Here is a 72,089-nt window from a genome sequence, read left to right as displayed (position 1 = left end):
TGGAGACCGTGAGTATTTTACCGACCTGGTTATAGCAGAGAGTAGCACTAAAAGGGAGATAAGAAGGAAGGCACATTTTGATTCCATACAATTTTTTAGAGAGTCAGTCTTAACTAGAAAAATTATATTGACTTCATTACAGAAAGTGTGAAGATGATTTCCAAATTAAGGAAAGCTAGAATTCCTTTTGTAGCCACAAGAAGTAGATGCTTAGAATCTAGCAGGATGAGGGGCACCTGGGTGGCTCAGCTGGTTGAGCACCCGACTTCAGCTTAGGTCATGATCTCACAGTTCGTGAGTATAAGTCCCACATCAGGCTCTGTGCTGACAGCTCAGAGCCTGGAATCTGCTTTGGATTCTAGGTCTCCTTCTCTCTCTTCCTGTCCCATACTTATGCTCTGTCTCTCTCTGTCTCTGTCTCTCTCTTTCTATCTCTCTGTCTCTCTCTCAAAAAATTAAAAAAAAAGAATCTAACGGGATGAGGCAACATGAAAGTGATGGCACTACCTTGTATGATATATGACCATAAGTGATTAGTTTGATTTAATTAAAAATACTAAAGTTGGTATAAACAATTGAATGGTATTGTCATTTACATGAATCCATTGCAGTACTAAATCTTGTTATAATGAGGTTGTCAGAGCTCTCAACATTGCTGAAACTCAGCCTTGGGAATTAACTTCTAACATTGTGACTCAATTTTTCAAATCTCCTTTGTGACAAAGCTTTATTCTTTAAGGATATATTTAAATATTAGACACAAATAAAAGCCATCTAAATGCAAAATTTATGAATAATATGTCTGATTAAACTGAATAAATGCCCCTTTGTGTCAAAAAAATATACTTTTCTTGTGTGCTTATAAAATGGTGCTGAAGTGTCTTTACTATGCATATTTTTAAAACAGCATTTTTAAAAAATGTTGATTTAGTGATTTATTTTGAGAGAGAGAGACAGAGAGAGCAAGTGGGGGAGGGGCAGAGAGATAGGGACAGAGAATCTCATGCAGGCTTCATGCTACAAACACAGAGCCTAATGCAGGGCTTGAACTCACAAACTGCAAGATCATGACCTAAACTGAAGCCAAGAGTCGGACACTTAACCAACTGGGCCACCCAGGCTCCCCTAAAGTAACACTTTGAATGGCATCATTGGAACAAGCTACATCCTCCAAAACTGATCACTTTGAAAGAGATTCCATTCTTATTTGCTGAAAATTAGTCTTATTATATCATGGCCACATCTTGCTTAGCTTCCCTTTAAGGTCTTACATTGTAAATTATCCTTACAATCTTGTTTGGCTTTAGCCCATTTCTCATTTCTTTCTTTCATATCAATAAGCATGCTTTTTCAGCTATGAGCTTTTCTAAGGGAAACTTAACTGAAAGAATAATCAATTAGTATATTTTAATTTGCATTTAAAACAATTCTAGATTAGGGCAGTATTTTCCAACTGCTGGCCTTGAATCCCCATGTTGGCCAATGTGTTCCAGGTGAGTATCCATTTTGTTAAAGGCAATAACAACTGACATCTGTTTCAATGTTTAATTAACAAAAAACATGTTACTTTAAAACATTTACCCTTAATACAGTTTAGTTTGAGAGGAACCTAGCATACACTCAAAGGACGTGTCTGGTGATAAGAAATAATCAGATGGATATGCTCAAGTCCTAGTTTCTGTGTTGGCAATTATTCAGCTAAAATACTACAAATTTCCAAAATAGTTATGATCATTTTACAATTTTGTTTTTGTTCTTATTCATATATTTACAGAAATTTATACACTTAAAATGTTAATTGAAGGTATGAAGCATCAAAAACACAGATGTTAAATTTTAACATGTCAATAGAGAATGAAAAATAATAATAATGCATATAACTTAAGATGCTTTTTTACTAAATTGATAAATTGCACTCATCTGATCAAATTCTTGTTCAGCATACTAAAAGTTTTTTAAAAGACAGACTAATTTTTTTAAGGAAGATATAGAATATTAATTATGTCTACTTTTTATTTTTCTTCTTTTAGAATGAAGAACACATGCACAGTAAATTATGTGGGAGAAAAAAGGTGGTAAATAAAATACCAAAACCTGTTTCTTAAGTTGTGAGTTAGAAAAAGAACAACAAAATTATAAAAATAAAGCAGTTCTTTCTTTTTTTAAAAATTTTTTTGATGTTTATTTATTTTTGAGAGAGACAGAGACAGAATGCGAGTGGGTTGGGGCAGAGAGAGAGGGAGGCACAGAATCTGAAGCAGGCTCCAGGCTCCGAGCTGTCAGCACAGAGCTTGACATGGGCTCAAACTCACGAGCTGTGAGATCATGACCTGAGCTGAAGTCGGACACTCAACTGACTGAGCCGCCCAGGCACCCCGAGCAGTTATTTCTTTAAATACAAAATGCAAGAATTCAAAAAAAAAACTAGTTGTCTATTTTTGATGCTATAACATTTAATATTTCAACTTTATATAAACATTTGGTTTCCAAACCAAAAGCAGTATATCATTTAGGAATATAAATTGACATTATGCTATTACATAAAGTAAACTATCATTCCTTATTAAATCATGATTATAATTAAGGATGTTAGAAATAAATTTCATGTTAATATCTATAGCAATATACAAATCAAAATAGAGCATTTTTAACCTAAAATATTTGTATTACTTCATAGAAACAACAAAAAAATATATTTTTCAATGTTTACTTATTTTTGAGAGAGAGAGAGAGAGTGGGGGAGGGGCAGAGAGAGAGTGGGGGAGAGGCGGAGAGAGAGGGAGACAGAGAATCCCAAGCAGGTTCCACATTCAGCGCAGAGCCCAGCTTGGGGCTCAAACTCAGGAACCCTGAGATCATGACCTGAGCTGAAATCAAGAATCAGATGCTTAACCAACTGAGCCACTAAGGCACCCCAACAACAAAAATATTTTTAAATATTTCTTGAGTGATTTTTTTTTTTAGGTCAAAAAAGGAAGATAATTTTCTAGAAGAAATTGTATAAGAAATTAGTCTGACAAATTATGTTTTGTTTATGTATTTGGTGGCTGGAATATTTTCTGTATATGTACTATGTGTTCTGAGATGGATGAGGCTTCATTTTCCGAATTCGAGTCATTTTTTTAAAGTTTATTTTTAAGTTATCTCTACACCCAATGTGGGGCTTGAACTCATGACCCCGAGATCAAGTTGCATGTTCTTCCGACTGAACTAGCGAGGCACCCCTGAATTAGTCTTAAATTAAGGAATCAAGAGCTGAATTTTTTTCCCTGTTTCCAAAATGAAATGGAGTGGGAGTGGGCACCTAACTCCCTGGAGAGAGCACACAAACGAGGTCTTTTCCCTATAAGAAGGGGAAAGCTGTGAGGTAATACGACTGATGTCTGTGGAACAATGAAATAGGGGAATCAAGAAATGTTTTGAGACTCCCAGAATGTTAAACCTCAATGGGCTCTTCTTGTGTCTTGAAAGGTCATTGAGGGTAAGAAAGGCAAACATTAGTATAGCAGGGGGCCAAACTTAAGGAACTCATTAGCCTGACACCTGAGTAAGTCAGGGAGCATAAACAATCTCAAAAGAGACTTACATAAACATTTCAATGATAGATATAGAATAAATAACTGAGGAAAATAAGAATGTTTCTCACCAGTATGAATTTTTATTAATTCATAATATACTTTGTTTCATTGCATTGTGTGTATTTAGCCACTTATAATTATTGTGGTTAATGATCAATTTTGATAAATTTGTACCATCTCATTTTGTGTTTTCTATATGTCTCCTTTTTTGATGCTTCTTATTTTGTTATCCATTTTTTGTCTTCTTTTGGATTGACTGAATTAAAAAAAAATCTATTTCATCCCTTCTACTTGTTTGGCAATTATATACTCCAGTTCTCCTATTCTATTGATTTACCTTAAAATTTCATGATGTATATTTAACAAATTGTAAACATAGTATCTTTAACTCCCACCAAACAATATAAAGATCTTATAGAACTTGAAATTCAATTACCCCCTCCGATCCTACATATTGTGATTTACTAATTTTTGTTACTTTTTTATTAAATATTTTTATTGGTTTATTTATTTATTCTTTTTGAGAGAGAAAGAGAGAGAGAGAGGGAGGAAGGGAGGGAGGGAGGGAGAGAGAGAGCAGGAGCAGGGGATGGGCACAGAGAGAGGGAGAGATGGAATCCCAAGCAGGCTCCACACTGTTAGCACAAAGCCTGATACAGGATTCAAACTCATGAACCATAAGATCATGACCTGAACCAAAATCAAGAGTCGAATGCTCGACTAAGCCACCGAGACACCCCCTAATTGTTATTTTTTAATTTCCATAATTAGTAATTATTTTTACTATCTATGCTTATTTAGATTTTTTACCAAGTTTTTTATTTACCATTTTTTTCTTCTAACTCAGACATATTTCTGGAATAAATTACTTTCTTCCTAAGGAACATCTTTTAGACTTTGCTTTAGTGTTTTTTGTTTTGTTTTGTTTTTTAGTGGTAAACATATTTTTTCTTGAAATTTTGCTCTTATTCTTAAGATCGTTTTGATACCTACATAATTCTAGATTGATTGCTTTATCTCAGCACTTTGAAAATATTGTTTAACTGTCTTCTGGAGTTCATTGTTGCTATAGAGAATCTTTCTCAGTCCAGATGTCTTTGCAAGTTGCTCCTTTCTTCTCTGTGGCTTATTTAAGATCTTTTCTGTATCTTTGATGTTTTACAGTTTCATTGCAATGTGTCTAAGTGTGCTTGGGATATGCTATATTTTCCAAAACAGAGGATGCATGTCTTTAATTCTAGAATCTTCTCAGCCATTGTCTCTTTGAATGTTGCATCCATCATTTTCTGAATTTTCTCTTTCTAGAACTTCAATTAGGCAAATATAAAGCCTTTCCATTATATCCTCTGTATCTCTGAATTTGTTTCATGTTTTTTTTTAACATTTTCTCTTTGTATTTTATTCTGGGTATTTATATCTGTTTAATTTTTCAGTTCATTTATTCTCTTCAGCTTCATCTAATCTGTTTAACTCATCCAGTCAGTGAGTTTTAATTTCAGTCATATTTTTAGTTCTAGATATTTTGTTTCTTTTAAAATTTGCCTGTTTTTATCTAGTATCATAAAGTTTTTATATCTGAGATCTTTGATTGACTAAATAAGTGTTTGCTGGTTTTTGCTAATTCTAAGTATGGTTTTTCTCTGGCTGATTTATTTTGTGTGAATTTTGAGGGTCCAGGTTAAGGGTGTTTTCCCACAGGTAAGATTTGTGTTTGCTTCTTTCAGATGCCAAGATACATTAACAACCTGAGCTCTCTTTCTTTTTTTTTTAAGTTTATTTATTTATTTTGAAAGAGAGAGAGAGAGAGAGAGAGAGAGAGAGAGAGAGAGAGAGAGAGAGAGTGGGAGAGAGGCAGAGAAAGACTGAGAGAGAGAGAATCCAAACAGGCTCTGAGCTATCAGTGTGGAGCCTGACTCAGGGCTCGATCACACAAACCTGTGAGATCATGACCTGGGCTGAAACCAAGAGACAGACACTTAACCAACTGAGCCACCCAGGTGCCCCCCAACCTGAGCTCTCTTTAACTTAACTTCTTGGTTTAGGGTTTCCTGAGAATGGTATAAATGTAAACCCCAGACATAACTGAGGGAAGGCCTATTGTTTCTAATCTCAAGGGAAATCATTTATCTACACCTGGAGCTATAGAAGAGAGACAGTTTTTCTTCTGGGCTTCCATTACCATCAGGCAATTTTTTTTTCTAGTGTTCACTAAGGGTGTGATCTCTTTCTGGGCTCCATCAGGTATTTCAGTCAAGCAGCCCAACTTGCTCTCACTTTGGTCTAATTTTCATTACCTATAGCATATGTTAATTCCCCAAGTCTGAGTTTCTGGTACCTGCATAGCCCCTCAGCAAGTCCTGGGTTTTATTTTGCTTAGGACTGTTTTCAGCCTGTCTGTTTCTCTGTCACAGTCTCTTGCTCTCTTTTGTTTATCTCACTGTCTCCCCATCCTTAAAGATTTTACTTTCTCACAAACTCAGCAATGCATTTAAAATGATATTTGTTGTCATTTATCTACAGTGTAGGTGTTTTGAAGGAGAAGGACTTTTCAGGTTATCCACTCTTCATACTAATGGAAGTAGAGTCTATTCTTTTGTATTAAATATTCAATAAATATTTATTAAATATTCAATAAATATTTATTGAATAAAAAATGCCAGGGAAGACAAGACATTTTCTTCTGAAATGGCTCTTAGAACTTTGCCAGAATCTTGGGATGGATGTATGGAGAGTTGAAATTCTTGTTTGTTTGTTTTTTATATAGTATTTTCCTCTAAATTGCATACTTTTATGTGTCTCCTTCTCATTCCTATAAGTTTAGTAAGAAATGTTGTGTACATTTTTGAAACACCTATCAGAGTATTAAGTTCTTTGGAGCAGAATAAGTATGAGGAAAAACCTCAGTCTCCCTAAATTCAAAATATGACTTATTTTTAATTTGTATATTTTTATGCTTTTTTTTTTTACTTTTGGATTTTGTTCTACAAGAAAATAGAGCAGGTGAAAGGAAGCTCATATCAGTAACCAGAAACAAGTCCTGAAAAGCCAAAACTATGATAACTAGAAAGATCTGTGTCAATTTTTCAGAGACCATGAAAGCAGGCCAGGATTCTTTTAGAAAGCATGAGCTATTATACTTGGTATCTTGTACTGTGGTACATAATTTTGGGGGGCATTGAGAAACTTTACTATGTTTATGTGATTTCATGACAGTTTTCATTCCTCCATAAAACTTGTAAAATAAAATGTGGCCCCTGACTACTCTCTGCTTATTGCTGATGTGACACTCATAAGTAGATCTGGGTGTTCTGTTGAACATAAATTTCTTAGAGACCAACATTGGATAGGATCACTCTGTGACCATGAGAGAGCAACACAAAGTAAGATTGCTTTGTAATCATGTCTGAGCACAGACAAAAATGAAAATACTTTCCAAACCACAAAAAAATGACAAAATATCTCCTATTCTGGAGAATGAGTGACTGCTACTTCTGAACAAATTACAGTTTTAGCCCCAATGCATTCCTTTTGCCTCCAACATAAAAAGTATTGAGTTCAAAACAGAATTACCAGTGGTTTCTGAGAGGCTAATCCTCAGCAAGACCATACCTACCCTACCTAGGGTAACAACACAAACCCAAATCCTTTAATAAGTTTCTTTCACTAAGATGCCCCCCATATTACCCCGCTGTGTGCTGTCCTCTCATTGCAATTTTTTGATAAAATTTTTTATAACTTTTTTTGCAACAAACCAATAAATTTAAATTTGTTCAATGGCAAGTGTGTTTCTGGTGGTTCTTGTCTAGAGGGCATTAACCCCTGGATGGCATAGAATTGCATTTTTTCCTCAGTGAAGAAAAATTTTGTCTTTTAAGTTTTGTTAAAAATTATCAACAGGCTTTGAGAACGCTGGTTTCAAAAACCATGGGTCTGAACATTTCCATGACTTATTGTTACTAATGATGTACATATGTACAAGAATATAATGGTACTCTGTCAAAAAATAGGGAATGGGTAGAACTTACACTACTTTTAGGAGATTTGGTTGATTCTGTATTGGTGACACCCTTAGCTGATATTAATTCTATAGTCTGGTTTTCCATTAGCATAATGGCAGTATTCACAACTGGTTATTGACTTTCATCTGTGCTCAGCCTACTTCATTTCCAAAGAACTAGGGCAACCACTTTAGAATCATCTAGCTCTCTGTAAAGCAGAAGAGAAATTAGAATTACACATTTGCCTTTTAAATTTCTAGTAGCATAATCTCATGGGTCAAGTGAAACCAGTTTAATGTAAATTTGGAGTGTAACAAATTATGGTTTGTGAACCTTTCAGAGGAAGAAGGAAGTGTGATGTGCTGAGATAGCAAAGGGGACTAGGGACGTCTAGGTTTATTTCCAACCCTCAGAGCATTCAGCCTGGATTTGTGAAAATGTTAAGAATGATGAATGAGCTGTAAATAGAAGATTTCTCTGACTATGAGCCATAAATAGTCATAAATGGATTAGACTGAGCAGCTGGGAGCAAAATCGTGGGCATTATGCAGGCACACAGGACGGGTTGTGCACTGTAACTAGCATCCCACCCTATTGATTAGCTGTTCTGTTGGCCATAATAAAACTATTATGGTTAATTGCTGGAAAGAGGCACACACCCAGAAACAGGCAAGTTAAGGTGTCAGCCCTCCAAGTTTATTGCTCAAAGGCAACATGATTTGTGTTTCATTATAGTACTTTCACTGCAGGATCTATAGGGTTTAATCAATCCACTGCCCGCTCCCCCGCCCCCCCCCCCCCACACACACATACGTTTCTTGGGAATAAGAACATTTTATTACATTTTGTTGCCTTCTAGTTCTGAATCAGTGACTTTTCTATCCAGGCCTATTCTGAATTGCAAGCATTCCAAAGGAAAAGCCCAGATTTTTACAGTGCGGTATAGCCTGGGTATTACTGAAAGGGTGTTTTTCAGTTTCAGGCTACCAATTTTATCCACCAGGTCAACCTGAACTCCTTTAATTTTTTACACATTTTTACTTAAGCAGAAGCCATAAGAGGAGCAATCCCATAAACCATATAGTTATGAAGGGGAGATTAGGTCTTCTTCATTATTGTTATTTACACCCAAGGGAAAGTGACAAGTGTTTAATAAGGGACTTTGGAGTTTCTTCTCCATTTAAGATTTAAAGTATATAGAATAGAGAATGTTTTGGTTTATGTCATATAATGTTATAGAAAGGGCTAATGGGTATTTAGTTTTGTGTTCTATCATAGCCTTCCTCTTTGAAAAGGTAATACATATTTGGAGGCTTTATTATTAATGGGAAATATGAGGACTATTGGTTATTTCCCTTAATACTTTTACCCTAGAGTGAAATGTATGTGTATGTTCTGGGATCATAGATCACACGTGTTGTTGGCACTGAAGGAAATGGGTGTGTCTTGCTATGATGAAATGTGATGTGAAGAGAACTTATTTCCAGATGTCCATACCTGGTTTATTGCCACATTTTAGATTATATACTTCTCTTTCTGCTATATTCCTTAGATTTCCACACTCGGCAGCCAAAAGCACCGTTCATTTTATTGGTCATGTGTGTACTCATTTATGTGTGTGTGTGTGTATATATATATATATATATATATATATATATATATATATATATATATAAAAACATGACAGACAAGTTGTTTGCTAGTGGGGTACAACTTTTCTGAGCACAACCACCCCTTCTGCCTAGAAATGTGATTTACAGCTCTGGCCTCTTGGTGTCCTAGTCTCACAACTGAACCATGAATGTGGGCTTAAGCACAGTAATCTGTGTTCATTCAGAGTTAATATGTATTTATTGAGCACCTACTGTGTGCCAGACAGCTTGACATTGACAGATAGTGGACATTATTGGACTCGATGTCTAACTAGTTCTACTTTTATTTAAGAGACTAATGTCACAGTCACACATTTGTTTCTTTACATAGTACCATGATGTATGCACCATTAGGGTTTTTGTTCCAGGTTTTGTGAAACAAATATGAGCTTTGGCAAAACAAGGTATGCATCTCTTAGAACCAGAGGGATGGGACAGGATGCCGATGTAACAGCTTCAAAGACAGAACTCTGGATAAATTGCATTTTTGGAGTTAGTAATTCTCCCCCTCAAAAGAAGGCCTTGGAAGAGTTAAGCCCCTAAAAAATGAAGACTCTACCATAGATAAGGGGACACATAGCTCTTTGATAAAGAGTAAATTTAGTTGTTGAGCTGCCTCCCCTGAGCAGTTTTATCTCTCTCCTCTTGAGAACCTCTGAAGTGAGTTGAATTGTGTTCCCCCAAAACATCGGTCCAGGTCCTAACCTCCAGTACCTGTAAATGTGACCTTATCTGGAAATATGATCTTTGTGGATATAATTAAGGATCTTGATATCATATCATCCTGGGTGGGCCCTAAATCCACTGATTGGTGTTTTTATAACAAAAAAGAGGCAGGATTTAAGATACAGAAAGAAAGTCCATGTGAAGGTCGAAGTAGAGATTAATGTGTTGGAGCTGCAAGACAAGGAATACCAAGAGATACTGGCAGCAACCGGAGACACGTAGAGAGACATAGAACAAATTCTCTCTCTGAGCCTCCAGAAAGAACCAACCTTGCTAACAACTTGATTTCAGACTTTTGTCCATCAGAACTCTGAGAGAATACAATTCTGTCATTTTAAACCATTGAGTTGTTGTATTTTCTTTTGGCAGCCCCAGGAAACTAACAACTCCCACTCTATTTTATACAAAGTTCTCTGGAATGTATTAAGTATAAATGGAGAGAATTTATTGCCCTTGGTCCATCAACCCTTATTAGTTTTCTCCTGTGCTGAAGAAATCAGATGTAATTTTCTTATATGCTAAACTCTACCATCAACCTACTCATTATATGATTTTGTTTGGATGCAAGTATATCGTAACAGCAAGTTTTCTTCTAACTGCTATCACTGTCAACCTTAGAAACATAGAGCACCATTCATTCTGGGCATGATAACATCCTTCTGAAGTGCCTTTCTTCATCCATATATGTCATATATATTCAGGTGTTTTTTTTATAATTTTATTAGGAACTCTTTTATTTTTAAAAATAAATACTTCTAGAATTCAGAATTAGTGAAATTCTTTCTCCTAGTTGACTCACTAGTCTTAGAATTGGTAATTCAAGTTCTAAGTCTTCTTTGTCATATAAGTTATGGTATTTTGTTAAAAGAGGTGCCTTTTTTTCTGGGTCTTTTGATTACTTTTTCTTTTTTGGGACACAGTTTAGAGAGAGACAAATCATTTATAGCTATGAGTGTACCTTTTCTCTTTGCTGTGGCCCTTCTTATGTGCTTCTCAGAGAGGGCTGGCTTAACTTGCAGCAGGTCACAGATGTCTGTCTTTTGCTTCTTGCTTTAATTTGGTATATTCTCAGGTCAACAGAGAGCAAGAAACATGTCTAGTGTATGATCATTTGAGTCCACATTTTGGTGCACTCTGGAGAGATGTGGCATGAAGTCAAATATTCCCTCCTGAGTATTCTTTCCACTGTTTCCTTATAGCATACATGCTGACCCCGAGGGTGGGAATGGAGTCACATGCATCCTTAGCTAATAGGTCATTAGCTTCTAGTTTTCCCAGCCCCTACAATCTAACTTAAGTCTTACCCTGTTGGGCTGCTCATAGTGGGTTGGACTCTCATTCTCTCCATCTCCAGGTTCCAGAACTTTATGGGCACATCTTATCTGGAGCATCTTTAAATGAAATGGAGTGAGTGTACTGGATCCCTTCTATGATATTACTGTAGAGGAAATATGTTAGGGAATTTGGAGACATAAATGTATGCCAAACTGGCCAAGGCCTATCATTAAGAGAGATGCAATAAATTTAGTCTTTTCAGTCTCTGATGGGAGACTGAAAGTTTAAGAGGTATATTTTGATCAGATAGGGAAGACCTCTGAGGGGCACCTGGGTGGCTCAGTGGGTTGAGTGTCCTGCTTTGGCTCAGGTCATGATCTCACGGTTCGTGGGTTCCAGTCCCATGCTGGACTCTGTGCTGACAGCCGGGAGTCTAGAGCCTGCTTCGGATTCTGTGTCTCCCTCCCTTTCTGCCCCTCCCCCGCTCATACCCTGTATCTCTCTCACTCTCTCAAAAATAAGTAAACATTAAAAAAAAAAGAATAGGGAAGAACCAAAAAACCAGGTGGAGGAATTTAGAATTAAATGATATTAAATATATTTGTTTATACTATATATCCTACCCAATCATTTACAAGGATATAGGTAAACACACAAAACAGGGCAATAAAAATAAATTTTGAAAAAGAGATCAAGACATAGTTATCACTGGTTCACCCTTCTGCTCTAATCCCTGCCCTAGCACTTGTTATCATGCATCTCTATGTTATTCTTATCTATAGCCTGCGCCACCATTGGACATACGATATATTTACTTGTTTATGTTGTTAATTATCTCACTCTCCTAATTAGTAAGTGACTTGTGTCAGAGTTAATATTTTTGTATCTTTTGTTCTCTGTGCTATCCTCAGTGTTTAGAAGGGTATTAGAGTAATAGTAGCTGTCTAATAAATACTTGTTCTTGAATGAATAGCCAAACTAGGAACCAGGAAGGGGATTGCTCTAGATTACTGAGTCATGACAAAATCAAATACTCTGAGGGTGCTGATAGTGGTGACGGTTGGCTAGAGCAGGTGAAGCCATGAAGGCACTTGAAGTAATTCTGTCGTATTGTGAGCAAATAGAGCTTGGTCCAGGATGGTCGTGGGAATAAATGGAGCCAAAAAAGGAGAATCCAGAATCAGTAGTATGATTTCCACCATCATTTTCTACAGAATTCCTCCTTTTACCATCCTTCCTGCCCAAAAGGATATGAGAGAGGGTGGACATAATTAGATCAGAACATTTTCCACAACCTACATTCAGGCAATATGTGAGCAAGATGATATTTTGTGAGTCCTTTTCAAGAGTATGATGCTCTAATGCTGTGATTTAATTATCTCCAACTTCCATTAGGTGTGCTGTTAGATTTTGTATTTGGGATTTTTCTTGTTTCTTGAGATAGACCTGGATTGCCATGTATTTTCCTCTCAGGACTGCTTTCCCTGCATCCCAAAGTGTTTGGATTGTTGTATTTTCATTTTCATTTGTTTCCATATATTTTTTAAATTTCTTCTCTAATTGCCTGGTTGACCCACTCATTCTTTAGTAGGGTGTTCTTTAACCTCCATGCTTTTGGAGGTTTTCCAGACTTTTTCCTGTGGTTGATTTCAAGCTTCATAGCATTGTGGTCTGAAAGTATGCATGGTATGATCTCAATTCTCTTATACTTATGAAGGGCTGTTTTGTGACCCAGTATGTGATCTATCTTGGAGAAGGTTCCATGTGCACTCGAAAAGAAAGTATATTCTGTTGCTTTGGGATGCAGAGTTCTAACTATATCTGTCAAGTCCATCTGATCCAATGTATCATTCAGGGCCCTTGTTTCTTTATTGATCATGTCCATTGTTGTAAGTGGAGTATTAAAGTCCCCTGCAATTACCACATTCTTATCAATAAGTTTGCTTATGTTTGTGCTTGTTTTATATATTTGGGGACTCCCATATTCGGCGCATAGACATTTATAATTGTTAGCTCTTCCTGATGGATAGACCCTGTAATTATTATATGATGTCCTTCTTCATCTCTTGTTACAGCCTTTAATTGAAAGTCTATTTTGTCTGATACAAGTATGGCTACTCCAGCTTTCTTTTGACTTCCAGTAGCATGATAGATAGTTCTCCATCCCCTCACTTTCAATCTGAAGGTGTCCTCAGGTCTACAATGAGTCTCTTGTAGACAGCAAATAGATGGGTCTTGTTTTTTTATCCATTCTGATACCCTATGTCTTTTGGTTGGAGCATTTAGTCCATTTACATTCAATGTTATTATAGAAAGATATGGGTTTAGAGTCATTGTGATGTCTGTAGGTTTCATGCTTGTAGTGATGTCTCTGGTACTTTGTGGTCCTTGCAACATTTCACTCACAGAATCCCCCTTACGATCTCTTGTAGGGCTGGTTTAGTGGTGATGAATTCCTTCAGGTTTTGTTTGTTTGCTTGTTTGTTTGTTTGTTTGGGAAGACCTTTATCTCTCCTATTCTGAATGACAGACTTGCTGGATAAAGGATTCTCAGCTGCATATTTTTTCTGTTCAGCACGTTGAAGATTTCCTGCCATTCCTTTCTGGCCTGCCAAGTTTCAGTAGGTAGGTCTGCCACTAGTCTTATGGTTCTCCCTTTGTAGGTTAGAGCCTGTTGATCCTAGCTGCCTTCAGAATTTTCTCTTTGTCCTTGTATTTTGCCAGTTTCACTATTATATGTTGTGCAGAAGATTGATTCAAAGTTACTTCTGAAGGGAGTTCTCTGTGCCTCTTGGTTTTCAATGCCTTTTTCCTTCCCCAGATCAAGAAAGTTCTCAGCTATGATTTGTTCAAGTACACCTTCAGCCCCTTTCTCTCTCTCTTCTTTTTCTGAAATTCCTATGATAGGGCTATTGTTCCGTTTCATTGCATTACTTAGTTCTCTGATTCTCCCCTCATACTTCTGGATTTTTTTTCTCTTTTTCTTAGCTTCCTCTTTTTCTATAATGTTATCTTCTAATTCACGTATTCTCTCCTCTGCCTCTTCAATCCGAGCTGCAGTCACCTCCATTTTATTTTGCAACTCATTTATAGCATTTTTAAGCTCCTCATGACTATTTCTTAGTCTCTTGATCTCTGTAGCAATAGACTCTCTGCTGTCCTCTATGCTTTTTTCAAGTCCAGTGATTAATTTTATGACTATTTTTCTAAATTCTTGTTCCGTTATATTGCTTAAATAGTTTTTGATCAATTCATTAGCTGTCGCTACTTCCTGGAGTTTCTTTTGAGGAGAATTCTTCCATTTTGTCATTTTAGGTATTCCCTGTGGTGGCTCCCAAATGCAGGGCACTTCCCCTGTGCTGTCTGGAGTAACTTGTGTTGGTGGGAGGGGCCACATTCAGACCTGATGTCTGCCCCCAGCTCACAGCTGGGGCCACAGTCAGACTGGTGTGTACCTTATCTTCCCCTCTCCCAGGGGAAGGACTCACTGTGGAGTGGTGTGGCCCCTGTCTGGGCTATTTGCACACTGCCAGATTTGTGGTGCTGTTCCATTGGGATCTGGTATATTAGCTGGGATGGATCAGCAAGGTGCACAGGGGCGGGAGGAGCAGGCTTAGCTCACTTTGCTGTTGGTGGTCCCCCGCAGGAGGGGCCCTGCAGCACTGGGAGGGAGGCAGACCCATGGGAGGGATGGATCCACAGAAGCACAGCATTGGGTGTTTCGCGGTGCAAGTAAGTTCAGTGAAGGGAACTGTTTCCCTTTGGAATTTCAGCTGGCGGATGGGAGGGGGAGATGGTGCTTGCCCGTGCCTTTGTTCCCCTGCCAAGCTGAGCTCTGTATCCCTGGGCTCAACAACTCTCTCTCCTGGTGTCCTCTTGCCCTCCCCACTCTCCGAAGGCAGAGCTGTTGACTGTTAACATTCCAGATGTTAAGTACCATTGGCTTTCAGAACTCACACATTCTGGCCCTTCCGCTTTTGCAAGCCAGACTTGGGTGCTCTGCCTTGCTGGGTGGGCTGCCCCTCCACCACGCGACTCCCTCCCACCAGTCCGTGTAATGCACACCACCTCTCTGGTCTTCCTACCCTCTTCTGTGGGCCTCTTGTCTACACTTGGCTCCGGAGAGTCCATTCTGCTAGTCTTCTGGTGGTTTTCTGGGTTGTTTAGGCAGATATGGGTGGGATCTAAGTGATCAGCAGGACACAGTGAGCCCAGCGTCCTCCTACGCCGCCATCTTCCCCTGGCATTATTCCAAAGAGTATCTCCAACTTCCAAGCAAAGCTTCCTTCTCTGAAGTAGGAGTGATTCTAAGAGCATTTCTGACTGAGACACATAGACAGTAAACTTGGATGAATGTGGTTCTAGCACTGTTGGAACAGGGGACATTATGATTTGTAAGGCTGACACTTTGGGGCAGTCTGGAGACATGTCTCCTTTCCTCTCTCTTACTAGTGGAATCATGCAACAGGGAGGATGACTGTGAACAGAACAAAGGCAATAATAGTTGGGGATTTTGTCGGAGGCTCATGAGAAACAAACTGGTCCATTTACAGCTGAGAGCTCTGATACTGTTGAACTGTTTTGCTCTCATTACCTCATCCAGTGACTCTTACCATTGAGTTGATGTTCTTGAGTTAGAGAAAGGGTTTTCCTAGAATAGGAAGTGTCCAGATTTGCTTCTCTTCAAGAGCAAATTCTCACCTTTTGAAAGAATGTTTTCCACATATTTACTGAGTTGGTGAAAATTTTTATTAATGGGAATTCTATCATTCTCCCTGGCTGACCTACAGAACAAAAGAATAAAAGTCTTAAGGAAGTGGAATTAATAACTCTATTGCAATGCATCATAGAAATAAGCCAGTAATTGCAAGGTCAGATGGGCACACACAGATAGATTGTTAGCTGGTTATACTATAATGAAATAGCAAACCTTTTACATAAGTTTATGAATAATGTTTCTCATAAAGACAGGAGATTGATTATTCCAGAAAAGCTTCCCTCTGAACTTGAGACCATCAGCAATCATAACAATAAAATATTAATAACAAATTTGATAATTTATCAGGAGTAAATTTCATAACCCACTATAATGAGCTTCTTGTTTCTAATTTTGGAGGGGAGCTAAATGAAATATTGAAGGCAGAAACAGGAGAATATATTTTGCATTGGAGTTCAAATCAAGATTATTTCATAACAAAGAGTAGATTTGAAGAGGTAGTAGTGGCAAAGAACACTAGGAAGTTTAGTTCCTATTATGTTCACTGCTATTTCCATGTGTAACTTTATTTCCCATATAGAGATGATTGAATTAGTTAATATCATTTTAGGGAAAATAGTCTTTGGATTTTTTTTTTCTGTAAGCAAATGTATAATTACACCTTTATATTATAAGAGCTTGAAGAATTATATTTTTTGGTTCCCTAGCAACCATAGGAACCCTGGATTTTATAGCTGGAGACCAAAACTAGAATCCTTAACATAGAAGTAAAATAAGATGCTTATTAGTAAAAATACTACATGTGGCAATTTTGAAAGATGACCAGAAAAAGGAAAGGAAAATAATCCCATCAACATATCTTTATTTTTCTGATCAATACAAAACTATGTGGGTGGCACCTAACACAAATCTAATTTTCAGCTGCTATATTTAGCATACACATTCAGCTTGTCTTCTTGTGGTTTTAATTGCTCACATCAATATATCTGAATGTATCGGTACTATATAATTACATTTTTTTTTCAGGTATAAAAAAGGATGGTGTGTCACTTTAATACAAATCAAAAGAAGATAATTTAGGACTAGTGTATATGTTACTGCTTTTGTATATGTTGACATTTATGATCTTTTGTACTTTAAGTTGTGTCTCCTACAGTAGAGCTAGGCTCATATTGCATACTCTATTTCTCAGTCCCATTTGATCAAAACATTCATCAAAAGGCAGTTGAAAATGTTCTAAAATTAGACACTGGTGGTCATTTTACAACTCTGTGAATATACTAAAAAACACAAAACTAACACTTTAAAAGGCAGAATGTTATGGCATGTGAACTATATCTCAATAAAGCTGTTAATTGTTATTCTTAAAACAGTTAAGAAAGGGTCACTCAGTCCCTGCAATTCTTATTCCTCATTCTTTTACTCAGTACTGCCTCCAGAGGTAGTAGCATCTTCTGAATGGCCTTATGGCCACTCTCTGATCCCTCATGAAACCTAAGTTTGCCAATACATTCAGCTGATACCAGTCCCCAACTTCTATCAAAATTAAGCCTAACTAGAAGAAATCTAAAGGCATTGTTGGAAGGATGAAGTTGAGATGCAATGGTCAGATCTTGATGTTCACCACTGGTTATAAAAATAAAATGAAAACTTAAGCCCCTGTACACAAGTCAAGAAACTGAGACTGTTGATGATGATATACCACACATCTTATGGTGAGATTGCACACAATGCTTCCAAAAAACCCAGAGTCATTCGACAAAGAGCATTTTGGCCGCTAGGTTTGCCAAAGCCAATACCGGACTGGATTGAGGGAAATGAAAGAAGCTCTCAATCTCATAATTTATTTAATGTTATATAGATAGCACTATAAATTATCAAATGAGGCAGATGGCCAGGGTCAGGATCAGGATCATAGTTTGTGACTATAAAACTGAGTAAGTTTAATTGTTTCACACAGTGATTAAATTCAGAACTTGGTAGAACCCTGAATTTTGTCCTGTTCATTATAGTTTGCATATTCATAAATGTTCTTTCCTGTTTACATGCAAACTATTGCTAATTTCAAAATATATTTAAAAAATATCTAGTATTTATGGATTGACCCTAATTGCCCATGTGATAATCCAAATGAGTTTAACTGAATAAGATTAACCAAATCTCATAGTTACCATCCTACAGCTATTCAATTGAATATTTTGTAAATGCCTAGTTAGTGCAATAGGATGGTAGGTCCTTTGGATGAGAAAGACAGGATTCCTGCCATAAAGACAAAATTTTTAGATTATTTGAATACCAATCAGAATCAAATAAATGCAAAGTAGAGGAGGTAAACCATATCTTGGAGTTCCAAAGAATCACAGCTGGTTGAGAAGATCAAGAGTGTTTGAAAAAATCAGCATTTCTGGTTAATCTTGAAAGTTAGGTTATCCTTTGATAGATGGAGATAAGATAGAGAAAACTTTGCAAATTAAGGGAATAACAAAAGCAAAGGCACACAAATGAGAAAGAAGAAAAAGCAGGACTCTAAATGCAATTGGTTATTTAAAATGATTGATCTGTAAGCGATGAACCATAGTAATCTATCCAAAAAATCAAGAGCACACTTTACACACTGTATGTTAGCCACTTTGACAATAAATTATATTATAAAAAAATAAAATGATTGATCAGTTGGCAATAACTATATGATATATGCAAGGTATTGTGTTGGCACTATAGAGTATCTTAAGGAATATAAATTCTATGCTTGAATCAAGCCAGACATCTGGAAAGAGAAATATCAAGATACTTCTATTTTCTTAGTCTCTCATAGGAGCCACTTCTTATATGAAACTTATGTTTTAATGTTCTAGCCTCTGCTCTTATCAAAGTGTGTGATAAGAAACAGTTAAAGAAAAGCTGTTGAAGATATCATTCTGTATATCACCTACTACCTCTTATGATCTCCATTTGAGTAATATATTCAAAACTGAATTCTAGAGAAAGGTTTGTTTCACTTGAAAACCTGATACAATTTTTGTATTTTAGAATTAAATTCACCTTCTTTTTTTGTTTTGGCTACCAGAAAGTTCATATGCTAATTTGAAGCTCAATTACAGCAAATAGATTTTGCTTTATGGTCTATATAGAATGTTATTTTAAAATTCATTAATTTGGCACATATTTATTGAGTACTTACTATATTCCAGGTGCTGAGTATATAGTGGTGAATTAGACATACTTAAGCCCTGCCCTGAAGGAGCTTACACTCTAGCAGGAGATTCAGAAAATATTTAGGTAAACAAATATGTATATTTGTATTTTTCCTATCCCTGATTCACTTTTTATATTTATCATTAGCTTACTAAACGTGCTCTTACTCTAAACTACCTCTGTGGACTGAGGTAGAATATAAGTAAATGCATAAATAAATAACATAATCATGTGAAAGTGTTGTACTTGGAAAATATACTTTAAATATATATTTAGTTTTGAGAGAGCACGAGCCAGGGAGAGAGGGGCAGAGGGATAGGGGGACAGAGGATCTGAAGTGGGGTCTGCAATGATAGCTTTGGGACTGACAGCAGCGAACTAGATGTGGGACTGGAACTCCTGAACCTGTGAGATCATGACCTGAACCAAAGTCTTACCCTCAACCTACTGAGCCACTCAGGTGCCCCTCGGAAAAATATTTTAAGTGAATTTTTGAGTGAATGGGGTAAATTGGTGGGAAATTTTCTTTCTTGAACTTGAAGGATGTGTGAATATTTATATCAGCTGATGAAATGGAATTTCCAAAGTTAAGATCTTTTGTTTTTAAAGCAGTATGTAAAAGAGAAAACCAATTTCTTCATGTATGCTATCAACTCTTGAGGTACCCTGTGGAAAAAAAAAATTACAAACAAAAAAATTACATACTATGCAGTCTAGTCCCAATGCAAACTTTTCCACATAAGTGATTTCTATGCCTCTGCCAATGGTGCACTCATTTACAGTCAAGCCCTGGACTAAAGGATTTTCCCAGTCCTCTCAAATCATTAAATTATAAAGTGGCAACAGTGTTCTTCAAAATAGGAATACAATCAAGTGTACAAGTTACATTTTTAAGCCTCTCTGCAGTCATAAGCTAAAATGAGCTTGGTTATCGTCAGTGATTCACATTTAAAAGAGGCATTTTTGTGGGGCCATAGTGGGTATACTGAAACAAGCTAGAGCTGTCTTGAACCCTCTGGGACTTACCATTTATTAGGGGGCAGGATCCAGACTAAGGATGCAACCAGAAGGTAGAGTGTGGTAGGTGCTCAGTAGTGCTATAAGAAAAAAAACTACATGGTGTCACAGAGGAAGGAGATGTTGTTGAGGGATCTGGTAAATTTTATGAAGAGGTGGCCTTTGACCTGGGCCTTAAAAAATGATTATCAGTTTGGTAAGTATAGCATGTGGGTAAGAGCATTATGAGTAGAGGAAACAGCATAAGCAAAGGAAGGGAGGTATACAAGTTTAAGCACTGGTGAGTAGTCCAAGGTGTTTAGAATAGAGACTAATAGAAGGATGCCATGGTATATGAAGGTTGGCAAATTTTGATGGATCAGAATTATGGAGGACCTTGAATGCAATGCTAGGGAGTTTGGGTTTTGAGAGGAACTAATCACTCAATGAATGAATGAATACATGCATAGACACATACATAAAATATAAATGCCACTTAAGAGGTCGCTGTAGATATCATTTCACGCTAATCCTTTATTAAGTCTTTGTTGGGTTTATCTTTTGACATTAGCTCAATGAGAGAAAAAAAATGTAAAGGCCACAAAAAGAGAGATTTTGATATTCTGTAATCTGGGGCAACTAAGTACTTGGCAGTTGTGATGAAGTGCTGGTTTGCAATAGGGGAGCTAGATTTAGAGTGCAAGATGTTCCAACACTGTATGTTTGGATGCCTTCAACTTTAGCCTTAGAGATTTAAAGCTCATACACTTGTCTGTAAAAGATCAAAGAAGGACTGTAAGAAGCTATGGTTAAAGTAGGAATGTACAGCCCCATAGAAATACACAAGAGAAGACAATAAATTATGTTGGAATGCCTGGCAGTCTTGGAAGGAGCTCTTGAGAAAATTTTGTGTGTGAAGGTCTTTAGCCAATCCATCCTTGTGAGTGCCTTGAGTGAAATAATTTTTGTTTTTGTTTTTGTTTTTGTTTTTTTAAACCAGGACCCACCAACCAAGTCTAATCTTGGCAATCCTGTATCTGGAGCTAGTGTGAACGGTACATAGCTGCATATAGAATGTGTTAGGAAAGGCCCTGAAAGGCCTTTCTTACAAAAGCTATCATTCTTCATGTGAGTCCTGGTCAAGAGGCTGGCCTGCTAATCAAGTGCTTCATTCAAAGGGTAGTTTCCAGTAGGAATGACTCATTACGTGTCGCAGTAGTTTTCAGATCTATATTAACAGTGACATACTTTTGAAGAAAAATATTCTGCATCTCACTATATGAAATGGGCAAAAGTGGAGCCTTTCAGTTGAAGCATAGGGTTACTGGGCTCACTAACTCTTATGAAGTACTCTTTGAAACCAGAGTTCTGAGAAAAACAGATTAATTCCAGACACCGAAAAAGCTCTCTGGGAAGGCATATGATGTTAATTGAGAGGGAAACGGAGTGTTGGTCTGATAGGATAGGGCCAACCCTGATGAGACAGTCAGTGGGAACTCTGAGAAATCAGAGGCAGTATTGAGGTGTGAGGACCTGCAGGAGTGGAAAGGGCAGGAAGGGGATATGGACAGATGCTGAAAGGAATAGGGGCCATGGTGTGGCCTGACATCACTCTTTCCCCATATCCAGGAAGCTTCTGTTTGTTTATGTTCTCTCTTCATTCTATTTCCTGCATGCCCCACATCACACCAGCTAAATTTTTCTTTTCTGCTGACTTGATTTCTTGCCTCTTTACCCCTATGCTAAAAATATCGTGAGCTTCTTTGACAGCAGGAAGCCTGAATGCTTCCTGAAAATTCACAGTTTGATACCCTTTCTTCTTTACCTCAGGTTATATCATTATTCTACATCTTCAATTGCACCTCCTCATAGGGCTTGATTATTGTTTCCCTCATTATATAGACATCTCTGTTTCTAGGCCCTATTTAGAACATATCTTTGGGTGAATTAAAACCATTTATCTGTCTCTTAGCTCTTGTTATCCTGCATGTATCTTCTGCCTTCTTTAAAACCTTATTTCGAGCCGTCTTTTTAATCAGTACTTAGAACTTACTTAGTGTTACTTGTGCAGAGGATATTTGGGTGGAGGGATGGTTAAGATTCATTTATCTGGCAACTGAGGGGACACTTATTTTCCTTCCTTTCTTCATTCTAACCAAATGCTTCAGGTCCAGCCTTGATTTGGGGTGACACTTTCCATTGAGATTCTCTTCCACTCCCACTTTTGTTTCTCAGCAAGGATTTTCACATCTCTGCAGGGGCTGCTTTCTTGCCCTTGAAATTTCCCATGCTCTGGATGCAGGGGACTTGGCCCTGGGTCAGAACCCTCCCTCTTCAGTAATGTATACTATTAAGCAAATAGCACTGAGCAATGTTCTCTCCCCAAGTCAAAGCGCTCCCATTTAGGTAAAATTTGAGCTTCCTGCTGGCAGTTAGAAGCCAGAATGGTAAAGGAAAATACAATGTAAAAGCAATATGAGTTTGAATAAAATTATGATAAGTGTCACATGGTACCATTACCCATATCCCCATAGGCAGGTATTAGGGAAGCTCTGTAACATAAGGCTGGAACAGAATTCCAATAGTGGAAGGAAAAGTGGCATTCCAAACTGGAGTGTGAACTCTTTGAAGTCCTTTGGGAGTGACAAATGTGGAATGAGTGACCATAATTTGTATAATTGGGTGAATGAATGAAGTACTAGAATATTATATATTTCTGGAATAGGCATATTATATATATATTGTTACTACATTATATATACGCACTATATATATGTGTGTATATATATGTGTATGTATATATATATATATATATATATATATATAGTATATGTTTTCTATTTGAGCGTTAAGAAATGTTGCATTTGTTTTCAATAATTAGTTAATGAGTGTTATATACAAATGAATTCCCGTGTGACTGAAACTTACTAACTTTCCCAATTAAGAAATTAGATTAATGTGATTCTACCTTACTAAATTCAATACCCCAAATATATATATTATTTCTTGATGATTCAGTTTACCTTTGTAATTTGTAGTTTATAGTACTCTTTTGTTGGGAATGGACTCATCATGAAACTGACATTTTTATCTGGGATTTGAATGATGGCTAGAGATTTACTACACATGGAAGGGGATAGGCAATACAGGTAGAAGAGAGAACATGATCAACAACACAGAAGAATGAAAATGCATACCATATTTTGACAAGAGTAAGCAGTCTAATGTGACTAGTATGCAGGTATATATAGCCCCTAATAATACTAGGGGATGAAATATCAGAAGAAGAAACTAGAATAGGAGGTTGTGATTAAATTGTAGAAGACTTTGTAAGTTATTATAAAAAGTATGAATTTCAAACAATATACAGTGGTGAGTTATTAAAGGCTTTTTACCAGGGCAGTGACGTATTCTCCTTGTGATTATATTTCTATGTTTTTATGTTTATATCACAGGCTGCATTAAGGAGTGGTTGGGAGATGCTGAACACTCCTATAATCTCTTTTTGCCCTTACCCTGATTGCCGTTTCTGCAATCTAATGAAAAGTGATATACAAACAACTTCACTCCCCTTTCCAACAAAATTACTGTCCCCATCCCCCTCCAAAATAATAATTCTGAAGTCGCCTCTGCTCTATTTTTATATATCCATGTATCTCACTATCTAAAACGTGTTTTCTATGTACCAGGCATCACATTCTTCTGTACTTTGTATACATTTTCCATTTTAATTATTCAGCAATCCCATGAAATATTTATTATTGTTATCCCCCATTTGAAAGAGGAGGAAAGTGAAGTTCAGGGAAGTTAGATAACTCATCAATGATCATATGACTAGTAAGTGGCAGAGCCAGGACTCAATTCTGCCTGACTCCAAAGCCCACAATGTTATAGTAGCTCAGGCTAAAGGATACATGGACTTAAATTAAAGCATTTTGCAGTGGGGCCAAAGAAGAGGGGTTACATTTGAGATTTAGAAATACAGAATTAATATTCTTTCAAAATGTTCAAAAATTTATTAAAGCAGTCTAGAAGGACCATATTATGAATTTTTTTCAGTGTCTATTTCTGCAGAGATTAGTTAGAAAAAAAGCAATTGTTGAAGTCATTCAATTAAGTTATTTTGAAAACACTAGTAACAAATTGGATATTTCTTATCTGACTTAATTCTGTGTGTGTGTGTGTGTGTGTGTGTGTGTGTGTATCCAGTGTTAGAATATAGGCATATACTATTATTTTTACTCTGTGTACACAACAATAATGAGATATAAGTTATTTTAAAAACTGTATTGTTTAAATAACTAATTAATTAGATTGGTCACCCCATCCCTATTTGTCTTAGTCTTTAAATTTGTGGTCCTCTTTTTCCATACCTAATCTCACATTTTTCCAGATGTTAGATTTTTCAGATTTATTTCAGACACATTTTCTTATTTGAATTGTACACACTCATGTAAGCTCAGAAAACATTTAATGTCTCACCCAAGGAGACATAGATAGAGATTGAGCCAGACTAGAGGTTCCTGACTCCTAACTCAGTGTTCCCTCTACCTAACAATAGGCACCATAGTATCCCCAGCATCTAGCACAGTGCATGGGCCTAGTAGATGCTTACTCAATGTTTGTCCAATGGGTGAATGAATAAATAGCAGCTAATATTAGTATTGAGTTATGAAAGAGTTGATAATAAATTGCTAGTAATTAGTGATTCCTAATGCTTGTTCAGAATAAATCCTTTATTTTAATGACACACTAAGGATAGTTCATATGAACCATTGTAGTTGACTTCACTGAGGATAAACTAGAGCTCTACTGATTTTGTAGTAGCTTCTGGGAGTTGTGGTAGTAGTTAAAAGTCATTCTTTTGATAAAAAGTGATTACATTTAGTTACACATGAAGGATGATTTGTAGTATACAAGAAGAACAGTAGATCAGAGAACTTGAGTTCAAGTTCCTTCTCTGTAAATTAATAAATATCGTGAACTTGAGGGAATTAGAAAACTTTCTGTGTCTCAATTTCTACATTGATAAAATAAGGATAATAATATATGTATCAATAAGGCTGATGTGAAAATCAAGTGAGACAGTATACACGTGGATGTGCTTTGTGAACTATAATGTACTCTGCAAATTCTATAAGGGGGGTTGTTATTTGGTATTTTAAATGAGATTAAAGAATGTTCAGTAATAGTCACAATGCCAGGGAAGCCATATAACTCCATTCAGAAAGGTACTATTGCAAAGATGACCACCAGCCAACATTAGATTGTATCCTGACAAAGAAAAAGTTGGAAATTAATTATGACTCATTATTACCAGGCTTACAAAAGGGAATGTTTATGTGAACTAGGCATTCCTTTTTAAAATTCTTAGTTAGGGACATTTCTTGAAATGGCTATGCAATGGACTGACTGAATGTGGATTTGTGGGAAGATGACCCACTTCCCACTTAGGTATCACCTTCTGAAATATGGCTACTTTGGTCAAAGCTCTGAAGGATATTGGCTGTGGTATCTAACTTACATGTGTCAAAATCCACAACAGTCTGATCCAAGGGCTAGTAGAAATGTATTTGCTGCTTTGAATTTCTTAGTTGTGCTGGATAGCTCCAATACAAACTTATTGGAAAACAAACTAATCATCATCTCCCCCAAACTAGCTCCTCTTCATGGTTTTCTTATTACGGTATCTAGCAGTTTTTCAGGTGTATTTTTTTTTTAAAACATGCTTGTTTATTTATTTTGAGAGACAGGGAGAGAGATCGTATGTGCAGGCACAAGTGAGGGAAGGACAGAGAAAGTCGGGGAGGGGCAGATAAAGAGGGAGGGAGAGAATCTTTTTTTAAAATTTTTTAATTTTAATTTTTTTATGTTTATTCATTTTTGAAAGACAGAGACAGAGCACAAGCAGGGGTGGGGCAGAGAAAGAGGGGGACACAGAATCTGAAGCAGGCTCCAGACTCCGAGCTGTCAGTACAGAACCTGATGCGGGGCTTGAACTCACAAACCGTGAGATCATGACCTGAGCCAAAGTCAGATGCTCAACTGACTGAGCCACCCAGGCGCCCCTATTTTTTTTAATGTTTATTTTTGAGACAGAGAGAGAGACAGAGTGTGAGTGGGGGAGGAGCAGAGTGAGAGGGAGACACAGAATCCAAAGCAGGCTCCAGGCTCTGAGCTGTCAGCACAGAGCCCGACGCGGGGCTCAAACTCATAAACTGTGAGATCATGACCTGAGCCTAAGTCGGACGCTTAACCGACTGAGCTACCCAGGCACCCTGGGGGAGAGAGAATCTTAAGCAGGCTCCATGCTGTCAGCATAGAGTCTGACGCAGGGCTCCATCTCATGAACAGTGAGACCATGACCTGAGCAAAAATCAAGACTCAGATGCTTAACTGACTGAGCCCCTCAGACACCCCTCAGGTGTGTTTTGATTCTGTCTTTCTCTCTAGTCACCAAGTCAGTTGACTTGTTATTTGACAATGTGTTTATTTCTTCCTCTCAGCCACCACTTCATACCCTCAGTTGTCTCTTTGTAGACTTTAGAGTCTACTAACTGATCTCTCTGACTCCAGTCTATGTTACCTCAGTGCATCCTGTCACCTCTCCAGATAAATCTGCCTAAACCACTGCTGTTGATCACTTCATCTCCCCACTCGGAAGCTTTGGTGGCTCCCAGTTGCCAACTGAACACAAACTGGCATTCAAGGCCTACCACAATCTGTCCCAGACCTTCTTTGTTCCATTGATCCCCTATGGGATTTAGTAAAAAAAAAAAAAAAATTCACCCTTTTTAGAATACATCTTGCCTCTTCTTTCTGTGGTTTTATTCAAAATTTTCTTTGTTTATGGACACATTTTCTTTATCCCCACCTGACAATTACCTTGCTATCCTTTAGGGTGCAGCCCAAATGGAATCTTCTAATCTATGAACTTTGGAGTCACATATGCCATGCTTAAATCTTGGCTCTAATACTCCATAGCTCTAATGTGGATGAGTTATCTCTTATGTTCTGTGACCTTGGACAAGTGACACAACTTCTCAGAGCCTCAGTTTTCTAACCTGGAAGATGGTGACAGCCCTAGGAAGTAAGTACTATTATTTTTGTGAGAAGCGATTATGCTAATGCATAAAAGGCTTACCATGTGCTTGGCATATAGTCATTGCTCAGTAAAAGGTAGTTGTTTTCATTGTAATTACCTCAAACAAATAAGATATAACTCCCTTTGAATTTTGAAACCATTTTGTACCATTCTTAGGGAAATTTATTCCATACTAGGTTCTATTTATTTTTTAATGTCTTCCCTTCTTAGAAATTGCAAGCTCCTTGAGGTTAGGGAACTTATGTGGTATTGCTATGTGAAGTGCCTGCATAGTAGGCACTTAATACATGTTTACTGAATGAATGAAAGATACTTTAAAGAAGGGGAACATCACCCCCTCTTCTCCTTTTATTTGTTGAAGGTCAGTATTTGTAATAATGACACTGTATGCAATGAAATTAGACATATATTCACAGCATCCTTGTGAAAGAATGAGAAAAGACCACCTCTTTTAGTATATGAGGAAAGTGAAATCATAAAGCCATTGAAACAGCACTTTTGTAACACTTTTCTCTGAGTAAGCAGTGGTTGAGAATCTGGTCTCCAGGCTAGTTGATATTATTGTGTTGTACTGTCAACTGTGCACTCACTTTCCTGTTTACATGCTTCAGATTTTATAGAAAACTTCTCATTCATATCATGTTTGGGAAATAATTAACATAAAGTAGAAAATAATTGTATATTTATTTGATTATTTTTAGGTAAGCCTAGATCCCTATACTTTTTTCCTTCTCAGTCTGTCCTGACTTAAACAATTCTCCAGAGAACTATGCAAATCCTGGCCCATTTCCTGAGCATTTTCTGAAATCGCTGAAATGGAGAGAGAGGATATTAAAAATAAGTGCCCTTCTCCTTTTCCCTGTCCAAGCTGTGCAAAATGGAGAAGAGTTGGAGATAACCCCATGCCATGATTAGAAGGCATTCTGACTCTCCAGTCTCAGAGCAGGGCTGATGATGGTGATTCTGGGAGGCTACAAGAGGGAGTTACATTCAAAGGGGGTAGAAAAGTGAAAAGTCAGGTGAATCCCAATGAGCTCCACCACAATGCCTTGCACAAATAGATGAGTTGTCTGTCTTCCTAGTCTGTTTCTACTTCTTGGGAACCACACTCCATTCAGAGCCCAAATGACAGGCACTCTAGTTGCCTGCATGTGAGAACATCACACCTGTCTTATTAGATTGCTGTTACTTCTAATGTGGAAGAAGTAATGATGTTTAAATAAGCAGGCTTGGGAAACTCATGGGAGGGTTTGAGTTGAAGGAATACAATAACAAGCACTACCCTTACACAAGAAGAGAAAGGATGACTTAAATCATGTGGCCTGCTCTCACCCTTGTGGAGTTTGAGTCAAATGTCAATGACCATACCCTAACAAGTAGACCTATCTGTATTATTCTTTTGGCCTAATGCTCTGCACACAGTGGATGCTCGACATTGGTTGCTGACAGCCTGGTCAGTTTCACCAGAAGGCCGTTCTATGGTCTGAGTTTCTATTGTAATCAGCTACAATGGATTTGATTCTCTCTCTGGAGTAGTGGCTGAAATCAATGCATAAACTGATGGTGTACCATCCTCCTGAGATAAAAGTGGTGACAACCATGCTGTGTTCCAGGGAAAACTGAATGCAGTCCTTCCCTAGCCCACTAAGCTATGGTATTTTGCCCTCAGCACTTCTTTACATATGAATTAACCAGGAAGGATTGTACCTAAAAAGAAAGTCCTTTGATAAAACACAGTTATAAGCATTATATCCTGTAACTTTCAATTTGTTTGTTGTTGTTGGTGGTGGTGTTAAGAATGAAATTCTGACAAATGAAAAGAAAAGCAATTGGCTTTTTCACAGTTTTATGTAGAGTATCAAATTAGATTTTGAGTATTTGCAGTGCAATAGCTCAAGATTGATAAATGGAAATCTGATAATCCATAAACGTGACCCAGCACAATATTGTCCTAATTTGCTTTGTGAGGATTAATTCAACTATTTTCTGCTTTCATGGCAGTGAATATACAGTGTGGTACAAATAATGCCATGTAAACAAATTCTGCCTTTCCTTAATCTTTTCAAATATGTTGAGTTGACCTTTCCCTTGAGTGTCCTTTAGCAGATTCTAGGATAGAGCCCAAAAGCATGTGTGAAAGCCATAGAAGAAAGAAGACTCCAGTCAAAGAGAACAGTGGTCCATTGGACCCATTATTCATTCAAGGAATTCCATTTTTCTATAGTATTTTACTTTATTTTATTTTTTTATTTTTATTTTTTTTTGAGAGATAGAGTACACATAAGTGGGGAAGGGGAATAGAGACATGGGGGTGGGAGAGAGAGAGAGAGAGAGAGAGAGAGAGAGAGAGAGAGAATCCCAAGCAGGCTCTGTCAGGGTGGAGCCTGATGTGGGACTCAAGACCACAAACTGTGAGGTCATGTCCTGAGGCGAAATGCTTAACCAACTGAGCCACCCAGGTTCCCCTCAATGGTATTTTAAATACAATGATGGCTTTTTGGTAGTTTTTCCTAGTTGGCCACAATGACTGAAATACCAGAAGTTAAATTCTACTGCAATGAAATGTATTATACCAAAGCTTCCCATGTTTAATGTGACTGAAATTGATTCCAGCAAATGTAAGTAGTAATGATGTCAACAGAAGAAATTAGGATTCCTAGCTTGGCTGTGGTTTCAAATATTATGTAGGAAATATTCTCTCATTAGGATTTACAGCCTTTCTCAGAGCAGTGGTTTGGGGCAGGACCACATTGAATAGCTAAGAAAAGCCAGCCCTGAAAACTTTTCCCCACACAAAGACCTGCAGAATTTTACTCACAACTTCTGGGGCTTATAGATCTTTTGAAGTTTGGCCACTAGAGGTCCATGTTAATATCTCTCACAGAAGAAAGTCAGAAGACAGTAGTGGCAGCTTCCTTATAGCCAGAGATTTTTAAACATCTAAAAATATGAGATTTTGCAATCTGAGATAATGCAAGGAGAGGAACAGGCATAATATAAGAAATCTCTTCCTTCTCCCACCCCTGCCCAGTGTTTCTTAGTTTAGAAACCAATGTTCTGTTTTGGTATTTTAGGACTCCTGTTTTATGAGCATCCTGTTAATTAGCTGTGTGGTTTCTATAAAATTGTTCCCATAACATTGGTGGTTGCTATTTGTGGCTGCCAGAAAACCCTGACATTTGTAAAATATCCTTACACAAAGAAAGGGCAACATAGGAAGTACTGTATGAGTGGTGATGGGGAAACTGAGATTGCCAGTAAGCATTCACAGAAAGGGATTTGAGAGACCTCAGTCCTAATTTAGTGCAATGGGACTGAATAATTGTAACATGCCTTATAAAAACAACTTGTTGTGAAGTGATGGTATCACAATTTAAAGCTTTGTCCTGGTAGATCAGGGATTTAGTTCCTATGAAGATACTGAAATTATTTTATGTATTTTTATAAAGTCCCAGATACATTTTTATCCCTTCTTTTGCTTTGATGAAACTCTTTTGGCCATATTGCATAGTTGTGAAGGGTAATTGTGGATTCCAATGTAAAAGAAGATAAGTAAAATGTTTGAAAATAAAAGATGGAAGGTTACTTTAGAATCTAAAGTTTAGATATTGGACATGGCCTAGGAGAATACTCAAAGGTGGGGAAGGAAGGACCATGCCCAAAATGAGACAAAAGAAGGCAGACTTGAAACAAAGGCTGAACTTGAGCATAAAGAATGGGTTTTGGGCAGTGTGGGAGCCAGCTGATCATGCATGCTGCTCTGAATGCTACTCAGCAACCTTTCACATGTCTCTGGATCACCTGTCTCTGAACTCCTATAGCAAATGAATTCCTACCTTCTCTGAATCAAAGAAAATTCTCCTGCTGGAGGGCAGTGGAATATCAAACCGGAAAGCCTGTGCCTGGGATCAGGCTGTATTCAATTCCCAGTTCTACCACTTACTATGTGAACTTGGGGCACTTTATTACTATTCTGTGCTTTAGTTTCTTCTCCTGTAAAATGGGGATAATAGTTACATCTACGTGCTAGAAGCATTGGGGTGATTAAATGAATTAATGTGTAAATCACTTAAACTCAACATATATTAAGCACCCAATACATGTTAGCTGTTGTTACTATAACCCCATTAGTCCTTTGTTTTCAGTCAGTATAATGGGTTTTATAGTTCACCTAAGAGATTTTGAATTCATTGAAGGCAGAGGCAGTAACTTAATGTTTGTGGTAATTGTGATGCCTAGCACAGTGTCTAGAAGGGAGCAGGCACACACCTACAGAAAACTGACAAAGGAATTCTGAAAGATTTTCAGCAAACAATGGTTTTGGATTTAAATGTCATTTATCCAGCACATTTAATTAAATCCAACCCCTATTCCCTATGTATTAACAAACCTTTTTATGGTGATTGAAAATCTCATGTTAAATATCAGTTCCATGTACATCAAGCATGTCTTGTGTATAGGATCTGTATATTTTCAATTGGCTATGCTCAGACTTGAGGAGCTAAGGGCAATATTCCCTGCCCCCTACCAGTTCCTTTTACATTTCATGGTTCAAGTTGTAAGGCTGAAGGAACACCTTCTGCATTTTTCCTGGTCACTTCAAATTCCATCAATACCTTTCCGTCTGGTGGAAGTCCGTGGTGGTGTGGGCCAGGAAAAATTTCTATTCATCTTCTCTTCCTGTCCAGGCAATTATTGACCTTCTTTCAATCCTTCTCTTTGATGGTATTTAACCTTGTCCTCCACATGGTTCACTGTCTGATTTCTGATTTCTTAACAGGCACTTATTTCTGCAGCTTCTCAACAACACTTTTGGCACTTCAGAGATTGGCAAGTTAGTTCAGCTTTTTCCTAATTTGGATTTTTAACAGTGTTTCCTTTAGACTCTGGAGTTTGCTGGAATTGTGGCTCTGTACACAATTTGAGTACATTTAACTAAATAAACCGACGCTAAGTGCTTGAATTTGGTCAAGTAAGCTTTTTTCTTTCTCCATTTTTAATTTTTTAAATGTTTATTCATTTTTTGAGAGATAGAGAAAGATAGAGCATGAGTAGGGGAGGGGCAAAGAAACAGGGAGGCACAGAATCCGAAGCAGACTCCAGTCTTTGAGCTATCAGCACAGAGCCCAATGTGAGGGTTGAACTCATGAACCACAGGGTCATGACCTGGCCGAAGTCGGACGCCTAACAGACTGAACCACCCAGGTGCCCCTCTTTCACCATTTTTAAAAGTCCACCTCCTGACTCCAAGTAGTCAATTAGATTGAGTTTTGAGCCAGGTTTTTTTTTGCAGGGGGGGGGGGGCGGGTGAATGAGGGGGTCAGGTAGTGTGTTATGCTAAAGGACAGAGAGTCCTGTGAATGCTTACACAGATGAAAGATATTTTTAGATAATTTTAGAGTCTTATCCAAACTTCTGTTACTGAGACTATTTTTTTAATGTTTTTGTCCCTTTCTTAAATCCATAATTACCCATGAGTAAATGAAAATACATGTGACCCCTCAAAGATACATTTGATATGGTATTAATGGTGTCCTAGGCTGGGAAAATGCTTTTTATACTAAGACTTATAATGAGAGTTCATCATCCTATTTAGATTCATTGTTTACAAATATAGTGATAATAGCCATTTTTATATTGAGTATCTATGATGTACTAGACAGTGCTAGATGCTTTATGTGCTTTGTCTTATTTAATCCTCACAACTATCCTAGACATTAGTTGTAACTATAATCCCCATTTTACAGATAAGGAAACTGAGTGTTAAATAACTTTTCCAAGGCTATACAGTTATAAGTCATCATACTTAGTATGAAGTATTCATACTTAGTATGAAATAGATATGCAAATTTGCATTTAGTTCATTGGTTTTCTACATTGTAAACATTAGCCATTATTTTTACTTTGGATGAATAGCACTTTCTACTTCCATTGTTTTGCTCTTTATAAAATGAATACACACACACATACACACACACACACACACACACACACACAAAATAGACAGCTCTCCCTCGTGGCTATTTACTCCAATGTCTACCTCATTTTAGTTCTTGGGTTTTTCTTTTTTACCCCCAACTGGCTTTGACAATGTAATGATCCACAGACTTTGAATCCCTTGCACAGCATGGACTTCGGGGTCTAATTTTTTAAGGCATAAAATTATGACTTATTTTATAATAAGTCTGACTCTTATTATAACTCTGGTCATAACCTGCTCCTACTCCACGAAGTGTGTCCTGCTAGCCTCTATATATTCTTATGGCTTTTTACCCATTGCTCAGCACCTACTTTGGCTTTTATCTCTCCAAATAATGACTTGATCCAGTCCTAAGTCATTATTTACCAGAGAAAGAATATTCAGAAGGTTAGACTCTCTTCTTTTGCTCACACAGAGGGAAGAAAGGATTCTTTAGCTGGAGCACAAGTAGAATGAGTACCAGAGGAAAGGATATCGTCTTCTGAGGATCTTTCGCTTTTAGTCAATTGTCATTACTCCAGGGTACATCGTCTCCCTTTTACAGGATTGTCTTGAAATAATCCTGTAGCTGAGATACACATGCAGAATATGCAGAAAATGCTGTAATTGTATGGTTAACTATGTGTTATATTTTGCCCCAAATATGACATTTAGGTTTAATGCATCAGCATTCCATAGTATTTCATAAGGAGAACTGTGACTTTCATATACTCTGCCACCTGAAAAAAATTGATAACACCAGTCTTATAAGTAGAACTCTAGCAGAGAGCTGGGACACAAGACAGAAATGTTTTGATGGGTATGAGGGAAAAGTCTAGACTGTAGACATTAGAGTACTGAATAAATCTAAATGTGGCAACATAATGTGGGGCTTTAATTACCTGAAACATGAATCCACTGAGTATCTGTAGTTAGAGTAGAAGATTAGCAAAGCCTAAATTTTTATCCACATATGATTTAGTCTTGGTCTGTTAGCTTCACGACAAGGTTTTAGGGGTGAAGCAGCCAGGCAGCAAATACCTCCAGACATGGTATGAACATGGGGAAATGATCTAATGGCTCCCTGATTGATCTCTGGCTCTGTGCTTTTCTCAAAACAGGTCACCTATCTCATTACTCCTCTCCCTCTTAAAAATGGGACTTAGCACAATATGTTTTGTTAAGTGGGTATGTTATCTCAGACTGTGCCATCATAGCCACCATTTCCTCTTCAGAGAAGGTAGTGACTTTATTAATGCAGATCCTTTATGAAAACTTAATGAGGCTGTCTATAAAGAGTGATGTAATAAATTTGCTTACTCACTGAATCAGTATGGGCCCTCTGTGTGTTACTTATTAATATGTTTTTGTTGTGGGCTTTATTTCCTTTAAAAGCATATATGCTAGACAGAATAGCCCCCAAGAGTGGAATGGCTATACTGAAAGCATATTAAATGCCTTTGGGATTTTTTTAAGACATAATCTTAAACCTGATAATTGTGAGTACTGGAGGAGAGCTGAAGGAGGACAGAAAACATGCTGGTAAAAGGGAGAGAAAGGCACAGAGACAGGCCATAGACATACATTCCAACGTATGGAAAACAGGCAAATCCTGTCTCAGACTTATGCTGTGTAACCTAATCATTACCAAGTGTAAACTCTGTACCAGGGATAGGATTAACCTCCTGATAGATTGTGAAGAGGTACAATTTATATCCCTGGGCCATTTATAAATTTGATCTCTTTGTGCCCCTAACTCAAAGAACCATCTTTTAAATTTTGTCTCAGTAACATGCCTCTCTAACTCTGTCTTCCTACACAGCTTCTCATATTCAGCCTCTGTCACTTCTTTCTTACTTTCTTATGTATTAGAACCTCCATGTCTCTGGAGGTTCTCTGCTTTCAGGGTCTAGGATTTGGAGATGCTCATCTATTTTTAGAGTCTTTGGGAAATACTAAATATACAGCTCTTTCCCCTTTTAATATGTTTATTTCAAAGGTTTTCTGAAAATCTAATGATTTACCCATAGATTTGGATCTTGTTTATATTTGATGCAATATTCTAGAACCAATGTATTGTAAATCAAATGAGCAGGCCTGTCTGTAAAGCATGTTGAGGTTTTAGTTGCTTGGTCAGGTGGGGGAAGGGAAGGAAACTAGAAATATGTCAAGATTCATCTAGGGATTAGCATCAGTATCTAAATGGAGGATGAGGGGAAGATGATGGGTAAAGAAAAACAGCAGGAATCTCATAGATGTGGTCCTATATTAGGCATCAATCTATGTTAGAGTACTACCCATGCCAGTCATTGGGGCCTTGGAAGATGGGGGTCTGTCTTTCATGGGAGAGTGCTGAGAAGAGGTAGAAGTCAATAAGGGCTCCAGCCAAGTAGCCTAAGCTTCAGACAGGAGTCCTAAAGGAGAAATGCAACTTAAACATAAAGAAAGGCATGAGACTAGGTTTGTTAATTGTGCCCAAGCTGTAGGGATATGGCTGCAGCTCATTCCAAGCACCCCAGATACCAGGCTTCTGGTTGTCAGATTAATTTCAGATACTACTTCCTGATAAGATGGGCACCTCTAATATGATATTACTTTAGACTGAATTGCCTTCAGGAAGTAGACAGGCTGAATTACAGGAGTGGAAAAAGCAACATGGAGTTTTTAACAAAGCCTCCAACACTACATCTTATCTCACTAAACTATTCTACGAACATTTAGCAAGCACCTGCCATCGATGTACAAAGTACTGTGCTAGGCATCAAAATCCTGCCTGTTCAGTTTATAACAAGGATAAGCCTGATCTTAGCAAGTAAGTCTCACTGATTTAATGTAGGGGTACCTGTATTCCTTTTTCTATTTTTACGATGAAGCCAATTCAGTAGAAAAACTATTAGCAAGAATTAGGGTATCTGGGCTCTAGTTCTAGCTCTACCACTCACGGGCTATCATCTTGAGTGAATCATATCTGTGCTTGGGTTTTTTTTTTTTTTCGTTATTCTTGAAAATCATTAAGGCTTTTCTATTTTGATTGATCTTTGGTCACATGACTCTTTGGCCATAATTTATTCATTTATTCCTTTACTCACCAAATATCAAATTTGAAAGAGGAGGAAATTGAATATAAAGTGAAGATCATGAGCAAAAGTGGTTCTTCTTATGGCTTTCATTTCCTAAGTATCCTTTGAAGGTTTATATCCAAAGATTGTGAAGCTCATGAATGAGAAACATAGAAAGGCCTGAATTAAAGCCACAGGAATCAGGGACTTAGTAAAACAAAGGGAGGAAAACCTTGTGATAATTCATTGTTTTTCCACCTAAAGAAGAGTTGCTACCTCCAAAGAGTCATGTCTTGATGAATGAGGTGGGTGCTCACCAAACACAAAGCTAATCAAATGGCCTATGGAAAACTGAATACATGCTAGGCAGCTATCTAGACAATAAAGACTAATATTCACAGTTGGCACAGAATTGTCTTTATAGCCAGGAAAGTACAATGTGGAGTGAAGTAGAAGGTAAACTGAAGAGACTTTGTGTTGGTCAATGAGGGTTACCGCTGGCTGAAAAGAGAGGAGAAAGAATGCAAACATGTATGCCTAGCTCCTAGGAAAACTATGATTTCAGGTTCATTTTCTTACCTCCTTCTGTCTTCTATGTGCTGCTGGTATATAAGAGAGGGGAGAGATGTGCTAATTTAAATGTTTAAAAGGCCCACTTTCTGAGAAACAGGTAGAATTTATCTTTGCTGTCTTCTAACATTTCTCTCTCCAGTTCAGTTCAGTGGTTCTCAGGCAAAGGTAGTTTTACTCCTCAGGAGGCATTTGATTATGTCTGGAGACATTTTTAGTTGTCAAAACGGGTAGGGGTTTGTGACTACTGATATATACTGAGTAGAGAAAAGAAATGCTACTAAACATTATATAATGCATAGCATAGATACTCCATAACAAACAATTCCAGCTCCAGATGTCAATAATGCTGAGGCTGAGAAATCTTGCTTTAGGTTATTCATTCATTAAGTCATTGAGAGCACCTCCTGTGTTTCAGGCACTGTGCTAGGTCCTGATGATACAGTGATAGATAAGACAAACATGGTGCCTGCTCTCATGGAATTTATTTTATTTTATTTTATTTTTTAATTTTTTTTAACGTTTATTTATTTTTTTGAGACAGAGAGAGACAGAGCATGAACAGGGGAGGAGCAGAGAGAGAGGGAGACACAGAATCCGAAACAGGCTCCAGGCTCTGAGCTGTCAGCACAGAGCCTGACGCGGGGCTCGAACTCACGGACCGTGAGATCATGACCTGAGCCGAAGTCGGACGCTTAACCGACCAAGCCACCCAGGCACCCCTCTCATGGAATTTACAATGGAGGACACAGAATATAAACAAGCAGCAATAGGTTCCTTTTATTTATTGCCACAATTCCCCATACCTATTCATACAACAGACATTCATTAAACACCTTCTCCAAGCCAGATATCTTGTTGAGGAGGTGATTCTTAAGCCAGATGTTATCCTTGTTCTAATAAAGCTTAGTCTAGTGGGAAAGACAGACATTGAAATAAACAATTGTAACACTAGATAATAGCTTTAATAGAGGCATGACTAAAGTGCTATAAGAACATAGATTTTAAGTGTGCAGGCTCTCATGGAAGTGATGATGCCAGTAAAACCTCTTTGGAGAACATGTTCTCACAGCTGGGTCTTGAAGAAATATTTTGAGTTCACTGAACAGAAGCTGAGAAAGGAATTTTTGATAAAGATACCAACATGAACAAAATCATGGAGGGTGAATATTCATGTCAATTGGTGAAATGGCCATGACATGATGTCTCTAGACTATAGGGTACCTGAACGAGAGTACCTATACTCTCAGGCTGGGATGAAGCTGGAGAGGCAAGCAGGAGCCATAACAGTGAAGGCCTTGTGGGATATATTAAGGTCTTTGAGTTTTCTTTCAGAGGCAATGGGGAACTGTTGCAATTTTATAAGCAAGATAGTGATTTGGTCACATTGCTGCTCTACATGGGTAGGACTTGATAAATTCATCCTACAGCTACTACAACCACAATTAAATTTCTTTTACTATGGTCTTTTCTGCACTCCCCCGACCAAGGTTGTTTTCTGTCACTGATGTCTCATTGTCCACTGTAATAGCTTTAAACCCCACCAAGCAATTGGGTGCCTACCATGACTCCAGTCCCCTTAGAATGATAGACTTGTATTCCCCATTGATTTGGTTCTCCTGGTGTCATAGACTACTGAGTTTGGAAAGGATATTAGAGGAAGGGCAAGATGAAGGGCCTGGTGTTTTAGTGACTGCTTATTATGCACCTGTAACTGTGCCTACTTTATTGTCCATATATCTTTAGTGCTTAATGCTTAACAGAAACTCAATAAATGTATTAATTGTCATCGTCATTGTCATCATAATCATCATCCTCAAATTGTCTCATATATTTCTCACAATTCTTTGAGATGGATGCTATTATTACTTCCATTTTCTATATGGGAAGACAGATCTAGAGCTCAAAGTACCTCTGAGACAAGAGACTTCTATTATGTTGCTAGGCAAATGTTTGCTGTAGTAATAAAGGAGTATAAAAACATGTGAGGAGTAACATGTCTTTTCCAGTATGTGTCCAGTGATGTTTTTAGATCCAAGTACTGTTGTCTTTTGAGAGGGAACTTTCTAATTTAAGATTTTTATTTTATTTGGTTCAGGAAGGACTTCAGAGGGAAATGGCTGGCGTATCAATTTTGGTGCCAGGCTTCTGTTAGTTAAACTCTAACCAGTGTTTTTCAAACTTTCAATTGTGACCCACAGTGAGAAATGTATTTTATATTGTGATCTAATATACATACACCTAACTGAAAAGAAAAGTTTTACCCAACAAAGCTTTACTTTATGTGACACATTCTTAGATTTTCCACAAAACACATTCTATTATTTTCCATTCCATTCCATTAAAAATGTTAGTTCTGGCCCATGGTTTTAAAAACCACTGCTTCAGCTACCTTGTAACTGTTCTACATAAGGCTTGGAATCCAAAGGGGCCTCATCTGGACAGGTAGTTATCAGTTCTGGGTACAGGACCATGTTGCCTACAAAACCTAACTAGAGTCCTGAGCTCCTTTTAAGATGGTATCTAGTCAACAAAGAACATCTCGCCAAATCAGGCAAGAAGCTCAAGGAGAGGGTATAGTATCCTGTAATCAGGAAACACACTCAAATGCATATTAAAGCAGCATGAGCAAAAATGCATATGAATCCTCATGCAATAAATAATTTTGCTGAACTCAGATTCCATCTCAGGGAAATACCCATCAAATGCAGCTTTAAGGAGTGAGATCAAACCTGAAAGATATGACTCAAAGGTATGTATAATTGTAAAAAGGTCACTGCCTATTCTCTCTTTTGGCATAAATTAGGATTATTACTTAAAAATAAGGAAGAACTGTTTTGAGCACCTCTTCTACAGTCTTTTGGTCTCTAGGCACTCTCTGCACTTTGGTTCTCTCTGCACTCTGCCCTGTGCTAGAATCTTATGGCTATGTTTTGTTTTTTGTTTTAATTTATTAAATATTTATTTTTGAGAGAGTGACAGAGTGTGAGCAGGTGAGGGGCAGAGAGAGAGAGAGGGAAACACAGAATCCGAATCAGGCTCCAGGCTCTGAGTTGTCAGCACAGAGCCTGATGTGGGGCTTGAACTCACAAATTGCAAGATCATGACCTGAGCTGAAGTTGGATGCTTAACCCACTGAGCCACGCAGACGCCCCGCCATGTTTTGTTTTTTGAACATCACATTACTGGAGTAGAATGAATACCAGGCTCACTACATTCAGCCAAAGCTTTCACAGATTTCAAAGCCTTGCTCCAGATCGTATATTACATTGTAAACAGTAGGAGTCTTGTATGTGCAGAGGAAGGCTTTATTAGGACTCAAGAAATTTACATTTTAGTAGTACTCTGAATGCTATGGTGAATATGATAGTTTCCTATGGTATTTCCAGGGATACTTCTAGCAACAAAACCCTTGGCTTTGAAGCTCCATAATTTGAAGGCTGATGATTAAAAGGCAAAACAACAAAGCCTTCATAAGTCATGTGAGACAGTTTGCTTTTTAAGGTTATGACAGAAATACATTGGTGTACAGCTTTTCTTTTGCATCCTTACTTCCTACTTCAGTCTTTGCCTTAAGCTGAAGGATATTTTCCAACATAACTAGGTGGGGATGTGTCCTCTCTCTGAACCATTTTATTTTTCCACTCAGAGAAGACTTGTCTCCCTATCCAACCCTATCCCATAGAGTCCCTCTGCCATTTTGCTGAATAGCCAACCCCTCCACTTATCCAAAGAAGAAAGGAACTGATGCCATTCTTTACAATCTGGTATTGATTGAGAAATTTGTCTATCACAAAGTGTCTCCTTGCCTATAGGCATTTGTAGTTTAAGCTTTTTGTTCCAAAATGGGTTTGATGTTTATAAAGGCATTTCAGGCCTCAACAAACAATATGGGGATTTTTGAATGGATGATGAAGACCCCTAAGATCTTAATAGACTTACAGTCTTGTGAAACTGAAGACAAATCTTAGAACTTTTGAGGATAGAAAACAGAGGACGAATAGCTTGTGATTGATCCTGATCAATTCACCACTGCACCTCTCCACTCCATCCCATCCCCTGACATATTGCTTTTCTAAGAAAGATAAGCCCATGTTGGCTCTGCTGAGGTTACTGAAGGCCTGGTCTTGATAGGAAGCAGGAGTGCTGGTAGGAATTCATTCCTCCTGACTTTTTCAAAATCAGAAGCCCAATGTATCTGAACAGAGGTTTCCTCGAGGACCCCTCCCCTTGTTTCCTGCCAGAGCACTAAACTTAAACCCAGTTCTTCATATTTGTACATATGTTCTGGCACCAGTTTTATTTCCCACTTAACTGCTTCATTTCTGATAGAGGGATGTATATTATGGTTCTGATTTCTACCATTGGTTGCTATTGTTGACAAGGAAGGCCTTTTCACTTTGGTAATCTCTTTATTTCCATGCATGTTTCCTTTTTAATTTTTTTCAGTCACTCTTAAATTCTTGATCAAAATTCCAAAAAAATTAATTCCAAATATATACATATATACGTATATACATATGTATATACGTATATATGTATATATGTATATGTATATACATATATATGTATACATACGTATATGTATACATGTATATACATATATATGTATACATACGTATATGTATACATACGTATATGTATACATGTATATACATATATATGTATACATACGTATATGTATACATGTATATACATATATATACATGTATACATATATATGTATATATATGTATATATATTTTAAAAAATTTTTTGAATTCTAGTTAGTTAACAAATAGTGTAATATTGCTTTCAGGAATAGAATTTACTGATCCATTACTTCCGTATAACACCCAGTGCTCAACACAAGAGCCCTCCTTAATACTTGTCACCACGTTAGCCCATGCCCCACCCACTTCCCATCCATCAACCCACAGTTTGTTCTCTGTATTGAAGAATCTCTTATGATTTGCTTCCCTTTTTCTTCCCTTCCACTATCTTCATCTGTTTTGTTTCTTAAATTCCACATATAAGTGACATCATATAGTGTTTGTCTTTCTTGGACTTATTTAGCATAACATGCTCCAGCTCCATCTACATTGTTACACATGGCAAGACTTCATTCTTTTGATGGCAGAGTAGTATTATATGTTAATGCTGCTTTATATTGGAGTGCAAGTGTCCCTTTGAATCTTTATTTCTTTTTTCAATCCTTTGGGAAATACCTAGCAGTGCAGTTACTGGGTTGTAGAGTAGTTCTATATAGAGTATCATGTCATCTGGGAAGACTGAAAGTTTGACCTCCTCCTGGCTGATTTGAATGCCTTTTATTTCTTTGTGTTGTCTGATTGCAGAGGCTAAGACTTCCAATACTATGTTGAATAACAGTGGTGAGAGTGGACATCCCTGTCTTGTTCCTGACCTTAGGGGTAAAATTCTCAGTTTTTCCCCATTCAGCATGATATTAGTGTTGGGTCATTCATATATGGCTGTTATGATCTTGAGGTATGATCCTTCTATTCTTACTTTCTTGAGAGTTTTTTTTATCAAGAAAGGATGCTGTATTTTGTCAAATGCTTTCTCTGCATCTATTGAGAGGATCATATTGTTCTCATCCTTTCTTTTATTGATGTGATGAAACACGTTAATTGTTTTGCGGATATTGAACCAGCCCTGCCTCCCAGGTATAAATCCCACTTGGTCATGGTGAATAACTTTTTTAATGTATTGTTGGATCCGTTTGGCTAATATCTTGTTGAGGATTTTTGCATCCATGTTCATCAGGGAAATCGGTCTATAGTTTTCCTTTTTAGTGTGGTCTTGGTCTGGTTTTGGAATCAAGGTAATGCTGGCTTCATAGAAAGAGTTTGGAAGTTTTCTTTCCATTTCTATTTTTTGGAACAGTTTCAAGAGAATAGGTGTTAACTCTTCCTTAAATGTTTGGTAGAATTCACCTGGAAAGCCATCTGGCCCTGGACTCTTGCTTTTTGGCAGATTTTTGATTACCAATGCGATTTCCTTACTGTTTATGGGTCTGTTCAAATTTTATACTTCTTCCTGTTTCAGTTTTGGTAGTGTATATGTTTCTAGGAATTTGTCCATTTCTTCCAGATTACCCACTTTATTGGCATATAATTGCTCATAATATTCTCTTATTATTGTTTGTATTTCTGCTGTGTTGGTTGTGATCTCTCTTCTTTCATTCTTGATTTTATTTATTTGGGTCCTTTCCTTTTTCTTTTTGATCAAACTGGTTAGTGGTTTATCAATTTTGTTAATCTTTTCAAAGAACAAGCTTCTGGTTTCATTGGTATGTTCTGTTTTTGTTGTTGTTGTTGTTGTTGTTGTTTCTATAGCATTAATTTCTGCTATTTCTGCTCTAATCTTTATTATTTCCTATCTTCTGCTGGTTTTGTAAAGTAGTTCTATTTTTAACTTTTTGAGGAAACTCCACACTGTTTTCCAGAGTGGCTGCACCAGTTTGCATTCCCACCAACAGTGTAAGAGAGTCCCCCATTCTATGCATCCTCACCAACATCTGTTGTTTCCTGTGTTGTTAATTTTAGCCATTCTGACAGGTGTGAGGTGATATCTCATTATAGTTTTGATTTATATTTCCCTGACGATGCGTGATGTTGAGCATCTTTTCATGTGTCTGTTAGCCATCTGAATGTCGTTTTTGGAAAAATGTCTATTCATGTATTCTGCCCATTTCTTAACTGGATTATTTGTTTTTTGGGGGGGATGTTGAGTTTGGTGAGTTCTTTATAGATTGTGTTTACGGAACCTTTATCAGATATGCCATTTGCAAATATCTTCTATTGTGTATGCTGCCTTTTAGTTTTGTTGATTGTTTCCTTCACTGTACAGAAGCTTTTTATCTTGGTGAAGTTCCAATGGTTCATTTTTGCTTTTGTTTCCCTTGCCCCCAGAGACATGTTTAGTAAGAAGTTGCTGTGGCCAAGGTCAAAGAGGTTTCTGTCTGTATTCTTCTCTAGGATTTTGATAGTTTTCTGTCTCACATTTAGGTCTTTCATCCATTTTGAATTTACTTTTGTATATGGCATAAGAAAGTGGTCCAATTTCGTTCTTCTGCATGTTGCTGTCCAGTTTTCCCAACACTGTTTGTGAAGAGGCTGTCTTTTTTCCATTGGATATTCTTTCCTGCTTTGTTGAAGAGGGTTTGACCATATAGTTGTGGGTCCATTTCTGGGTTCTCTATTCTGTTCCATTGATCTATGTGTCTGTTTTTGTGTAAGTACCATAACATCTTGATTACAGCTTTGTAATACAACTTGAAGTCTGGAATTGTGATGCCTCCAGCTTTCATTTTCTTTTTCTGGATTGCTTCAGATATTTGGGATCTTTTGTGGTTCCACACAAATTTTAGGATTGTTTGTTACTAGCTCTGAAAAATGCTGTTGGTATTTTGATAGAGATTGCATGAAATTTGTAGATTGCTTTGGGTAGTATAGACATTTTAACAATATTTATTCTGCTAGTACATGAGCATGGAATGTTTTCCCATTTCTTTGTGTCCTCTTCAACTTTCTTTCATGAATGTTCTATAGTTTTCAGAGTACAGATCTTTTATCTCTTTCGTTAGGTTTATTCCTAGGTATCTTATAGTTTTTGATGCAATCAGGATCAATTCTTTCATATCTCTGCTGCTTTATTTTTGGTGTATAGAAATGCAACAGATTTCTGTACATTGATTTTGTATCCTAGAACTTTGCTTAACTCATGTATAAATTGTAGCAAATGTTTGGTGGAGTCTTTTGGGTTTTCTACATAGATTATCATGGCATCTGCAAATAGTGAAAGTTTGACTTCTTCCTTGCCAGTTTGGATGCCTTTTATTTCTTTTTGTTGTCTGATAGCTGAGGCTAGGACTTCAATTACTATGTTAAATAACAATGGTGAGAATGGACATTTCTGTCTTGTTTCTGACAATAGAGGAAAAGCTCTCAGGTTTTCCCCACTGAGGATGATAGTAGCTGTGGGTCTTTCATATACGGCCTTTATGATGTTGAGGTATGTTCCCTCTATCCCTACTTTGTTGAGGGTTTTTATCAAGAATGGATGTTGTACTTTGTCAAATGCATTTTCTGCATATTGAGCAGATCATATGGTTCTTATCCTTTCTTTTATTAATGTGGTGTATCACATGGGTTGATTTGTGAATACTGAACTACCTCTGCAGGCCAGGAATAAATCCCACTTGATCTTGGAGAATAATTCTTTTAATGTACTGTTGGATTTGATTTGCTAGTATCTTGTCGAGAATGTTTGCATCCATGTTCATCAGGGATATTGGCCTGAAATTCTTTTTTTTATTGGTGTTTTTGTCTGGCTTTGGACTCAAGGTAATGCTGGCCTCATAGAAGGAGTTTGGAAGTTTTCCTCCCATTTCTATTTTTTGGAACAGTTTGAGAAGAATAGGTATTAGTTCTTCTTTAAATGTCTGGTAGAATTCCTCTGGGAAGCCATCTTAGTACTGGACTTTTGTTTGTTGGCATATTTTTGATTACTGATTCAATTTCTTTGATGGTTATGGGTCTGTTCAAGTTTTGTATACCTTCCTGTTTCTGTTTTGGTAGTTTGTATGTTTCTAGGAATTTATCCATTTCTTCCAGATAGCCCAATTTCTTGGCATATAATTTTCCATAATATTCTCTTATGATTGTTTGTATTTCTGTGGTGTCGGTTGTGATTTTTCCTCTTTCACTCATAATTTTATTTATTTGGGTCTTTTCTCTTTTTGATAAGTCTGGCTAGGGGGTCATAAGTTTGTTAATGCTTTCAAAGAACCAGCTCTTAAATTTGTTGATCTCTCCTGTTTTTTTTTTAATTTGATATTATTTATTTCTGCCCTAGTCATTATTATTTCCTTTCTTGTGCTGGTTTTAGGCATTATTTGCTGTTAGTTTTCTAGCTCCTTTAGGTATAAGGTTAGATTGTGTATTTTAGACTTTTCTTGCTTCTTGAGGTAGGCCTGTATTGCTATAAACTTCATTCTTATGACTGCCTTCGCTGGATCCCAAAGGTTCTGGGCTATTGTGTTTTCATTTTTATTTGCTTCCATGTATTATTTTAATTTTCTTCATTAATTTCCTGGTTAGCCCATTCATTCTTTAGTAGGATGTTCTTTAGCCTCCTTGTATTTGTAGTCTTTCCCAATTTTTTCTTGTGGTTGACTTCAAGTTTCATAGTGTTATAGTCAGAAAATATGAATGGCGGGGCGCCTGGGTGGCTCAGTCGGTTAAGCGTCCGACTTCGGCTCAGGTCACTATCTCATGGTATGTGAGTTCGAGCCCCGCATCGGGCTCTGTGCTGACTGCTCAGAGCCTGGAGCCTGTTTCAGATTCTGTGTCTCCCTCTCTCTCTGACCCTCCCCCGTTCATGCTCTGTCTCTCTCTGTCTCAAAAATAAATAAACGTTTAAAAAAAAATAAAATATGAATGGCATGATGTCAATATTTTTGTACTTGTTGAGGCCTGATTTGTGACCAAGTATATGATCTGTTCTGGAGAATGTTCCTTGTGCACTTGAAAAGAATGTGTATTCTATTGCTTTAGGATGCAATGTTCTGAATATATATGTTAATTCCATCTAGTCCAGTGTGTAATTCAAAGCCATTGTTTCCTTGTTGATTTCCTGCTTAGATGATCTTTCCATTGTTGTGAGATGTTAAAGTCCCCTAAAATTATTGTATTATTATCAATGAGTTTCTTTATATTTGTTATTAACTGATTTATACATTTGGATCCTCCAATTTGTGGGCACAAATATTTATAATTGTTGTATCTTCTTGTTGGATAGACAACTTTGTTAAGATATAGTGCCCTTCTTCATCTCCTGTTATAGTCTTTTGTTTAAAATCTAGTTTGTAGATATAAATATGGCCACTATGGCTTTCCTTTGACATCAATTACCAGGATAGACGGTTTTCCATCCCCTCACTTTAAATCTGAAGGTGTCTCTTTAGGTGTAAAATGAGTCTCTTTTAAGTAGAAGTGGTCTTTTTTTTTTAATCCATTTTGATACCCCGTGTCTTTTGATTGGAGCATTTACTCCATTTGTATTCAGACCGATTATTGATACATATGAATTTAGTGCCATTATATTATCTGTAAAGTCATTATTTCTGGAGATTTTCTCAGTTCCTTTCTAGTCTTTCTTGCTTTTTGTCTTTCTTTCCCACTCAAAGAAACCCCTTTAACATTTCTTGCAGGGCTGGTTTAGTGGTCACAAACTTGAGTTTTTCCTTTTCCCAGAAATGATTTCTCCTTCTATTCTGAATGACAGCCTTACTGGATAAAGTATTCTTGGTTGCATATTTTTCCTATTCAACACATTGAATATATCCTGCCACTCCCTTCTTCCAGGTTTATGTGGAGAGATTTGCTGCTAACCTGATTTGTTTTACCTTGTAGGTTAGGGATTTCTTCTTCTCCCTGGTTGCTTTCAGGATTCTTTCCTTATCTCTGAATTTTGTATATTTTACCACAATATGTCTTGGTGTTGAGTGGCTTTGTTGATTTTGATGGGAGCTCTTTGTGCCCCTGGACTTGGATGTCTATTTCTTTCCTCATATTAGGAATGTTTTCAGCTATAATTTGATGAAGTAAACCTTCTTCTTTTTCCCCTCTCTTCTTCTCGGACTCTTTTGATATGAATGTTATTACTCTTTATGGAGTTGCTGAGTTCCCTAAGTCTACATTGTGATCCAGTATTTTTCTTTCCTTCTTCTTTTCAGCTTCACTGTTTCTCATAATTTCATATTCTCTGTCACTTATTCATTTTTCTGCATTTTCCATCCTTGTGGTCATTAATTACATCCAGTTGGTTTTGCATCCCGGTTCTTGCATTTTTGAAAAGTTTGTTCATTTTGAAGGAGAGAAGAGATCGTGTGTGTGTGGGGGGGGGGTAGCAGAGAGGGAGAGGGAGAACCCCAAATAGGTTCTGTGCTGTCAGTGGAGAGCCCAATGAGAGACTTGATCTCATGAACTGTGAGATCATGATCTGTGCCAAAATTAAGAGTCAGACACTTAATTTACTGAGCTACCTAGGCACCCCTTGGTTATAACATTTTTTAATTTCAGCCCGACTAGTTTTTAGGTCATTTATCTCTGCAGTGAGGATCTCTCTGGTTTCTTTTTTGATTTTTTGAAGTCCAGCTAGTCTCCTTATGATTGTTGTTTTAAATTTGGTCCAGGCATATTACTTATATCTATTTTGATTAGCTCCCTAGCCATGACCTCTTCTTGTTCTTTCTTTTGTGATGAATTACTCTGTCTTTGGATTTTGTTTATTTCTCTGTCTTTCGTGTGTTAGGAAAACCTGTGCCTGGTCCTATTTCTACTGGCATAGAGGTTTTGCAGCACCCTATGATTGGTAGACCTGGTGCGTGCAAGGGGGTTTGTGTTGATCTTTTGAGAAAGGGGCCTGCTGCTCTAGCTCTCAATTACTCTTGCCCTATTAAAAAAGGTACTTGCAGAGTGCCCAGGAATGAGGCTTGGAGTAAGCGGCTCAAGCTTCCACTGTGTGCACTGTGCTGCTCGCTAAAGTTTGTCCATGCTGATGGGTGAGGTGAAAAATGGAGTAATCCTGATCTCTTCACTGGAGAGGGGAATTTGTGCCCATTGCTGTTGAGAAAGCCCTTATAGAAGAGTGAACAGTCTCCCCTCATGTCTCAGGCTTCTGTCAGATTTCTGCTTTCACCCTCTCTGAGTCCACAATGTCTGCCTGCCCTTTGGCAGTGCACTGTTTCTGTATTTTACCTCAAGTGCATGTTTCTGTTTCAAAACTCCAAATTTTAAGGACCTAGCATGGTGCAGATCCACACTGATCCTCTGGGGGAGGGTCTCACTATGCTGTGGCTGGTACTGGTTTGTCCCAGAAAAGCAGTCATATAACTGTGCAGGAGCTTTGATTTTATGGTAAAGTGTACCAAAAAGTTGGTGTTCGGGTCAGCTGCTGTCAGCAGTAATCTCTGCTCATATGTCTGTGAATGGGGCAGCACATTGACAACTGACTGCTCTTTTGTCCCCTGTGAGGCAGTGCTGCCTCACCCAAATACACTCCAAGATGAGTAACTGTGTCTTCCAGTGTGATCTAGGGGAACCTCAGAGCATGCTGTCTGCTTCTGGGCCTTTGCCCTCCTTCTCCACAGGAGCTCAACTATGCCCACCAGGTTTGACCTTGGCAATGGTGTGGACTTCCAAAACTTCAGACTTTCAGCTCTGCTGCTTGTAGAGACTTGTGATAATCAGCCCCTCTTATTTTTCCCATCAGTTCTTTTGGGGTCCCCTGTGTGCAGTCCCCTGTGTGCTGCTCGCTGTCTCTCTCTCTCTCTCACTCTCTCTCTCTCTCTTTGTCTCTCCTCTCTTCTTTCTCCATGATCTGGGCTTCCTCTCCTCCAAAGCACCTGCAATTCTTTTCTCCCCCAAATCACATCACCACATCTCCTACCTTCCACGATGTGGCTTCTTTTCTCTCTCTAGTTGTGCAGTTTGTTCTGTCAGTCCTCAGATTCATTTGCTCCCATTCCTTCATGAAACTCTGGACCTTGTCTAAACCAATGGTCTTATGTCTCTTAAATCTGTCATTCACGTACTGGTTGCCAAGGGCTTTGATGTCTTGGGATGGAACACTGCAACAGCAAGGTGGGAAGATTCAAGGCCTGGACCCAGAACACATGCTGGACTGGCATAGCAGGGTGCATGGACCACACACTGCACCTCTCCATGCATGTTTCCTTAATGCTTGATGACAAATGACTGGCCTTAGTAGGCTGCCTATTAGATGTTAGATGGTTTTATCCATCCATTTGTTTGTTTGTTTGTTTACTTATGTATTTATTTATTTTTGGTATTTTATTTTTAAGAGAAAGAGAGAGAGACACACAGCATAAGTGGGGGAGGGGCAGAGAGAGAGAGAGGGAGACACAGAATCCGAAGCAGGCTCCAGGCTCTGAGCTCTCAGCACAGAGCCCAACGTGGGGCTTGAACCCATGAACCATGAGATCATGACCTATCCTGAAGTCAGATGCTCAACTGACTGAGCACCTAGGCTCCCCAGTGTTAGATGCTTTTGTAGCTAGTCAACTTTCATTAACCCCACCTTTAAGAGGGTGACATTTTATGGGTGCTGAGTGGTTTAGTTGGTTGAGTGTCTGACTTCAGCTCAGGTCATGATTTCATGGTTTGTGGGTTCGAGCCCTGCGTTGGGCTCTTTGCTGACAGCTTGGAGCCTGGAGCCTGCTTCAGATTCTGTGTCTCCTCCTCTCTCTACCCCTCCCCCACTTGTCTTCTCTCTCTCTCTCTCTCTCTCACTCACAAATAAACATAAAAAAGAGGGTGACGTTTTGTCTAACAGCCTAAGATGTTCTGTTTTTAATATTTTTATTGTATAGTTTTCTCTGTGCTAGTTACTCTGTTAGCGATTTACATGCATTATGTCAGTTAATGCTTATAGCAATCTTATGAAAATATGTTCAATTATTAACATCCTGTTTTGAATTTGCAGAAAGTGTCATTAAGGGTCATTAAGTGATTAAGGGTCACGTCCAAGGTGGTACAGAAAATTTGACTCCTGAATCTAGTATGACTGGACATATGTAGGAGCAGGTATAAGGAATGATTGGACTTAGTCATTAAAATAATGATTTAAAACAGATGTATCTTTGGCCCAGGTCTTATACTTTTATGTGTAGGTCCTTAGAGAACACATAGGTAGTGATGGGATTGATGGCATATTGAAAAGTTTTGCTTATGGAGTATATGTGAGGAGATATTAAGGTTCTCTCCTTTTGATTTATATAAATCACACTGGAAAATTTAATTAATGCTAATGGGATGTGTTGTTGCTTATATTGAGGCTAGGACTTCGAGCAATGTTTTACCCAATAGCCAGGGATAGGCTGCACTGAGCTATCTGCATACTCTCACCTGTTCCCTCTGGTTTTGAGTTTTCCAAGCCTTTCTCAGCTGATGTGTTCAATCTAATGATTCTGCCAAGCTCAGTTTCTGATCCAATTCTGACTAATACTGCAAGAAATTTGCTGTGTATGTGGTATGCCCTATTCACATGCCCATTGCAGACCTCATGATTTCTGACTAGTTCTGTAGCTACCCTGCTAAGACTTGTGTTCTCTAAATTCCACTTCACTTTGTAACCCTTGCTGCTAACTTACTCAGTCCAAGTGTTATTCCCTTCACCTTGGGAGCCTAAACGTGTCACTCAACTGCCAGTTTCTTAGAATCTTTTTTTCAAACTGCCTGGAGCCATGATTCCTATTGCTGTGTGCTTGACTTTGGGTATTACCATTGTATAGAGAGTTGATACTGTGTATCATTCTGTAGACCTCACCTCCTATCCTTTCCAAGATAACAACTCCAGCTGAAATCAAACTGCACTTTGAAAATTTATTGGACTAGTAAGCACCCTCCTACTCCACAACCATATTTTATGGGGCTAAGCAACATAGACATGTCATTTACTTTTTCTCCACATTTATCCTATTCCAGTCTTGTCTGCTTTCTGAGTGATCCTGGGTTGTCTGATGTCCAAGTTTCCCAAAATGGACATTGTTGGTTGAATTCAGGCATTCACTTAATTAGCACTGTGCTATAAACAACTAACCTAAAGGACAAGAAGGTTTCTCTACATTGAAAATAATGCAAGGCTATGAAACAAAATGATTTATCTCCTAAACCTCAACTGCCTAGTTTCTGTTGCAAATGCATGAGGATGGAGAAATAATCCAGTTTCCTTTGCTTCCTCTGACTCTCAGCAGTGCATTAATATGGCTAGTTGATACTTTCCAGTTTATGCCATCAACATTGTAAATTCAGTAGCTTAAGTCTCACAGTGATTTTGGTATAAGCCTTTAATCTTAGTAATGATTCCTTGATCAGCTGTGTCCCTTCCAATTCAGAGGTCATTAGAGGTCCCTGTTGAGAACTCCCCAGCTGTTCCAGTTCAGTTCATGTATATTTATTTACATGGGTTTTGAATCACATTTGAGTATGCAGGAACACAGCTCCTTTTAGAGGTTGGTGTTCCACATCATTTCCTGAAAGTGCACCAGAGCTGGGAGAAAAGCAAACCTAAGGCAGTTTGTCTTTGGTGCTTGAGATGTGACTGGCATCTTGCTTTTTAACTAGCCCAGGGTTAATAACAGGTCTGCCAGAGCTGCTTTGTGCTTTCAAATAGGCCAATTGGAAACAAAAGCCATTTTACAGGTAGGATATAATTTTGTTGGCAAAGACAGGACATTTAGTCAAGGAAATGAAAATGACTCACTGAAAAGTGAAAAATTCAGTCAAACTGTTCATTTGGCATTGCTGAGGCTGAAAAAAATGTACTAGCTTGAAGTATCACCTAAAAGCATTTGCATGTGTAGACATGAGTAAAAAGACTTCATAGTGATTGGTTTCATGTCATACATGATCAGTGCAGAAAAAAATACCCATTTGGATATAACTTGTGAAAAACTGGCATCAAATGACACCTAAGTGGACTTTAAGGATTAATGTGTTTCTGTTAGGAACTTAAAAAGTATATAGCCATGAACTTCTTGAGGTAAAAAGGACATTAGAGATTACCTGTATTTTACAAATGACAGAACTGAGAGGACGAGAGAAGGAAAACTGCTTGCCAAAATTCATATAGCACATCAGTGGCAGAGTGAAGATGAAGCTCCAGGCAATGATTAAAGTATTAGGATGTCCCTTCACCATTTTAAAACTATAGATACATAGGTGGCAGATTTCACATTGCTACTCCAAATTAGGGAGGCAGTAGGGTAGTTGAAAGGGCAAAGCTTTTAAGTTTTTTAATGTTTATTTTGAGAGAGAGAGAGTGCGAATGGGGTAGGGGCAGAGAGAGACACACAGAATCCAAAGCAGGCTCCATGCTCTGAGCTGTCAGCACAGAGCCTGACGTGGGGCTCCATCTCACCAACCATGAGATCATGACCTGAGCCGAAGTCAGAGGCTTAACTGACTGAGCCACCCAGGTGCCCCAAAAGGGCAAAGCTTTAAAGTCATACAGGAATGGGTTAGAAACTCTGTTCTGCTAAGTAGCTATGTGAACTGGGCTAAATTACTTAATCTCTCTGAGACTCAGTTCCTGCCCTTGTGAAATAGAGATAAGGATACCTATCTCAAAAAATACTTCTGAGATTAAATGTGATAACACATGTGAATTTCCCAGTGTGATGCATAGGCAGAGGAACCAAATGATGGCTGTAGCTGTTGACGTTATTTCACAGTTTCCCTTGTGCTAGGAATCTTTTATTATGTCATTAAATACTGGACTGGGGGGTCAGAAACAGGCAAAAATCTTCAAGCCTCTACCATTTGAGGCTAGATCCCAAATGATGATAAAGCTGCTCTGTGATTGTATTATGTTGCAGAGAAGAAATATAATATGATTTGCAAAAATTCAATTTACAGAATTCTTCTGGAACCTACTTCCATAAAGCAAGGCACATCTGCACAGCAGTAACAACACACAGAAGCACTTCTGTTGAAAAAGTGTCTTCTAGAAAAGTGGAAAGAATGTACACAGTCTTAGCCTCCAGCTGGGTAGCAAATTTCAGAATATTTCCTGAACAAAGGCTAGTAAGCATGAGGTGTGTCATGTTTGATCACTAGGTAGTTTTCCTGGAATAAGAAAAACATGCACCAAGACAGCAAGAGCCATCAGATACTCTACAGTGCTTGCAGGATAGGAGCTTTTTTATTTGCTTTTTCATATTCTCATTCGAACTTCCTTCAGTTATCCACAGAATGACCTTAGGGATGCCCAGCTGGATTTTATCTCATCTCTTTCCATTAGCTCTTCCATCCTGCCACCAGCTTTTCTTTGCCTTAGTGATCAATAGTGAGATCTCTTTCTATGAAAAATAACAAAGACCTCGGCATTGCCATTCTTTTAGTAGCTGTGGCTGGCTCAGCCCCAGGCCAGGAAGTCAGAGTTGTGGCTATTGATTTGATTACAGCTCTAGGAAGAAAAGATGGAGGAAAGCTTCTTGTACCACTGTTAGATTAGGAACCAGTTGCTGTGACTAATCTGGAACCTGAGTACAAACCTGAATAATTGATAGAGAAAGCAGGAATTGAGATACTGGTGGGGGAAAAAAGGCCAGATTTATGTGCTGTATTGAATAAATCCTTTGGTGGTAACAAAGCAGTTCACTAAGGTTTGACTTATGAAGTATGCCATGATTCTTTTTCTTTGGAAATAAAAGTTAAACTAGACACTTTTGAATATCCTCTTAAGGTCACTAGTCTACCAGTAAAGAACATGGATAAAGAGACTACTCTTTGTTATTTGGAGCCCCAGGGTTCTAGAGGTAGGAAAAGCTGTGGTCTTTTGAGCTACTCATAGTTCTACTGGGAGAGTTAGAAGTAGGGAAAGTCTGTTTTGCCATCCACCTCCAATGAACCACCCAAGAAGATATCACCATAGTGGCATCTCAAAAAACAGGCAAGTCCAGAGGGAAAAACTGAATCCAATGTTACAAGTGCCAAGGAAATTCAGGTGAGAACAATCTCTGAAGGTTTCATGGAACTGGTTTATCTGGGTCTAAGTTTTCAGAGAAGGAAGTGAAAAGTCCTACTATTCCTTTAGTTCAGCATCTATACATGAGGTGGATGAAATGATCCTGAGGTTTTGGTTAGTTCTAATGTGATATGCATCCTAACATAATAGCCACCTTTTACTGAGTGATTATTATGTGCTAGTTAGCATGCTAACTATTTCGCATACCTAATCCTATTCTATCCTAAAAAAACCCAAAGGTGAAGCTAATATTACCATTGCTGTTTTTAAAATGACAAAACTGCAAATCAGAGAATTAATTTACAAAGCTAGTAGATGGCAAAGTTGGGTTCCTGGCTTCATAGGATTCTCAATCTAATACATTTAACTGGCAAAACCATTAGATCCTTTCTTCAATTCTGGCTCAGGTGTTCTCACCGGATACCAAATGACTCTGTGACAGACATGAACCATCCTGAGCATTGCCATTCATCTGGATTCCCTTATTTTCAAGGGAGCTGACAAACAGTAACTCATTAACAGCTATTACATGAGACTCTACATTACTTGATCAAAAACTCTCAGCTAACAGAGAAGCATAAGTATTCTGATTAGATGATAAGAGAGTCATGCTTGGGTGAAGATCTGTAGTGGAATGCCCGAGCAGTTAGGACAAAGGTTAAGTTTGAGGACATTAGGAAAGTGTGTAAGTAAACTTACAGTAACTGCTATAACATAAAATTCCCACATCTTATTGGCATAATACATTCAGAATATATGTCTTTTTTCATGTCACTGTCCAGTGTAGCTATGACTGGAGGAGAGATCTGCTCCACTCAGTCATCAGGATCTTGGTCTTTTTCCATGTAGTAGTTCTGCCATCTTCTAGGGCCTTAGTATCTTCTGACATCCTTCTGATGTCCTTCTGACATCCAAAGTGAGGAGACAAAGAAGACACATCAACTCTTAATCTCTTTGGCCCAGAGGTGACTTAAATTACTTCTGCTAATTGCTGAGAATTAATTACATGGTCCCATGTGGATGGAAGAGGCTTGGAAAGTATAGTCTAATGGAGTACTCAGAAAGAAGAGCATAGATCTTGGTGGGCATATACCATTGCCTCTGCCACAGAGGAAAACAGAAGATAGGAAGAAGGCAGAATGAAGAAGGTGACAGAGGGCTACCCATAGTAATTATTAACTGACTCTTTTTTATTCACAGATAAAGATATAGTGAGGCATGTGCAATTGCAGGGCTTTGGTGCTACCCAACTGCAGGCAGCACCATTCACATTGTAGTCTATATAAATGGCGGCTTCTAGAGCACAACTATATGTCTTTGTCTTTTCAAATGACTTGAGGTTGGGGCACCTGCGTGGCTCAGTTGGTTAGGCATCCAACTTGATTTTGGCTCAGGTCATGATCTCAAGGCTGGTGAGTTTGATCTCAAGGCTGGTGAGCCCTGCATCAGGCTGTGTGCTGATGGCACAGAGCCTCCTTGGGATTCTCTCTCTGGTCTATCTTTGTGCCCATACTTCCCTCTCAAAATAAGTAAAAAAACATTTAAAAAATCTAAAAAATGACTTGGAGTTTTGTGGGATTCTATGGGAATATATATTCTGAAAGCACAATTCTTGAACTTCTTCAAAGCTTAAACCAGAAAGCAGACTACAAAGAGGCAGAGAGCACTAGTGCTACTGTGACAGGATTTGATTTAAGACCAATGAGACAGATGGTGGTATGTTTTCTTAGACGCAAACTGGGAAACAACAGATTTGCAAACAAATTTTAACTGCCTTCATTCTTCTAATGCCCCACATGAACAACGCAAGCCACTGTGAAGCATAATGCTTCCTGAAGGCAGCTGTCCCTCAAATGTTTTCCTTCCCACCTATGCAGAAGGAGGAGAGAGGCCTGCAGCAATGTTAATGGGATAATTATACCCTTAATATTATTGGGACTCTGACCTTCACTCTGACCTCAGAGCAAGTGGAATTGATCATGTCTATAATAGATGAGGATGAACAGAGCATAAGCGAATTTGTAAATCAATTTGATTTACTTGCTGGGGGTGATGAGAATGACTTCTGACCTAGATCCTCACTCTGAAGTGCAAGAATGAGCAAATAGAAACATACATGCAAATTATAGAAACACTTTTCCATTTTGAATAGCTTTAATCTCACTGAAAGATTTTAAATACCTGTTTACCTTAGAACAGCAAGAGAATACAGAAGCACAACTCATGAATAATTTTCTTCTTCCTGATTGGCCTGTATTCTGGGGATCATCTAAAATCTGCTACACACTTGGCACAACTGGTGTTTGAGAGTCTTTGCCTGACCATTTACTTGTCATGAAGTTGAGTCATCACAGTTTCTCTTTGGCTCACGATGATTCTAGATGTCTAGCCATTGTCTTCATTTCAATAAATACACTGACTATAGTAATGAAGAAGACTGTTTTCTTGGATATTTAGGCTTGGAACTTCAGTTATCAACACCTGTTCATCTAGCATGAGTTTTAGGGAATAGGGCGCATGTTGAGACAGCTATTGATGGGGCAAAGTGTAAGGTGTTTTGTGAGTACCCCTGGAATTCCCCGAAAGATAGATTTTTACTTATCACAAATCTGCCTAAGTATTATCATTTTATTTTCTATCATAACAGCTTCCCAAATGATCTTACTGCTTTTAGCTTTTAGTTTCTCCTTTTCAGTCCAACCTATACAATAATTCCGGATTATCTTTCTTTTCTTAATGTTTATTTATTTTTGAGACAGAGAGAGACAGAGCATGAACAGGGGAAGGTCAGAGAGAGGGAGACACAGAATCTGAAGCAGGTTCCAGGCTCTAAGATGTCAGCACAGAGCCCGACGCAGGGCTTGATCTCACGGACTGTGAGATCATGACCTGAGCCGAAGTCAGATGCTTAACTGACTGAGCCACCCAGATGCCCCTCCAGATTATCTTTCTTAAAGCACATTTCTACTCCTGCCATTCCTCTGCTCAAAATTCTTAAATGATCCAACATTTTCAAAATGATAAAGCTAAATTACTTAGCTGTATACCTAAGGTTCACCTTTTTTGGGCCTCTAATTCCTTTTCAGTTTTACCTTCCTACCAGTCTTAATAACAAGCTGGAGGCTCATTATAATATGCCTGGAAATTTCTTACCTAGGCCTTTTGTCTTACTGCCCACTCTAGAATACTCCTCTTTTTCCCTTCTTCCTAATCACTGCATGCAAAATCTACTCATTCTTCAAGTCTTGGCTCAAATTTTACCTGATCTTTGAAGTTTCTCCGACTAAGTAAAAAGGAATTACTTCTATGTGTGCCCATAGCATATTGCTGGTACTCATATTCTACATTTGTGTTATTCTGCCTCACATGTTGGCTTATCATTTACATGTTTGTCACGTCTAGTTTGTGAGAGGTCCTCAAAGATTAGGGCTGTGTCTTTTTCATCTCTACCTCTACAACAGCACATGGCATAGTGACTGGCAGAGAGGAGGTACGTGGTGAATGCTTAGTGACTTGAAATTGATAGAATCCTCAGTTTTCTCCTGTGATATAAGTGGTTATAGCTTTCTTATTGTGAGCACCAACCCCATTTTTGTGAGTGGGGTCAGAAGTGGAATTTTAACCTACCCCCTTCCTGTATTGAAGCAATTAAGATGAAAAGCCCAAGTTGTTGAATCCTTAACCTTTCTCCTTGAGGCCATCAGGCACTACTTATTATAAAGTTATTATAAGAACCCCTTAATGTATTGAAAAGAGAAATTTGGGAAAAACTTGAGGCAAAGTATATCTTCATCACTGCTGAGGGGAGAAGCCCAGGACAGGCAATAGGAGCCTGCAGATGGAGCCAAAGAGGTTGTTATGATATAAACTCACCTTGTCACCTGCCAAACTTCATTTTGTTTTTATCTTCATAACTGCCTTCCTCAGGATCAAACATATATTTCATACTTTCTATCTGTACAATACCTCAAATAGAAGTAGTACTTTTATTTATATGTGGTTGAGGAGATAGAATATGTACATAAGATGATAGATACCACAATATATAGCATAAGGGTTAAGTACAAAAGACTCTGGAGCCAGACTGGCTGGCTTTGAAACATCAATGCACCTTACTAGCTGAGTGATTCTGGAAAAGTTATTTTGCTTCTCTGGGATTCAGAGTGCTCATATGTATAAGTGGATAATGACAGTAGTTAACAGAAAGTTTGGTTTTAAGGTATAAATGAGTTACTATAGAGAGAGCTCTTAGTAAGTGCTTAAAATGTTAGTTGTCATTATTGTGTAAGAGTACAACTTAAGATAATGTGGCCCAGTGTAATAAACAAAAGCTGGAAAGTCAGATGACCTGCCTTCTAATCCTGACTGCCACTCATTTACCTTGGCCAATATACATATCTTCTCTGATTCTTGGTTTCCTAACTATGAAATGAAGTATAGAACTAAATGATATCTAAGTTTCTTCCAGTTCTAAAGTGCTAGTGTTCAGTATTGAATACAAGATCATTCCCCAGTAAACGGCAGTTTATTAAAAAAGAAAAAATAATAAAGAATGCAATTCATATCTGCCAAGAGAGATTTTTTTCCTCTCCTCCTTTCATTGGCTTCTGATAATCAGAAAAAAAAAAAATCAAACGTGTAGCAGTTTGCTTTCATGCCTCTTATCTTGTTTTTTTTTTTTATCTGTCTTCCCATCACCATTTCATCAGTGCTCAAGAAAATGAAAGCTCTCAAAAAATAGGGGTCCTTAAAGGCCACGGATTGCAACAGCAGAGGTAATTGTCTGGTACAGAGATTCAGCTCAGTGCAGCTTTACTTATAGATCATTTCATGTAATTAAAAATGTAGTCTATCCAAGGAGGCAGCAATCTTTTTTGTGGATGGAAAGCTTTTATTAACTAACCCACTAATTGACATGAAGTTTTAAAATAACTTTCTTTTTGAGACCTGTAAAACAAGATTGAAATGAGCTTCAATGCAGTTATCATTTGCAAAAATTTAATAGCATCCTGCTATCAGCTTTGATGAGAGAGACATGCACATCTCAATGATCCCAGGTCCTATTTTCAGTTGAGTTAGTACTCTGACAACTCTTTTTCCCTCCACCATCTCTATTCCCCACAGCAAAAATAAGGTCAAAAGAGGTGTACATTTCCCTAGCATTACTACCCCTTGGCTTTTTAAACTAGAGCTGATCTGCTTATGAACCACATTCTGAGGGCTCACAAAGGCTGATGGATAGTCACTCCAGCTTGATATAGTTCCAACTTCCCTGTGCAAGGTAGTAGGAAGACTCAGAGTGAAATGACTTTCAGACAAGAAAATGACCTTTGGTTGAGAATATATTTCACCTTAAAGTTAGCATGGTGGCAAGCTATTAAAATGCTGTTTTTGTAGGTGAATAATGGATAAATACTGAAATTTCATATGGATTAACCTAATAACAACAGTTGGGCCTGGACTCAGACACACTCTTGGCTAATTGTCAGGGAAATGATCATTTGTGGCATATTAGTCTTTGAAAATATGGACAGACACTTAAAGGCAAGGTTTAATGAAATCTTTCCTAGTGTTTCTGCATAATAGTGTTATCCATTAATAGAACTTGCCTCACTTTCACGATTTTCTTCCTTTTCTTTTTTTCACTTTTCCTTTTGTTTCTCTCCTTTTCCTCTATTGTGTCACTTTTTTTTTTTTTTTTTGCACTCCTGCTGTTACTCTTGCTTTCTTAAGCAGTTAAGAGTGGAGATTGGAATTCTGCTTTCACCACTCACTTCTTATATGACTCTGGGCAAGACAGTTTTTTTCTGTTGTATATTATCCATCTGTAAACTTGGATAATCATACTTACTTCATGAGGTTGTTGAAAAGATTATATGAGATAATATGCATAAAACATTTAGTTCTGTGCCTGGCACATGGTAAACACTTAATTTTAGTATTATTATTTTCTCCTTTCCTTCTTCCTTTCATGTTTTATTTCTGCCTCACATATTCTTCTTATTTCTTCCTGCATCTTGTTCTGATCAGTGTTGAACCCCATCCCTCAGTATTGCTAGTTTTTCTCAGCCACTGGACAGCGTCAGGCAGGTAATTGACAACTTGGACTCTGTGATACATTCTTTAATCTCTTTCTTCTAGCCTTGCCTCCATTTGGAAGTCAAAGTGATTTTTCTAAAATGCAAATATGACCATGTAATTCTCTGCCATAAACCTGCCTATGGTATATAATACTAAATCCTTATCATGGAATACAAGGCCATCCACAGTATGGTTCCTATCATCAATCAGACTTCATCTCTGCCATTGAAATAATCTATAAAAATAGGTCACATAGATGTGCTGATTCCTCAGAAATCTGCACTGTTTTGTATTTTTTTCTGAACCATGGTGCATCTTCTCTTACTCTTCTACCTAGCAGACACTTGTACAGTCATGAAGATCCAACCACAAATCTTTCCCCAACTCCCTTACCTAGATTTGATTCTTCTTTCTGCTTACTTTCACAGAATTTTATGCAAATTACTATTACAATGCTTACCATACTCTTAGTAAGGATCTCCCTCTATAGATTGTGAGCCCTTAGGGACAAATCTCTGTTTTACTCCTCTTTATTATTTCTGACTCCTAAAACTGAGCCTGTCAGTCAGCAAAGAAACATATTCTATTTCTAAAAATAGTCTTCTACGACTCTGGATAAAATTTATATTTGGAGTTTCTGTCCAGTTAGCTGATGTGGTTTTAAGTCAACTCTCATGTCTTTGCCTAGTTGCAGACAACCCCACAAAAAGGTTGCATAATGATTCTTACTGAATATCTTTGATAATGGGAAAATAATTCTAATACATACAGGACTGTACTATGTGAAGATCGGGGGTAGACAAGGATGATTTTTTATTTTATTTTATGAAAAAAATTGTTGATGTATTTATTTATTTATTTTTAAGTAAGCTCTATACCCTATGTGGGGCTTGAACTTATAACCCCAAGATCAAGAGTCACATGCTCTACTGACTGAGCCAGCCAGGTCCCCCAAGGATGATCTTTTTGCCCTTTTTAAAAAATGTTCATTTATTTATTTTGAGAGAGAGAGTAAGAGCATGCGAGCTAGGGAGGAGGGGTCGAGAGAGAGGGAGAGAGAAAATCCCAAGCAGACTCCAAACCCAGTGCAGAGCCCAACACGGGGCTTGATCTCACAACCATGAGATCATGATCTGAGCCAAAATCAAGAGTTGGGTGCTTAACTGACTAAGCCACCAAGGCACCCCTAATTTCATTTTTATTTAGTTTTAGGGTTCTGTTTTTAACAAGCCATAGAGTTAGTATGTCTTATGAAGTGCTTGAAAATTTTGGCCAATTATTCTTTTAATTACCTTTCTTTCTGAAGTTTTCTGATAGTAGAATAAAGGTTAAGAAACTTCTTGCAATTCCTATCAAAATAACAGCAGCATTCTTCACAGAACTAGAACAAACAATGTTAAAATTTGTATGGAACCAGAAAAGACCCCAAATAGCCAAAGCAATCCTGAAAAAGAAAACTAAAGCTGGAGGCATAACAATTCCGGACTTCAAGTTGTATTACAAAGCTGTAACCCTCAAGACAGTACGGTACTGGCACAAAAACAGACACATAGATCCAGCGAACAGAATAGAGAACCCAGAAATGGACCCACAAATGTATGGCCAACTAATCTTTGACAAAGCAGGAAAGAATATCCAATGGAAAAAAAGAGAGTTTCTTCAGCAAATGGTGTTGGGAAAACTGGACAAGGGACATGCAGAAAAATCAAACTGGACCACTTTCATACACAAAAATAAATTCAAAATGGATGAAAGACCTAAACATAAGCCAAGAAGCCATCAAAACCCTAGAGGAGAAAACAGGCAACAACCTCTTTGACCTTGGCTGCAGCAACTTCTTACTTGACATGTCTCTGGAGGCAAGGGAAACAAAAATGAACTATTGGGACCTCATCAAGATAAAAAGCTTCTGCAGAGTGAAGGAAACAATCAGCAAAACTAAAAGGCAACCGATGGAATGGAAGAAGATATTTGCAAATGACATCAGATAAAGGGTTAGTATCCAAAATCTATAAAGAACGTATCAGACTCAACACCCTAAAAACAAATAATCCAGTGAAGAAATGGGCAAAAGGCATGAATAGAGACTTCTCCACAGAATACATCCAGATAGCTAACAGACACATGAAAAAATGTTCAACATCACTCATCACTCATCATCACAAATCAAAACCACAATGAGATACTACCTCATGCCTGTCATACTGGCTAAAATGAACAAGTCAGACAACAACAGATATTGGCAAGGATGTAAAGAAAGATGAACTCTTTTGCACTGCTGGTGGGAATGCAGACTGTTGCAGTCACTCTGGAAAACAGTTTGGAGTTTCCTCAAAAAATTAAAACTAGAACTACCCTAAGGCCCAGCAATTGCATTACCAGGTATTTATCCAAAGGATACAGGAATGCTGTTTTGAAGGGACACATGCATCCCAATGTTTATGGCAACACTATCAATAATAGGCCAAGTATGGAAAGAACCCAAATGTCCATTGACTGATAAATGGATGCAGAAGAAGTGGTGTATGTATGTATGTGTACATACATACATACATAATGGAATACTACTTGGTGATCAAAAAGAATGGAATCTTGCCATTTGCAACAACATGGATGGAACTAGAGGGTATTATGCTAAGCGAAATAAGTCAGAGAAAGACAAATATCTTATGATTTCACTCATATGTGGGATTTGCGATAGAAAATACATGAACATAAGGGAAGGGAAGCAAAAATAATGTAAAAAAAGAGAGGGAGACAAACCATAAGAGACTCTTATACAGAGAACAAACTGAGGGGTGCTGGTGGGGTATTGGGTGGGGGTATGGGCTAAATGGGTGAGGGACATTCAAGAGGACAGTTGTTGCAATGAACACCAGCTGTTAAACGTATGTGATGAATCACTAAATTCTATTCCCAAAAATCATTATTACATTATATGTTAACTATTTTGGATTTAAATTAGAAAACAAAGAATCTTCTTATGTGTTTCTGATTCAGAGGAGGACATAGTGAGGGATAGTATTTTGCTTTTCAGTTTTGCTCACATATTGGCTCCCTCTCTGATTTGAAGTGCTGCCCTTTTTGCATTTTGGTTTTACATCTGAATTATTACCTGGCTGGCTTGCAGATAATTTTCTGATGGAAATTAAATATAATCTCCACTCTATCAGTACTTAAGGAAACAATCCTAAGAGAGCTGTTGCCTTTGTGTCAACAAATTTCAAAGCTGGTATACATAGAGATCCCTGGGTTTTTTTTTTTTTTAATTTTTTTTTTCAACGTTTTTTATTTATTTTTGGGACAGAGAGAGACAGAGCATGAACGGGGGAGGGGCAGAGAGAGAGGGAGACACAGAATCGGAAATAGGCTCCAGGCTCCGAGCCATCAGCCCAGAGCCTGACGCGGGGCTCGAACTCACGGACCGCGAGATCGTGACCTGGCTGAAGTCGGACGCTTAACCGACTGCGCCACCCAGGCGCCCCAGAGATCCCTGGGTTTTAAAGAAAGAGTTGAATCTAGATGTGGCACTGTTGCATGTCACTGGTGCCAGTAGAAGGTGGTAAGTTAGAATTAATTTCTGTAGGAAATAATGAAGAAAAGAACTGGGGACAGAAAGAAAGACTTATCTATGTCACCAGGAGGGATTACAAAATGCCCCTGGAAGTCTGAGCACTGAGACAAACAGCTAAAGGCAATGGGAGACAAATGAGAGAAAAGGAAGTACACATGTTTATTTCCTAACCAGGGAACAACAAAGGGGGAAATATGAGAAATAAGGAAATGGAAATGTAGAGGCGGAAACTGCCTGATTTCAATGTTGGCATCTAGATAAATTCTCCTAATTCAGTTAAACTATCTCCAAGATTCTTGGCACATATAGGAAACTGAGCATCCTTAAAGATTTATTCATCCCAGAGGAAGGAGAATATCGTTGACTCATGGAGAATGAAATGTTGAATGAAATTCCATCTCCTCTGAGCAACTGCTGTAAATAGGCCAGGCAAATGTTTGTGGAAATGAGCTACATGTGAGAATCATAAGACCCAAGACAGTCTGTTCTATCAATAAGCTGCTGGGTGAGCTTGGGCATGTCACTTCTCTTTTTTATCTCTCCTTTTAAAATGAAGAACGTTAAACTCTATATGCCTCAAGGCTTGTTGTGAGAATCAAATGAGATGGAAGTGAAAATTATGATTACAGAAGTTTCTATGAGGTTACTGGGCTCAGATCCCAGAGATTTAAGCTCTATTGCCATTATCTAGAAGTGACACTTTTTCTCCATAAAGATAGCAGAAACCATCATGGATTCAGTAGCCATGGCCTCAATCTCTTCATCTACAAACTGACAGCAACATTACCAATGGTGTGTATACGATAGTTTTAAATGTTAGAAATAATGAAGCCACGCATTTCCTATGGTATTGATTATAAGAACATTATGCAGCTCAAAGGTCAGGACTGTGTCCTCTATGTACATTCTGTATAGTTCCAGGGGAAATAAAACAGAAATAAACTCAGTAGCCTTAAAGCTGTGCTAATCCCAAAAGCAAAAGTCATTACAAGCACAGAGCACCGATTGAGCTGCCTGAAGTAAGGAGAGGGGTCTAGAAATGTTTATATTGTGTTGAACAAATAAAAGAAAGCCCCTATTTTTTTTCTTTTTGCATACAGGAATAGAATACTTTGGATCCAGTAGCAGTCTTCTGGAGCTGGTTTCTTGCTTCTTCTTCTTCTTCTTCTTTTTTTTTTTTTTATCTAGTTGAATCTTTGGAATTCCCATTTCAGAAGTTGCTGCTTTCTCCACTAGTCCTTGGGCACAGCCATGCAGTGGGATTGAGATCCAAATGAACATTTTAGAATAGTAGGTGCAACCTCAGTGGCAGTCTCTACACATTCAAACATCTCTGGAAATAGGCTGGGATCTTCAGGGAATTTGGAGTGTCTCAAAATCCTAGTTTGGATTTTCTAAAGGAATTTAAATACCTTCCTGGGTCAGAGGGTGGTAGCTGACTAGTACCTGACATGTTTCCCATGACTGCAAGAGTAAGAGGATTTTGAAGTGCAAAAGTGTTGTTTTTTTTAAATTATTGTTTATTAAATTTTTTTAATTTTATTTTTAATTTTTTAAAATTTACATCCAAATTAGTTAGCATATAGTGCAATAATGATTTCAGAAGTAGATTTCTTAGTGCCCCTTACCCATGTAGCCCGCCCCCCTCCCACAACCCCTCCAGTAACCCCCAGTTTGTTCTCCATATTTATCAGTCTCTTCTGTTTTGTCCCCCTCCCTGTTTTTATATTATTTTTGTTTCCCTTATGTTCATCTGTTTTGCTCTTAAAGTCCTCATATGAGTGAAGTCATATGAGTTTTGTCTTTCTCTGACTGACTAATTTCACTTAGCATAATACCCTCCAGTTCCATCCACGTAGTTGCAAATGCCAAGATTTCATTTCTTTTTGATGGCCAAGTAATACTCCATTGTATATATACACCACATCTTCTTTATCCATTTATCCATCAATGGACATTTGGGCTCTTTCCACACTTTGGCTATTGTTGATAGTGCTGCTATAAACATGGGGGTGCATGTATCCCTTTGAAACAGCACACCTGTATCCCATGAATAAATGCCTAGTAGTGCAACTATTGGGTCGTAGGGTAGTTCTATTTTTAGTATTTTGAGGAACCTCCATACTGTTTTCCAGAGTGGCTGCACCAGCTTGGATTCCTAAGAGAACATTTAAATTTTTAAGTGAACGATATATTGTTGTTGACTATAGGTTCTATGTTGTACAACAGATCTCTAGAGCTTATTTATCTTGCTTAACTGAAACGTCATGACTATTTCTCCCTTCTACAGCCCCTGGCAACCACTAATCAACATTTTTATATAGATTTTCACTATTTATATAGATTTTCACTATTTTAGAGACCTCATATAAATAGAACCATGTAGGTTTTATTTTTCTGTGATGGGCTTATTTTAGTTATTTTAGTTTATTTTCTTTTTTTCAGTTTTTTTTTTTTTTTTTTTTTTTTTCTTTTTTTATTTATTTATTTTTTTTATTTTTTAATATATGAAATTTACTGTCAAATTGGTTTCCATACAACACCCAGTGCTCATCCCAAAAGGTGCCCTCCTCAATACCCATCACCCACCCTGCCCTCCCTCCCACCCCCCATCAACCCTCAGTTTGTTCTCAGTTTTTAACAGTCTCTTATGCTTTGGCTCTCTCCCACTCTAACCTCTTTTTTTTTTTTTTTTTCCCTTCCCCTCCCCCATGGGTTTCTGTTACGTTTCTCAGGATCCACATAAGAGTGAAACCATATGGTATCTGTCTTTCTCTGTATGGCTTATTTCACTTAGCATCACACTCTCCAGTTCCATCCACGTTGCTACAAAAGGCCATATTTCATTCTTTCTCATTGCCACGTAGTATTCCATTGTGTATATAAACCACAATTTCTTTATCCATTCATCAGTTGATGGACATTTAGGCTCTTTCCATAATTTGGCGATTGTTGAGAGTGCTGCTATAAACATTGGGGTACAAGTGCCCCTATGCATCAGTACTCCTGTATCCCTTGGATAAATTCCTAGCAGTGCTATTGCTGGGTCATAGGGTAGGTCTATTTTTAATTTTTTGAGGAACCTCCACACTGCTTTCCAGAGCGGCTGCACCAATTTGCATTCCCACCAACAGTGCAAGAGGGTTCCCGTCTCTCCACATCCTCTCCAGCATCTATAGTCTCCTGATTTCTTCATTTTGGCCACTCTGACTGGCGTGAGGTGGTATCTGAGTGTGGTTTTGATTTGTATTTCCCTGATGAGGAGCGACGTTGAACATCTTTTCATGTGCCTGTTGGCCATCCGGATGTCTTCTTTAGAGAAGTGTCTATTCATGTTTTCTGCCCATTTCTTCACTGGGTTATTTGTTTTTCGGGTGTGGAGTTTGATGAGCTCTTTATAGATTTTGGATACTAGCCCTTTGTCCGATGTGTCATTTGCAAATATCTTTTCCCATTCCGTTGGTTGCCTTTTAGTTTTGTTGGTTGTTTCCTTTGCTGTGCAGAAGCTTTTTATCTTCATAAGGTCCCAGTAATTCACTTTTGCTTTTAATTCCCTTGCCTTTGGGGATGTGCCGAGTAAGAGATTGCTACGGCTGAGGTCAGAGAGGTCTTTTCCTGCTTTCTCCTCTAAGGTTTTGATGGTTTCCTGTCTCACATTCAGGTCCTTTATCCATTTTGAGTTTATTTTTGTGAATGGTGTGAGAAAGTGGTCTAGTTTCAACCTTCTGCATGTTGCTGTCCAGTTCTCCCAGCACCATTTGTTAAAGAGACTGTCTTTTTTCCATTGGATGTTCTTTCCTGCTTTGTCAAAAATGAGTTGGCCATACGTTTGTGGGTCTAGTTCTGGGGTTTCTATTCGATTCCATTGGTCTATGTGTCTGTTTTTATGCCAATACCATGCTGTCTTGATGATGACAGCTTTGTAGTAGAGGCTAAAGTCTGGGATTGTGATGCCTCCTGCTTTGGTCTTCTTCTTCAAAATTACTTTGGCTATTCGGGGCCTTTTGTGGTTCCATATGAATTTTAGGATTGCTTGTTCTAGTTTCGAGAAGAATGCTGGTGCAATTTTGATTGGGATTGCATTGAATGTGTAGATAGCTTTGGGTAGTATTGACATTTTGACAATATTTATTCTTCCAATCCATGAGCAGGGAATGTCTTTCCATTTCTTTATATCTTCTTCAATTACCTGCATAAGCTTTCTATAGTTTTCAGCATACAGATCTTTTACATCTTTGGTTAGATTTATTCCTAGGTATTTTATGCTTCTTGGTGCAATTGTGAATGGGATCAGTTTCTTTATTTGTCTTTCTGTTGCTTCATTGTTAGTGTATAAGAATGCAACTGATTTCTGTACATTGATTTTGTATCCGGCAACTTTGCTGAATTCATGTATCAGTTCTAGCAGACTTTTGGTGGAGTCTATCGGGTTTTCCATGTATAATATCATGTCATCTGCAAAAAGCGAAAGCTTGACTTCATCTTTGCCAATTTGGATGCCTTTGATTTCCTTTTGTTGTCTGATTGCTGATGCTAGAACTTCCAGCACTATATTAAACAGCAGCGGTGAGAGTGGGCATCCCTGTCGTGTTCCTGATCTCAGGGAAAAAGCTCTCAGTTTTTCCCCATTGAGGATGATGTTAGCTGTGGGCTTTTCATAAATGGCTTTTATGATCTTTAAGTATGTTCCTTCTATCCCGACTTTCTCAAGGGTTTTTATTAAGAAAGGGTGCTGGATTTTGTCAAAGGCCTTTTCTGCATCGATTGACAGGATCATATGGTTCTTCTCTTTTTTTTTGTTAATGTGATGTATCACGTTGATCGATTTGCGAATGTTGAACCAGCCCTGCATCCCAGGAATGAATCCCACTTGATCATGGTGAATAATTCTTTTTATATGCTGTTGAATTCGATTTGCTAGTATCTTATTGAGAATTTTTGCATCCATATTCATCAGGGATATTGGCCTGTAGTTCTCTTTTTTTACTGGGTCTCTGTCTGGTTTAGGAATCAAAGTAATACTGGCTTCATAGAATGAGTCTGGAAGTTTTCCTTCCCTCTCTATTTCTTGGAATAGCTTGAGAAGGATAGGTATTATCTCTGCTTTAAACGTCTGGTAGAACTCCCCTGGGAAGCCATCTGGTCCTGGACTCTTATTTGTTGGGAGATTTTTGATAACCGATTCAATTTCTTCGCTGGTTATAGGTCTGTTCAAGCTTTCTATTTCCTCCTGATTGAGTTTTGGAAGAGTGTGGGTGTTTAGGAATTTGTCCATTTCTTCCAGGTTGTCCAATTTGTTGGCATATAATTTTTCATAGTATTCCCTGATAATTGTTTGTATCTCTGAGGGATTGGTTGTAATAATTCCATTTTCATTCATGATTTTATCTATTTGGGTCATCTCCCTTTTCTTTTTGAGAAGCCTGGCTAGAGGTTTGTCAATTTTGTTTATTTTTTCAAAAAACCAACTCTTGGTTTCGTTGATCTGCTCTACAGTTTTTTTAGATTCTATATTGTTTATTTCTGCTCTGATCTTTATGATTTCTCTTCTTCTGCTGGGTTTAGGCTGCCTTTGCTGTTCTGCCTCTATTTCCTTTAGGTGTGCTGTTAGATTTTGTATTTGGGATTTTTCTTGTTTCTTGAGATAGGCCTGGATTGCAATGTATTTTCCTCTCAGGACTGCCTTCGCTGCGTCCCAAAGCATTTGGATTGTTGTATTTTCATTTTCGTTTGTTTCCATATATTTTTTAATTTCTTCTCTAATTGCCTGGTTGACCCACTCATTCGTTAGTAGGGTGTTCTTTAACCTCCATGCTTTTGGAGGTTTTCCAGACTTTTTCCTGTGGTTGATTTCAAGCTTCATAGCATTGTGGTCTGAAAGTATGCATGGTATAATTTCAATTCTTGTAAACTTATGAAGGGCTGTTTTGTGACCCAGTATATGATCTATCTTGGAGAATGTTCCATGTGCACTCGAGAAGAAAGTATATTCTGTTGCTTTGGGATGCAGAGTTCTAAATATATCTGTCAAGTCCATCTGATCCAATGTATCATTCAGGGCCCTTGTTTCTTTATTGACTGTGTGTCTAGATGATCTATCCATTTCTGTAAGTGGGGTGTTAAAGTCCCCTGCAATGACCACATTCTTATCAATAAGGTTGCTTATGTTTATGAGTAACTGTTTTATATATCTGGGGGCTCCGGTATTTGGGGCATAGACATTTATAATTGTTAGCTCTTCCTGATGGATAGACCCTGTAATTATTATATAATGCCCTTCTTCATCTCTTGTTACAGCCTTTAATTTAAAGTCTAGTTTGTCTGATATAAGTATGGCTACTCCAGCTTTCTTTTGGCTTCCAGTAGCATGATAAATAGTTCTCCATCCCCTCACTCTCAATCTAAAGGTGTCCTCAGACCTAAAATGAGTCTCTTGTAGACAGCAAATAGATGGGTCTTGTTTTTTTATCCATTCTGATACCCTATGTCTTTTGGTTGGCGCATTTAATCCATTTACATTCAGTGTTATTATAGAAAGATACGGGTTTAGAGTCATTGTGATGTCTGTATGTTTTATGCTTGTAGTGATGTCTCTGGTACTTTGTCTCACAGGATCCCCCTTAGGATCTCTTGTAGGGCTGGTTTCGTGGTGACAAATTCCTTCAGTTTTTGTTTGTTTGGGAAGACCTTTATCTCTCCTTCTATTCTAAATGACAGACTTGCTGGATAAAGGATTCTCGGCTGCATATTTTTTCTGTTTAGCACACTGAAGATATCGTGCCAAGCCTTTCTGGCCTGCCAAGTTTCAAAGGAGAGATCAGTCACGAGTCTTATAGGTCTCCCTTTATATGTGAGGGCATGTTTATCCCTTGCTGCTTTCAGAATTTTCTCTTTATCCTTGTATTTTGCCAGTTTCACTATGATATGTCGTGCAGAAGATCGATTCAAGTTACGTCTGAAGGGAGTTCTCTGTGCCTCTTGGATTTCAATGCCTTTTTCCTTCCCCAGTTCAGGGAAGTTCTCAGCTATAATTTCTTCAAGTACCCCTTCAGCACCTTTCCCTCTCTCTTCCTCCTCTGGAATACCAATTATGCGTATATTATTTCTTTTTAGTGTATCACTTAGTTCTCTAATTTTCCCCTCATACTCCTGGATTTTTTTATCTCTCTTTCTTTCAGCTTCCTCTTTCTCCATAACTTTATCTTCTAGTTCACCTATTCTCTCCTCTGCCTCTTCGATCCGAGCCGTCGTGGTTTCCATTTTGTTTTGCATTTCATTTAAAGCGTTTTTCAGCTCCTCGTGACTGTTCCTTAGTCCCTTGATCTCTGTGGCAAGAGATTCTCTGCTGTCCTGTATACTGTTTTCAAGCCCAGCGATTAATTTTATGACTATTATTCTAAATTCACTTTCTGTTATATTATTTAAATCCTTTTTGATCAGTTCATTAGCTGTTGTTATTTCCTGGAGATTCTTCTGAGGGGAATTCTTCCGTTTGGTCATTTTGGACAGTCCCTGGAGTGGTGAGGACCCGCAGGGCACTTCCCCCGTGCTGTGGTGTATAACTGGAGTTGGTGGGCGGGGCCGCAGTCCGACCTGATGTCTGCCCCCAGCCCACCGCTGGGGCCACAGTCAGACTGGTGTGTGCCTTCTCTTCCCCTCTCCTAGGGGCGGGATTCACTGTGGGGTGGTGGGGCCCGTCTGGTCTACTTGCACACTGCCAGGCTTGTGGTGCTGGGGAGCTGGCGTATTAGCTGGGGTGGGTAGGCAAGGTGCACGGGGGCGGGAGGGGCAGGCTTAGCTCGCTTCTCCTTAGGTGATCCACTTCAGGAGGGGCCCTGTGGCAGCGGGAGGGAGTCAGATCCGCTGCCGGAGGTTTGGCTCCGCAGAAGCACAGAGTTGGGTGTTTGCGCGGAGCGAGCAAGTTCCCTGGCAGGAACTGGTTCTCTTTGGGATTTTGGCTGGGGGATGGGTGGGGGAGATGGCGCTGGCGAGCGCCTTTGTTCCCCGCCAAGCTGAGCTCTGCCGTCCGGGGGCTCAGCAGCTCTCCC

Source organism: Neofelis nebulosa, chromosome X (genome assembly GCF_028018385.1).
Source record: "Neofelis nebulosa isolate mNeoNeb1 chromosome X, mNeoNeb1.pri, whole genome shotgun sequence".
NCBI classification, from domain to species: Eukaryota; Metazoa; Chordata; class Mammalia; order Carnivora; family Felidae; genus Neofelis; species Neofelis nebulosa.
Note: the sequence above shows the minus strand (reverse complement) of the source record.